A 72,089-nucleotide genomic window follows, 5' to 3' on the forward strand; every position below is an offset into this window, starting at 1 on the left:
AAGTTTGAAATTAGAACCAAGAAGAATTCAAGAGGAATATACAATATATATTCAATCTCGGATGACCATATACAATTTCGAACAAGTTTCCATACATAATTTACGGCATCAGAAGTTCTACGTCCTCGTGATAGTGTTCTCCTTTAGGATGGAGGACTTCCCTCATCAAAAATCCTGTTAGTTCCTCTTGAATTGGTCGGAAGCGATCTTCTGGACTAAGCGTCTTCCGGAAGTTATTCCTCTTGACGTTGTTGTCCGACGGTGTCCGCTGAGAGGTGTATCTCTGGATGAACTCACAAACATAGTATCCACATAGATTGGTCCCCGGTGGCTGAACATCCCCAGACAGTAGCCTTCTAAATTCTAGTTCTTTTTTGAATTCACCGACCGTTTCATCTGTGAACCGTCTCCAAACCCTACATGGCAAAGAAAATTAAATGAACAAGGGAGTTATTAGTTACTTGATATTAGGAAATGAACGAAAGAGGCCGATCGATATAGAGCGCAAATGATTAAAAATAATTACTTTTGCATCGTATTTCTCATGTTGACCCAAAGCTTTGAATCCATATTCAGAGAGTCCATGACGAGAACTCTAGACGAGTCATACCGATCTGGGCCGCTTGTTCTCTGGCACCCGTTACAGTCATTCCCTGTTCTGCCGCAGCTGCTATGATTGTGGGGTCCATTAGTTCAGCATCCGGACCGGCGGCTTTCACTATGAGCGGGGGGATCGATTGTTTACTTTGTTCCCCGAGCTGGGCAACTCGTTTCCCGCTTTTTTACTTTCTAATTCTTTCTCGGCCTCCTCCAAGGCTTTCTTCTCATGCTTCTCCGCCAAGTCTTTCTTCTCCTTCAACATGAGTGCTTGCCTATGAAGTTCACGTGCATAGTCGTCAGGCATATTCTTCTCGGTTTGGGACGGTGTGCTCAAAAATGACTTAGCTCACTTCTTTTCCTTCTCAGAAAATACTGGCTTGGGCTCAGGCTCTTTTTTCGCCTTCATATCCGCCTTCAGAAAAATCATACTGACCAGCCGCGGCCAAGTTGGTTTGCTCTTCACTTAGTTCCCAAGGCCTTGGGAGGAGAGGCTTCAGTGATGGCTCCGGTACCTTTGTGGTCTTAGGTACATAAGGGTCCGGGTTAATAGTCCAGGAGGAGGTTGCCTTGCTGTCCGCCTGCTTCCGCTTCTTCGCCGAACGAGGATTGGGGGGCGGCGTACCCGCCGGACGAGGACTGGGGGGCCTGAGAACCTTTAGTCGCGACTAAATCTCCTCCCGTCCACCAGCTAGCAACCGAGCGCGCTGGGCCCAGGTCTTTAGTCGCGGGTCGCCTCCCGAACCGCGACTAAAGACCCCTTTAGTCGCGGTTCCTATATTTTTGTGACTAATGGGGGCGGATGGAAGCCTTTTTTTCTACTAGTGTATCTATCCAAATGGCAGTGGTATGTGTCGCCGACTTCAAACGATATGGTTCTTGGTTCGGCCACCCTATTTTCTTTAAGTTATTGTATTTTTAATTTTAAAATTTAAAATTATGTGATATTATTATATATCCGGACACCCATATGGTTTGTTAATCATATCAATACATCTCATAGAACAGCTCCACACACGTCGCCAATCAGTACTGCAAGGTCGACCGTATGGGGATGCAGCCACTAGTAGCTGCATATGGGGGTGCCTCTCCAAGGATGCGCCCCTAATATGATTTTTTTAAGTCAAACAAAATCGTAATTTTCAATCATATTTGTTATATTTTAGACTTGAACAAAATTCAACTAAAAGTTAAATGTAAAATAAGCTAAAGCCCGTCATGGCGGCGCTGGTAGTAGAACACAATGTAGTCGAACTTCTACTTCTCCCCTTCTTTGATGTCATTAGGGCCAGTGTTTGCGCCTTCGTGTCCCCTCCTGAGCCGCTACCATCGTTGCTAAGGTCGACGTAGTTGCCCGTCTTGCGCGTTGACCACGCAATGGTGAAAGATAAGGGTGCGGCCATCGCTCTCTGATCGTTGCGCGATTCTTCGAGGGCAAGCGCGAGCCCTAGGTTGTCGCTAGGGTTGTCGGCAGAATGCAACATATATAGCCTGTCTCCGGGCATCCACCAACGGCGAGGGGCGAGGTGCACGGATCAGGAGACAATTAAGTAGCGCGACATCATCATCCTCGAAGCATGTCGTGTCGGTGCATGTGGTGGAGGAGGCATATGCTCTCTGCCGCCCTATATGTGTGCAATGACAACTTTGAGGGTGCACCCGGAAACATCTCACTAGAGTTAGCGGCCCTCGTGGTTCTTGTTCTTCGGGGGACGAGCTCCAAAGACCACTGTAGCCAAAAGCCGCAGAGATGACATGAAGCCTCGGGTGCCACCACCTGGGAAATTGTCTCCGCATTAATCAAAATTAACCGGTGGTTGGCCAGCATTAAATTAGGCTTATGTTCGGTGGTCAACATCAGATTAGAGTCGCGGCTAGTATGCTATTAGGACCAAGGAAAAATATTTCGATAACATTTTGTACACACCAAAATTGCCAAAATTTCAGCAATTACGGAAAGCTTTTCGATTTTGATATTTTTAGTTCGAATAGAATTTATGTAAAAGTTACATTAAATTTTCTTTAATTTTTTTCATAGCAGGTATGCTTAATTTCAGTTGCAGCCTTTGAGTATCTAGCTACTGAAAATAGTACTAGTACATTCATGCGTGAAAAAACCAACATAATGGTAATCTGCTTGTGCATCTTTGGCTGAACCGAGGCTCAGAAAATAATCATGCACCCAAAAAATGGTCACATCTTTTTGTACATGTGCTAGGTGTTACGGACAAAAAGATGGCTAGGTGTGAGTGTAGCGAGATTGTTGGTGTGAAAATTTTAATTCGTGTTACATGCATGTTTGGTAGGTAGCATCCGTATATCAAAATCTGATGTGGTATAATTATACTTAGATGGTAAAAGATCAACCTAAATCTTTGTCATGATTTTCTTACCATGTAGATTATCCAAAATACTACTAGTCCATAGGACTAGTAAATTGTACCGTAAAAAGCCTCTTAATTACACTACCTACTACTCGCTCAAATGTCCTTTTGTGTCATCCTCATGTGTCCAAGACCACCGTCTGATCTTAGAAGGTAACTAAATTATAAAACTATATTTACTTTGTACCAAGCCACATGAAGAAGAGTCTGACATGTTTTCATAGTAAGCAACTTGTTTGCATAGTACAGATTATAGTACAAAGCCACTTGAAGCAAGTTCTGTCATTTTGCCATTGTATTTCCCTTTCTTGTGTACTCATTAAATTGTGTCTTTTGTTATTGAGGTGAAGTTGAGGACGAGCTCGGATGGGGTAGGACTCAGCGTCGACGCTTTCTTGGCCGACACTATCAGCCTTCTCTAAACAAATAGTTATGTGTCGGTGCTTAGCATATAAAAAGGAAGCTGAAAACTGGATTTAGATGATATTTTGTATATACGATTCATGCTTGATTGCTAATTATTTATGTCTTTATAGGGCGGTAAGAGTAGTAAACAAATGAGTACAATCATACATGTTGAGTAACATATTGTACTAGGTATAGGTCCCCGTGTTTTGTCAGGGTTGTACCTGTAATTGTACATGTGTCCTCCTATATATACATGAGCAGCCGGTCCTATTGGTGGTGTGCAATCTCCAATACCTTTCTACATGGTATCAGAGGCCCTTCGGCCTTGATCTAGCCGCCGCCCCCCTCCCTAGGGTGCCGCCGGCCTCCTCCCCTCCCTAGCCCTAGCCGCCGCCCCTTTCCTCCTTGGGCGCCGCCAGCCCTTCCCCTCCCAACCCTAGGCGCCGCCCCTCCCCACCCTGGGCGCCGCCGGCCTCCACCCTAACCCTAGCCCTAGCCGCTTCCGCCTACCACCACCACCACCGCTTCCGCCATGGCCGGTTTCTCCTCCTCCGGCTCCGACCCCTTCAACTCCCCCCGCTCCGGTAGCAGCAACCCATTCGCCGGCCCCTCTGTCGCCGTCATCCGCGACATCCCCATCGCCGAGCGCGTGCTGGTGAAGCTCTCCACCACCGCTGCCAACTTCTTCCCGTGGAAGATGTACTTCGGGTTGCTCTTCCGCGAGTATGATCTCCTCGATCATGTCGACGGCACCATCGACCTCCTCGCCATGCCGCACGACCCCGAGTGGCTCGCGATCGACGCCACCATCATCCGCTGGTTCTACCAGACCGTCTCCAACGACATCTTCCGCACCGTCGTCCGTGACGGCGACTCCGCCCACACGGTCTCTTCACCGACAACAAAATCCAGCGGGTCACCTTCCTCCAGCAGGAGTTCTTCGGCACCCACCAGAACGACCTCTCTCTCGACGAGTACGCCCTCAAGCTGAAGAGCCTCTCCGACGAGCTCCGTGACTTGGAGTTCCCGATCGATGACAAGATCATGCTCTCCACCCTGTCGGCGGGTCTCGGCGAGGATCTCAGCAACGCCGCCTCCAACCTCATGCTCCTCACCATGCCCACCTTCGAGCAGGTCGTGGCCTACCTGCTTCTCGAGGAGCGCCGCCTCAAGCATCTCCGGGCTCGGGCGGCCCACACCGCCTTCATCGCTGGCTTCTCCCGCGGTGCCCAGACTCTCGCACCCCGCGCCCCTGCGCCTCGTCCCACGAGTCCGCTGCCGCCGGCCAGCCGCCCGGTCAGACCGGATCGTGGACCGGCCAGTCCGGTCACCAGGCCGGCCAGACCGGACCGTGGACCGGCCAAGCCGGCGCCCAGGCCGGCCAGACCGGCCCCTGGACCGGGCAGCCGGCTCCTTCTGGCGGTAGCCGCCGTAGCCGTCGTCGCCGTGGCGGTGGCAACGGTGGTGGCAATGGTGGCGCCAACGCCACCGCCCCCGCACCTCGTCCCCCGCAGTACACCGCCCCTCCGCCATGGACTGCCGGTCACAACCCGTGGACCGGGGTCGTTCACGCCTACTCCATGCCCGTGCCGCGCGCCCCCTACCCGGGCATCATGCGGCCGCGTCCGGCCACCCACTAGGCGTTCTACGCGGCGCCCCAGCCCGCCCCGGCCTACGCCGCCCCCCGACCTCGGCCTCGTGGGACCCCACGCTCCTGACCGCCCTCCAGAGCATCCCCTCCGCTGGGGCGTACGGTGGCGGTGGCGACTGGTTCATGGAGACCGGCGCCTCCGCACATATGGTTGCGCACCCCGGTAACCTCTCGTCTTCTACACACGCTTCCACTTCCTCTCGCATCATCGTTGGCAGCGGTCATGCTCTTCCCATTGCTCACACCGGCTCCATCTCTTTTCCTTTCACTTCCACTCCTCTCTCTCTACATAACGTCCTTGTTTCTCCTGACTTGATTAAAAATCTTGTTTCTGTTAAGACTTTCTGTCGTGATAATCCCGTGACTGTGGAACTTGACGCCTTTGGTTTTTCGGTCAAGGATGGTCGTACCCGGATGCTCCTCCACCGATGTGACAGCCCCGGCGATTTGTACCCTGTCGGTTCGGTCTCCACCGCCGCCGGCAGCCCACTCGCCCTCTCCGCCGGTGTCGACCTCTGGCACGCCCTCCTCGGCCATCCTAGCTCCACCACTCTGCGTCAAATAATGCAAGGCTTCTCCTTTACTTGTAATAAAACGGATGCCCACTATTGTGAAGCATGTCGTCTAGGCAAACATGTTCGCGTCCCGTTTAGCTCCTCCTCCATAGTCGCGTCTTTTCCGTTTCAACTTATTAATAGTGATGTTTGGACCTCGCCTGTTCCGAGTAATTCTGGTTTTCTGTTTCAACTTATTAATAGTGATGTTTGGACCTCGCCTGTTCCGAGTAATTCTATTTATAATTATTATCTAGTGATTCTTGATGATTACTCACATTTGTCGTAAATCCGATGTTTCCACCACCCTCACCGCCTTCTTCGCCTTTGTTTTCACTCAGTTTGGTCGCCCCATCCACGCCTTACAAACAGACAACGGCAAAGAGTTTGACAACATCACCATTCGCTCACTTCTCGCCGCCCATGGCGCCGTCTTCCGCCTCACGTGTCCATACACATCTTCACAGAACGGTCGTGCCGAACGGATGCTTCGTACCCTCAACGACTGCGTCCGCACCCTTCTGTTCCATGCATACATGCCCCCACGATTCTGGCCGGATGCTTTTGCCACGACGACTCTCCTCGTTAACATCCGCCCATGTCGTGTGTGTTGGTCATACACGCCACATCACCTCCTCTACGGTGCGCCGCCCGCCTATGATGACCTTCGCACCTTTGGCTGCCGGTGTTATTCTAACACCGCTGCCACCGCCGCGCATAAGCTTGCGCCGCGCTCTCTCCCTTGTGTGTTTCTCGGCTACCCCGCCAACACCAAGGGCTACCGCTGTTATGATCCAGTCTCCCACCGTGTCCTCACCTCCCGGCACGTGTACTTTGACGAGTTGGTTTTTCCGTTTCAGCAGGGACTCTTGGCGACACCTCCGACGACGCCCCCGGCGCCCGCGGGCCCTCCTGCGGCCGCGCACCGATGACTGACCGCGGCGGCGCCCTCTGCGCCGGCCCCGCCTGGTCCCTCGGCATCTCCGTCGCCCGTGGCGCCCCCGGCGCCCCTGTCGCCCAGACGCCTGAGGCGCCCCCAGCGCCTCCGTCGCCCGCGGCGTCTCCCTCGACCGCCTCTCCGTCGCTGCGGTCCCTGGGCCCATGCTCACCCGCGCACGTGCGGGCGTGCGGCGGCCGTCTACACGCTACCCCGCCAACCGCACGTATGCACGGCGATCTGGTCCGCCGCGTCGCCTTTCGGGCCAGCGGCAACATCGTCCTGCCGCACGACGCGGAGCTCCTCCCAGCCGCCGACCCGGCCCAGCGCCCGGTCACACCGGTGCCGGCCGGCCAACCCGGCCCGCTGCCCGGCCCGCCGCCCGGCTCTCCGCCCGGTCAGATCGGCTCCCGGCCGGGCAACCCGGCCAGCTGCCCGGCCCTCCGCCCGGTCAGACCGTCCCCCCGGCCAGACCACCCAGCCAGCCGCCCAGCCGAACCGGCTCCGCGACCGGCCCGCGAGCCGCTGGTGCATCCACCTCCGTCCTCTCGCCGGTCCCCACCTCGGCTCGCGCTGCTTTGCGTGACCCGCATTGGCGCGCCGCCATGCAGGAGGAGTACGATGCGGTGCAACGTAACCTGACCTGGGAGTTGGTTCCCCGCCCCCTCGCGCCAATGTCATCACCGGCAAATGGGTCTTCAAGCACAAGCTCGGCTCGGACGGTACTCTCGAGCACTACAAAGCGCGCTGGGTCGTGCGCGGCTTTCGGCAACGCGCTGGCGTCGACTTCACGGATACGTTTGCCCCGGTTGTCAAACCGGGCACGATCCGCACAGTGTTGCACCTTGACGCCTCTCGCGCGTGGCCGATGCATCAGATGGACGTCTCCAACGCTTTCCTTCATGGTCATCTGCAGGAGCAGGTATACTGCCAGCAGCCCATCGGCTTCGTCGTGCCGAGTGCTCCGATGACGTGTGCTTGCTCTCTCGGTCCTTGTATGGACTGAAACAGGCACCCCGCGCCTGGTACCAGCACATCGCTGGCTTCCTGCATCAGCTTGGGTTCCGCTCCACGCCTTCCGATGTGTCGCTGTTCGTCTACCGGACCGGCAACGACATGGCCTACCTGCTGCTGTACGCCGACGACATCATCTTGACGGCCTCCACTGCCGGTCTTCTTCGACAGCTCACCGACAGCCTTCGCGCCGATTTTGCGTTGAAGGACCTCGGCCCGCTCCATTACTTCCTCGGCGTCGAGGTTGTCCGGCGTGCGGACGGGTTCTTCCTTCATCAGCGGAAGTATGCCCACGAGCTTCTCGAGCGTGCATGAATGCTTAACTGCAACCCTGCACCTACTCCTGTCGACACGAAGGCCAAGCTCTCCGCCAGTGATGGGTCGCTGGCGTCCGAAGCGCCGTTCTATCGCTCCATCGTCGGTGCCATCCAGTATTTGACGTTGACATGTCCAGAGCTCCAGTACGCCGTGTAGCAGGTGTGTTTGCATATGCATGCTCCTTGGGATGCTCATTGGGCCGCGGTCAAGCGGATTCTCCGCTACGTCTATGGTACCATGGGCTACGGCCTGTCGCTGCGTGCCTCGCCCTCGACATCGACCGACCTCGTTGCCTACTCGGACGCGGACTGGGCAGGCTGCCCGGACACTCGGCGCTCCACCAGCGGCTATTGCGTCTACCTCGGCTCGTCGCTCGTCTCTTGGTCCTCCAAGAGGCAGCCCACCGTGTCTCGCTGCAGTGCTGAGGCCGAGTACCGCGCCGTGGCTAACGTTGTGGCTGAGTGCACGTGGCTTCGCCAGCTTCTGTCCGAGCTCTCTTGTCCCGTTGACAAGGCTACGATGGTCTTCTGCGATAACGTGTCGGCTGTCTACCTCTCTGCCAACCCCGTTCATCATCGGCGCACCAAGCACATCGAGTTGGACATCCACTTCGTTCGTGAGGAAGTTGCCCTCGGTCGCGTTCGAGTTCTTCACGTACCGACGTCTCATCAGTTTGCCGATATCATGACGAAGGGATTTCCATCCATGACTTTTCCTGAGTTTCGCTCCAGTCTATGTGTCGGTGCCGACCCTTCGACTGCGGGGGGGGGGGGGGTGTTGAGTAACATATTGTACTAGGTATAGGTCCCCGTGTTTTGTCAGGGTTGTAACTGTAATTGTACATGTGTCCTCCTATATATACATGAGCAGCCGGCACTATTGGTGGTGTGCAATCTGCAATACCTTTCTTGAATACAAATAATCTTGTTTCCATTTCTTTATTTTTCTACATGAAAAACAGAGGTTCATTTCATAACACGGTAATGTTGTTTACATCTTGAAGCCACAACCCAGTAGTTCCAGCAACCCTTGTGACAAGGTATCAACTTGTCAATGCCTACACGTTGTAGACTAGGGTTTTTGCGGAAAGTAGAGGGCAAATAGATCTCGAAGGTTCAGCCGGAAAAATACTCGACTGCTAGAAAACTAGGTTTCTGTTGACAATAAAATCGATGCTTTCTTTCTCTCTCGACCCCCCTTATATAGAAGGCGGAGCCGAGGGTTTCGTGATGTACAGGTTACAAACAACGAGAGACTTCTTTGTGTCCGTCCCGAATTCTGATTACAAGTCTTACTCCTAATGCAATTCTATCTTTCCATATCAACACTTAAATGGGCTTCCGAGCTTCGTATCTTGCGGGTCGTGGGCCTTCAACAAACCCCAGGTACCTTCTTCGGCAGGCCCATTGGGGATGCCTATGTCAGTAGCCCCCGAGATTTTGCTTGAATCGTAGAATCAAGTAAAATCTCCATCATTACAATTTACACATAATTTCTTCGAGTCGTTAAATAATCTCTATGTTGCACTTATATGTTGTACAAGGATAATGGTAAATGGGCTGGTTCATCTGACGGATGAGGTACCAGTTAACTGCTCTTCCCGCAAGAACCTACTTCAAGATCAAGTCCCCGGACTTGACCTCGGTACCTGGCATAATTCGTCACGTGCCGCTTAAGGACTTACCATGATCCGAATTCCAGTAATGTTTTATCGGGTACCTAACGCGCCCGTTAGGATTTTTCTTTGCATATGTTGATACGGGAAAAAGTAGCAGATCGCATTCATGTGCGATGCCACGCCACATAGGATGGATCCTGGGGTCTTACCTTCGTAAGTATTACGGCATTCGGAGATTTATTTGCGACGGACGTGCTCTGATAATATATTGTTGAGTGCCTTTTTTGGCTGCTGGAATGGCATATTTTCCCGAGTCAAATGATGACTTGCTATCTTGACTTCCCGATGGGAGTATATGAAGAGTTATTTTTTAACTCGAATATACTCGATATATCTTTTTTCTTTTAAATTCATCGGGTACGCGAACAGCCTTCCCGATGGGAGTAGCCCTCGAGGCTACAGTCGAGTATTTATACTTGGCTGTAGGCTCAGCGTTTATCGTCTGAAAACACTTCATATGTGTATTTGCTACATTATCCTCTTATCAAAAGAAAAAACTTTTAATAAGAGTAGCCCCCGAGCATTTGGTCAAATACTTGTATTTGATCAGAGGCTCCCGAAATTTCAACACTGTCAATATTTTGATAGGAAGCTTGTCGTTATTTTGCTGTGACGACGTCAATGCTGACAAAGGCCACGAACTTCCGTATTGGGAAGGCGCGAGTCCAGTTTATGTCTCTGATATGTGGATCCAAACCTCTGTGCCTTTGACACATTACGCAAGTGGGGGCACACGTCCTCCGCTTTTCCTGGCACGCGCGCTGTAGCGCCTGTTTAGTTACCTCAAAGTAAAAAGACTAATGTGCCCTTGCGAACACGTGTAAGGCATCTAATCCACTTCCTTTCCATCTGACGGTGCGATGAATCAACCATTTCCTATATAGCATCTTCGTCCTCCTCATTCTTTCCCCTTCGCTGCGCCGTTCACATCTCCTTTCTCTCTCCTTCGCCATTTCCATACTCAAGCTCTGCTCCCTTACGCCGTCAAACACCCTCCTTTTCCTCCAAAGCTTGCTTCATGCCTCCGCGCGTAAGGCTAGCCAAACACACTGTGCCAAAAAACCCTGCTGCCATGGAGGATGTGGAGATCTCCGGATGGGAGAGATCCAAGCTCTCCAACCAGGACAAGAGGAGCCTCAAGAAGCTTGGCCTATCGCAGAAGGAGGACTCCCTCATCTTTCCCGGCGACGAGAGCGCTCCAAAGCCTCTAATCGGATACTGGGTAACCTTCGTTGACCATCTCATCTGCGGTCTCTCCACCCCTGTCCATGAATTTCTTTGTGGACTCTTATTTGTTTACGGGATTCAGCTGCACCAGCTTACCCCAAATTCCATCCTCCATATCTCTCTTTTCATCACCCTCTGCGAATGTTTCCTCGGGACCCATCCCCATTGGGGCCTGTGGAAACGTATCTTCTACCTCCGGTGCAACAACTCTCGCAACGTTGTCTACAATGTACGCGGCGTGTGCATTTGCGTCCGCTCTGACATGATTACTTTGATGTCAAATTCCCTGATTCCGTCCAAGGATGGTGCAAGAGGTGGCTGTACATCAGAGACGAATCTGTCGACAACCAGGAGTACGGCATAGCTCCTTTTGATGGTGCCGCAAAAATCATTAGACGCCAGTCCTGGGACGCCGAGGTTTCTGCCGAAGAAAAAATGGCTACCGACGCTCTGATGCAACGCATCCACCAACTCCAGAATACCCATGGCAAAGAGTTGTCTGGTATTTAGTTTACCGCATACTTTCTTAGGATCAGGGTGCAACCACTGCAGGCTCGCAAGAATCCCCTTTGGATGTATTCTGGCGAAGAAGACGTTGATCACATATCCAAGGACCTCGATGTGAAGGACTTGGAAAATCTTATTCGACGCTTTTCTTCACTTACCAAGAAAGATGAGGTTCCAACCTCGTGTCGGGTGGAGCCATACAGCGGCAGCCACCCCCTTCCCGAGGTAAATGATATTTCCTTTGAGCGAATCTTCTCTTTTTTCGACTGCTCTATATTTTTTATGTTTTATGTATTCATCTATATTTTTGTCCGTGCAGAACCATCAAGTCTTGACTTCTCTTCCTCCCCTTCTCGAAGGCGGAGAAATAGAGGAGCGAGCCATTGTTCATGACGATCCGCTAGAATGCACTCCTCTTGAGAGTGAAGTCGCTGCATCCACCAAATCCGTGGCTTCCTCTGAGAAAGAAACTGAATCAGAAGCATCTGAATCGGGACGCTCTCCTCCTTCCGCTGTTTATCCAAGGAACAAGAGAAAGAGGGATGAAGTCAAGGATTTCGGCACCCTCCAAACCCAGTGGGTCACCTTCCGAGAAAACTTCTCCCCGGGAAGAGGGTGCCTTCTGCCCTTATGAGGATGCCATCGTTAGCTCGTGAGTTACTCTATCCCCTTCTTATTTTTATACATTTCTTGTAAGTATTCTCATGTTATCTTTGCGGATAGTGGCGAAGAAGAATAAGAACCCGCTGCCAATGTGACGGCTCCAACGAGCACGTCGAATACTTTGGTTCTTTCAAAAGCACGTCGTGCTGCTGAGGAACCTTCTCCTTCTCGCCACGAAGAAATGGAAACATCGACTCCTACCGCCAGCCCCCGAGCGCCTTCACCAAAAGGCCAAGGGTTGATTTTAAAAAGAACTTCGACTTGGTGGCCGGAAGTTAGACGACTCCTTCATTGGATGATGTAAGAACCCTTGCAACTATTTTGTATCATTTTTCGAGCTTTTTCCCTTCTGAACCTTTCTATTGTCTTTCTTTTTTCAGCCTTTGATGAAACATTTCATCAATCTCGGTACTCAGTTTATTGGGTACCTTGATACTGTTGAAGATTTGAAAGGTAACCCTTCATGTAGATAAGATATTGTTATTTTTCGCCGAGTAGACCTATGTGTTCATCTTAACACTCCTGCTTTATTTCCCTCCGCTAGAGGCTCTCGCCAAAGCCAACAAACGCGCTGACGATCTTGCTACTGAGCTTGAAAAAGCTCGCGAGAAAGCTGAGCAAGACGCTGCCTCTGTTGGAGATCTTCGACAAAGGCTCCATCATGCTAAAACTTCTTTGAGCGAGAATACAAGTCAACAAATGGCGCGTGAAGAGGCCATCATAGGCCGCTTAGAATCGCAAAATCGGCGCTTTTTCAGTAAGTTCTGTGATCACTTTGTTCAAGCTTCTTCTAAGATTGGCCTCCCGCATATTTTGATGAATCAGAATATTGTTTCAGCAGGAAAAATTGGTGATGGTTTTGTTCTTCAAGAACCTGAGGACGACCGTCTCCTCGACGCCCTCTCCATCCTTGAGCTCCATGGGGATTTGGCGCGCAGAAGCATTGTCGATGCACGGACCACGTTCACGCGCCTCTTCCCCTACTTCTTCCCCCAGTAAACACAACCAAGTACCTTCTCTGAGCTTGCTAGGCGCCTCCTTCCCCAAGAAGATCTTGGCTTGGCCATTCGATAGGAAGGTTTGAAGATTGGGGTCGAAGGCACTATAGCCCTAGTTGCCGAGAGCCAGCAAACTGTCGACTAGGCGAAGGATGGAGAAACAAAAGGAATCAACAAGGAGAAGTGGAAGTCCTTGGTGAAGGCTGCCAAGCCGTATTCTAAGAAGATCCTCGCCTTCCAGGGACACAAACCCGCTGCTTCCTCCAGTTCTGCCAAACCGGAGGTCAAGTAGACCAACTTAGTCCTTCATTTGTTCTTCTTTTTTGGTAGCTATCAATATATTGAGGATGTAGGACTGCCACTGTCGACTCATTATGAGTCGAACTTTTGTAATGGATCTCCAACGCGTGTAAATATTTAGACTTATGAATGAAAAAAGGATGAATCCTGATTTGGTAATTGATGTCGACTTTTCCTTTTCTTCCTGTTGGTGTTTGATAATTACTCTAATGCTCCGGGACCATCATCTGCTTCCCTTGCTACGTCTCATTCTAGACGGATATCTGACGATGTTTTCTTGGACAATTCTTCATATGCTCCCACGGAACAATTAGAATTAACTAAACTTCGACAACAACTCCAAGCTATGAAGAAACAAACCCTAACTGTCATGGATCAATCCCGCAAATCTTCCGAGTGGGAAAAAATAGCTCTTCAGCAGGCTCAAGAAGCATCAGAATTGAAAGAGATTGCAGTTGCTGAGGCTCAAGAAGCCACCTCTCGAGAAAATTATTTGCTTGAACTGCTAAACGGCGCAAGTCTGGATATGGTGGGTAAGTCTCTCCCTTTGTGTTGTCCTTGTTCGTTTCCATGTGAATGTTTCCTATCCTTATTATACTTGCTGAAATTGTTATGCTCCTTTTTGGATGCTACTGCCGAAGATCAATGTGTTGATGCGAGATCCGAAGTACTTATTCGCCTTGCTCAAAAAAATAACTCCAGCTTTTGGTCCTATCCGAACCGGACTCGACAAATTGTACGATTCCAAGACCGTACAACTCAGGTTCGTGAGTATCTTGAGTTCTGCACCAATACTCTCGCCATGGTTTACAATGCCATGTTTCCTCAGAATCCGCAACCCAAAACTCTGCCTGAATTTATGAACAAGTTTAAAAGCGTTCATCGAGTCCATGGATTTGTGAATGCCCAATTGATGGCTAGTGCCAGATTCTCCTTAATTATGTTGCGAATCTGCTACTCGAAGCTGGACGTATCCAATGTTGTTGATCTTTGTCACTCCTGATTAAGAAAAAGGAGAAGAAATGTCGACAAGATCAATGAAGCAATAACACCTGTGGCTGAAAAAATGATTGAAGACCTTCTTCGGATGGATGCAGATTTCTTTACTGACTGTCGCTATGCTGATTCCATGGGTGCTCCTGCAGAAGATGAAAGGGTGACCATAGATGACCTTATAGGAGATGATTGAAATTCTTTTCCTTCCTTCGAGTTTTTCTTGTAATGAATAAATATCTTTTACATTGCGAGAACTGTGTATACTTATTTTTCCTCCTTCTCTAGCTCCCGAGTGTTTTCGGTGGGTGCGTGTATGCTCAATATCCGCGAGGTATATAAACCAAGGCAAAAAGTATTGAACTATATTTTGCGAGATTATATGAGTTAAAGTATGTTGACTTGTGTTGTTGTCCTTCATCCCCCGAGTATTTTCGGTGGTCATATGTGTACTTATTTGTTTGCGAGGTATTGAAACCAAGGAATATATTTTGGATTCTGCGGGTTCGAGCCCCCGAGCCTGTCGATAAAGATGTTCATCACCACTATTTTATTATATTGCAGCATTGCGAGCCCGCCTCATTAAAAACCTTCCACCCCCACTCGGTGCCCTGAAAGGAAAAGAGTGCGTCTGAAAACTCGCGAGCTTTTCAGTACATTGTATGTTTACATGTGACTATTTTGACTTCTATGCGTAAAAATGCCGTAGTTGCGCCACGTTCCAGGGGTTTGACTCCATAACCCCTGACTTCTTGTCCTTCAATCTGTATGCTCCTCCTGGAATCACCTCGGTGAAAATATATGGTCCACGCCACGGTGACTCGAATTTTTCATGACTGTCTTGCGTAAGCCGAAGAACTAAGTCACCAACTTGAAAGGATCTTGGTCGCAAACGTCGACTGTGATAATTTTTCAAGTCCTGCTGATATTTGGTAACTCTAGATAATACCTCATCTCTAGCTTCATCGCGTGCGTGCGTATCGTCTTCCAGTGCCTCTTTCAACGTTTCTTCATCATACTCTGCCATCCTGGGAGAATTGTGTTCTATTTCTATCAAGGCACCGCTTCAGCTCCATGGACCAAAAAGAACGGTGTTTCCTGTGTTGCTGTAGTTGGCGTTGTCCGTATACTCCATAAGACACTAGGAAACTCCTCTGGCCACGTGTGTCGAGCTTTTTTCAATGGTGTTAATGGTCGCTTCTTTCTACCGCTACAGATGAAGCCGTTTGCTTTTTCGACTTGCCCATTTGTTTGCGGGTGTGCTACCGACGCAAAGTATAATTGGATTCCCACTTCTGCACAATATGCCTTGAATTCCTTGGAGGTAAAATTGCTGCCATTATCTGTAACTATGTTGTGAGGAACGCCAAACCGAAAAACTACACCATTGATGAATTTCACCGCCGATGCTGCGTCTGGCAAATTTATTGGTACTGCTTCAACCAATTTAGTGAACTTGTCGATAGCTACAAGCATATACTCGTATCCTCCTGGCCAAGCTTTGTGTAATTTTCCCACCATATCGAGGCCCCATTGAGCGAAAGGCCAAGACAGGGGTATCGGCATCAGCTCTGCTGCCGGAGAATGAGGTTTTGCCGCGAATCTCTGGCACGCATCACAAGTACGGACTATGTGTTTTATGTCTTCTATCGTGTTTAGCCAGTAAAAACCTGCCCTAAAAACCTTGGCTGCTATTGCTCTGCTACTTGTGTGGTGACTGCATACTCCCTCATGCACATCCTTAAGTATGACTCTTCCTTCCTCGGGTGTCACACACCTTTGCAATACTCACGATATACTTCGTTTGTATAACTCTCCTTTGATTACTGTGAAAGTTTTAGATCGTCGGATGACTCGTCTTGCTTCTACCAGATCTTCAGGTACTTCTTTCCTCAGGATATATGCTATGTAGGCCTGCATCCAAGGAACTTGCACCATCATAATATCGTGTTGCTCCTCCTCATCGTCTGATGCGTTTGCTTCTGAGTCTACTGGAGCCCCCGTGCCTTTCTCGGGTTTCTTTTTCGGCTGCTTCTGTATTTTCTTAGCCTTAGTTGATCTCTCGCTTATCTCCTCCCAAAATACTCCAGGTGGTATTGCTAAACACTATGACCTGATATTTTCCAAAATGTCGGCTTCATCATTGCTAAGTCTGCTGATATGATTCACCTCGCATCCGTCGAATAATTTCTCGAGCTCGTTGTATACCTCTTTATATGCAATCATACTATCATTGACTGCATCACACTGGTTCATCACTTGTTGAGCCATCAACTGGGAGTCACCAAATATTTTTGCCATCCTCATCCCGTGTATGAGTTCTTCATATTCCGCCTCATTATTGGATGCGTTAGGGAACGTCATCCACAATATGTACTTCATCTTATCTCCTTGGGGTGACACTAATATCGCCCCTGCTCCAGCTCCTTCAACTCTCTTGGACCCGTCGAAATTCATGGTCCAGGTACTCGATAAATCCGGAGGTCCCGTATTTTGCAACTCCATCCACTCTGCGAGGAAGTCCGGCAAGATTTGCGACTTTATTGCCTTTATTTTTTCATACGTGATGTCCCGAGGGGAAAGTTCTATTCCCCAACGAGAGACACGACCTGTAGCTTCTGGATTGTTTAAGATGTTCGACAGAGGTGCCTCATTGACCACTATTATCAGGTGTGCCGAAAAATAGTGTCGCAACTTTCTTGCAGTTGTAAACACTCCATATGCTAGCTTCTGATAATGCGGGTAACGCTGTTTTGAGGGCGATAAAACTTTGCTGATGAAGTATACCGGCCTTTGGACTCCATGTATTTTTCCTTCTTCTTCCCTTTCTACCACCAGAACAGTACTGACCACCTGAGGTGTGGCCGCGATATATAGCAGGAGGGGTTCCTTTTCCTTAGGTGCCACCAAAATTGGGGGTGTCGAGATTGTGCGCTTCAAATGCTCGAAAGCTCTGTCTGCTTCCTCGTTCCACTCGAACTTTTCACCTTGCCCGATGAGCGTGTAAAAAGGTAACGCCTTTTCTCCTAGCCTGGCGACAAATCTGCTCAAGGCCACGACACGTCCTATCAGCTCTTATATTTCCTTGAGCTTCGTCGGCTTCCTCATCGTCAAAATGGCTTGTATTTTTTCAAGATTTGCTTTGATTCCTTTGGCTGACACCAAGTATCCGAGGAGTTCTCCCGCAGGAACACCAAAGGAGCACTTTGTCGGGTTTAGCTTGAGGCGAAACTTGTCGAGATTGTCGAAGGTTTCCTTGAGATCATCGATCAAGGATGGCCCATGTTTTGTTGTAATAACGATGTCGTCTATGTATGCTTGGATATTTTTTCCAATCTGCGTGCCCAAGCACTTTTGCATCATCTTCTGATAAGTAGTTCCCGCGTTTTTCAACCCAGAGAGCATTGTTTTGTAGAAAAACACTCCAAAAGGGATTATAAAAGCTGTTTTGACCTCATCTTCTTCTTTTAAGCGGATCTGATTATAACCAGAATACGCATCCAGGAAGGAAAGACGTTCGCATCCCGCTGTGGAGTCAATAATTTGATCGATCCTCGGGAGGGGAAAGTCATCCTTTGGACAATGTTTATTGAGACATGTGAAGTCGACGCACATGCGAAGGACATCCGTGTTTTTTTTCGGGACCAGAACTGGATTGGCGTGCCACGTGGCTTCTGTGTGCAACTCCTTGATGAAATTCGCTTCTCGAAGTCTATTTATTTCAGATAACATAGCTTTGCGGTTTGGTTCCGAAAAACGCCGCAAAGGTTGTCGAATTGGTCTAGCCCTTGGATCCACATTAAGAGGATGCTCGGCAAGTTCCATGGGTACTCCTGGCATGTCAGCTGGACACCATGCAAAGATTTCCCAGCGCTCACGGAGGAACTTGACGAGCGCGCTTTCCTATGCGCTATCCATATTTGTTGCGATAGCTGTCGTCTTGGGATCTGTCAGGTGGATTTGTACTTATTTTGAGTTTTTAGAGGTGTCGAAGTTTGCTCCTTCAATGGCCTTCCTCCGTCAGTTAACACATCGTTATCTGTTGTCAACCTTGACACCATGTACTATGCCTGCATCCCGACAGTTTCTGATAGCTGATGGAAATCCTTGTCGCATTTATCTGCCAGAGCAAAACTCCTCTTTACTGTGATCGGGCCCTTGGGTCCAGGTAACCTACAAAACAAGTATGTGTAGTGTGGTACCGCCATAAACCTGCCATACGCGGGTCGTCCTTGCAAAGCATGATACTGCGATGGAAAATCCACAACTTCGAACTCGAGCTTCTCTCTTTTGTAATTTTCTCGGGTTCCGAATTGTACGTCGAGATTGATCTTTCCCAGTGGATAACTTGGCTTCTCAGGTGTGATGCTGTGGAAACGCGTGTCGGTTGGTGTTAAGTTCGCCAGGGATATGTTCATCTTCCTTAACGTATCTGCCTACATAATGTTTAAACTGCTCCCTCCATCTATGAACACGCGTGAAACGTTGAATCCTGCAATTACCGCGGGCAGTATTAAAACTGACTGACCTGCTCGCGGAACTTGCTGCGGATGATCTGCGATAGTGAAACCGGTGTCCTGTGCCGACCAATTCAAATACTCGATTGTTGGTGGAGGCATCTTCTCTGCCATGTAGACTTGTCGCGAGATCAATTTTTGGGTCCTGTTCGATGGTCTGCCCTTTTGAATCATCGAAACTGCGTCAGTTGTGTCGATATAAGGACCGTTGGATGGAGCTGCCGCCAATTGCAACTGATGTTGATTATCGTTAGTAATTGCGGGTGGAGGTGGGAGGTGAATCTCACTCCTTGGCCCCTGTGGAATCCTGCTTGCTGCCTGTGCGTTGGTATTTCCGGGGTATCTCTATAATGCTAGGAAAGTTCGACAATCCTTTTGCAAGTGACCCGACTGTCTTTTCCCAGTATTGTCGACAAAAAAGTGCATCTGACACGGTCCGTTCAAGAGATCTTCGAGTGATTCGTATGCCCTTTGAAACCTCGACCCACTATTTTGCCTGTTGGAACGTGGAGAACCCCTATAGTCACTGGGCTGCTCGTTACTCCTTTGGTAGTCATGTCGATTATTTCCTCCGCTATTTCCTCAGAAACCATCAGCTATTTGGCTAGGGCCATCATAGTCTGAAAACTATCGAGGAAAATGTCATCTATTTTGATTATTTCTATTGCGGTCATCTTCCGGCGACCTATGTCGCTTGTTTTGAACGGCATCTTCTCCATCTGCCCAACGATTCACTATTTCCATGAGCGCCGCTATTGTTTTCGGGTTGGTCCTTCCTAAATCCTCGATTAGGTCCTTCATTCGGATCCCAGCGACAAACGCATCTATTGCTCTCTCGTCAGATATGTTTTCTGCCGAGTTTTTGATAATATTCCACCTCTGGATGTATGTCCTCATTGGCTCATCATACTTCTGCCTGCAGGCCCTCAACTGTTCTATTGATGCGGGTTTCTTGCATGTAGATAAGAAATTCTTCACAAACATGTCCTCGAAAGTTTCCCAGCCGTCGATAGATCCAGCTGGTAGCATTTTTATCCACGATCTATCCGCTCCGCTTAGATAAACCTGTATGCTCTGCATCGCGGTTACTTTGGTTCCTCCTGTCAACTTTACTGTCTCCAGATAATCAATTAACCAATCCTCAGGATCTTGCAGTCCATCGAATTTCTTGTAGTTATCAGGTAGTTTAAACCTAGATGGAACTTGAGTTTTACGAACTCGTCGAGTGAAGCAAGGAAGTCTGCACATATCTTCCTCATCTACCTCCGGTGAGTGCCGATGTTCTCTCCTTTCTTGGCGTGCTCTGTCGACTCGTGCTTGTACCACGGTATCTGTAACACCCCGACCACCCCTGGCCGGGCCTGTTACCCCTGGCAGCTCTCTAGGATCTCTAGACTAGCCCCACAGACCAACACATGTCTTTCCTGCGCACTTTGTCCTCACTCGTGCGCACCCGGGAACTACTTCCTGGTCGGTCACCCATCCTCAAATTACTCCGGGCCAAGCACGCTTAACCTCGGAGTTCTTTGCTGATGAGCTTCCGGAAAAGAAGTTGCAACTTGTTGGTATGAGTATCCTATCAATCCTATTAAGCCCTGGGCCAGGATATCACACTCATCCCCCCTTAGAAGATCGACGCCCTCGTCGATCAGCCCCAAGCCAGGAACGTCCCCTCTTGGCACACGTCTGTGCATCCAGTGTTGGCACATGTGCCATGCCGTGTGCCACGACGGGCCACACCAGCCATGCGCCACATGCCCGAACCCCTGACCCGCACACGCCCGTGTAACCGTGAAGGTCGGCTCTGATACCAAATGTAACACCCCGACCACCCCTGGCCGGGCCTGTTACCCCTGGCAGCTCTCTAGGATCTCTAGACTAGCCCCACAGACCAACACATGTCTTTCCTGCGCACTTTGTCCTCACTCGTGCGCACCCGGGAACTACTTCCCGGTCGGTCACCCATCCTCAAATTACTCCGGGCCAAGCACGCTTAACCTCGGAGTTCTTTGCTGATGAGCTTCCGGAAAACAAGTTGAAACTTGTTGGTATGAGTATCCTATCAATCCTATTAAGCCATGGGCCAGGATATCACACTCATCCTCGGGAAGAGGGGCGCCTGAGCACCGGGGGCTCACCACGAGCGCGACGGAGGGCTCAGTGAGGCCAGAGGAGGCCGATCCTCCACCGCAGGGATGTGAACCTGGGTACGTCGTGCTTTCTCTCGCTCCTGGAATCTCCATCGTCGCCTTCTGTCAAGCCCCTCATGGTGGGCATTACCGAGGAACCACCTCGACAACAACTTTTCCTCTAGAGCTTCTCTAAGCTCTTGCTCTTCCCCAAGAGCTTGAGATAATGCACCAATCTCATCGTCATTTTCTCTCTTGGATAGGCTTGCACATGCTAATGATCTCCTTGATCTCAAGGAGAGACACACATGCGAAGGACTTTCGTGTTTTTCTTCGGCACCAGGACTGGGTTAGCTACCCACGTAGCCTCTGTATGTAATTCCTTGATGAAACCAGCTTCTCTTTGAAGGAGATATGCCCTAGAGGCAATAATAAAGTGGTTATTATTTATATCTTTATGTTTATGATAAATGTTTATATATCATGCTAGAATTGTATTAACCGAAACATTAGTACATGTGTGATATGTAGACAAACAAGAAGTCCCTAGTATGCCTCTTAAACTAGCTTGTTGATTAATGGATGATTAGTTTCATAATCATGAACATTGGATGTTATTAATAACAAGGTTATGTCATTGTGTGAATGATATAATGGACACACCCAATTAAGCGTAGCATAAGATCTCGTCATTAAGTTATTTGCTATAAGCTTTCGATACATAGTTACCTAGTCCTTATGACCATGAGATCATGTAAATCACTTATACCGGAAAGGTACTTTGATTACACCAAACACCACTGCGTAAATGGGTGGCTATAAAGGTGGGATTAAGTATCCGGAAAGTATGAGTTGAGGCATATGGATCAACAGTGGGATTTGTCCATCCCGATGACGGATAGATATACTCTGGGCCCTCTCGGTGGAATGTCGTCTAATGTCTTGCAAGCATATGAATGAGTTCATAAGAGACCACATACCACGGTACGAGTAAAGAGTACTTGTCAGGAGACGAGGTTGAACAAGGTATAGAGTGATACCGAAGATCAAACCTCGGACAAGTAAAATATCGCGAGACAAAGGGAATTGGTAATATATGTGTATGGTTCATTCGATCACTAAAGTCATCGTTGAATATGTGGGAGCCATTATGGATCTCCAGATCCCGCTGTTGGTTATTGGTCGGAGTGAGTACTCAACCATGTCCGCATAGTTCTCGAACCGTAGGGTGACACACTTAAAGTTGGATGTTGAAATGGTAGCACTTGAATTATGGAATGGAGTTCGAATATTTGTTCGGAGTCCCGGATGAGATCCCGGACATCACGAGGAGTTCCGGAATGGTCCGGAGAATAAGATTCATATATAGGATGTCATTTTATGTGAAATAAAATGTCGCGGAAGGTTCTATGGAAGGTTCTAGAAGGTTCTAGAAAAGTCCGGAAGAAACCACCAAGGAAGGTGGAGTCCACAAGGGACTCCACCTCCATGGCCGGCCAGCCCTAGATGGGGTGGAGTCCCAAGTGGACTCCACCATAGGGGGCCGGCCACCCCCACATGGGAGGTGGGAATCCCACCTTTGGGTGGGAGTCCTAGTTGGGCTAGGTTTCCCCTCCTATGGAAGGTTTTGGTTTCGGGTCTTATTCGAAGACTTGGACACCAACACTTGGGATCCACCTATATAATGAGGGGCCAAGGGAGGGGGCCGGCCACCCCCAAGACCATAGCTTGGCCGCCCCCTTGAGTGGCCGGCCACCCTCCCAAACCCTAGCTTTGCTCCTCCACTTCATATTGCCCGCGTAGCTTAGCGAAGCTCCGCCGGACTTCTACACCGCCACCGACACCACGCCGTCGTGCTGTCGGATTCAAGAGGAGCTACTACTTCCGCTGCCCGCTGGAACGGGGAGGTGGACGTCGTCTTCATCAACAACCGAACGTGTGACCGAGTACGGAGGTGCTGCCCGTTCGTGGCGCCGGAACCGATCGTGATCAAGATCTTCTACGCGCTTTTGCAAGCGGCAAGTGATCGTCTACCGCAGCAACAAGAGCCTCATCTTGTAGGCTTTGGAATCTCTTCAAGGGTGAGACTCGATACCCCCTCGTTGCTACCGTCTTCTAGGTTGCATCTTGGCTTGGATTGCGTGTTCGCCGTAGGAAAATTTTTGTTTTCTATGCAACGTTATCCTACGGTGGTATCGAGCCGTGTCTATGCATAGATGGTTGCACGAGTAGAACACAATGGTTTGTGGGCGTTGATGCTCTTGTTATCTTTAGTTTGAGTACTTTGCATCTTTATGGCATAGTGGGATGAAGCGGCTCGGACTAACTTTACATGACCGCGTTCATGAGACTTGTTCCTCGTTCGACATGCAACTTGTATTGCATAAGAGGCTTTGCGGGTGTCTGTCTCTCCTACTATAGTAAAGATTCAATTTACTCTTCTATTGAAAACATTAGTATCAACGTTGTGGTTCATGTTCGTAGGTAGATTAGATCTCTCTCGAAAACCCTAAACCACGTAAAATATGCAAACCAAATTAGAGACGTCTAACTTGTTTTTGCAGGGTTTGGTGATGTGATATGGCCATAATGTGATGATGAATATGTATGAGATGATCATTATTGTATTGTGGCAACCGGCAGAGCCTTATGGTTGTCTTTAAATTTCATGTTGAGTAGTATTTCAAAGTAGTTGTAATAGTTGCTACATGGAGGACAATCATGAAGACGGCGCCATTGACCTTGACGCTACGCCGACGATGATGGAGATCATGCCCGAAGATGATGGAGATCATATCCGTGCTTTGGAGATGAAGATCAAAGGCGCAAGAACAAAAGGGCCATATCATATCACATATGAACTGCATGTGATGTTAATCCTTTTTATGCATCTTATTTTGCTTAGATCGCGACGGTAGCATTATAAGATGATCCCTCACTAAAATATCAAGATAATAAAGTGTTCATCCTTAGTAGCACCGTTGCCAAGTCTTGTCGTTTCGAAGCACCTCGTGATGATCGGGTGTGATAGATTCAATAAGTACATATAACGGGTGCAAGACAGTTTTGCACATGCGGATACTAAGGTGGCCTTGACGAGCCTAGCATGTACAGACATGGTCTCGGAACACGTGATACCGAAAGGTAGAGCATGAATCATATGGTTGATATGATGAACACTTTGAGTGTTCGCCATTGAAATCACACCTTTTCTCGTGATGATCGGGTTTAGGTGCGGTGGATTTGGTTCGTGTGATCACTAAGACAATGCGAGGGATATTGTTTTGAGTGGGAGTTCACTTAGGTTTTTAATTATGTTGAATTAAAATTTGAACTCAATTTGTCATAAACTTAGTCTAAACTATTGCAAATATATGTTGTAGAGATGGCGTCCCCAATCAATTTTAATCAGTTCCTAGAGAAAGAGAAACTTAAGAGCAACGGTAGCAACTTCACCGATTGGTTCCGTCATGTGAGGATCTTCCTCTCGGCGGAAATCTGCAATTTGTGCTTGATGCACCGCTAGGTGACCCTCCTGCAGAAAATGAATCCGATGAAGTAAAAGCTGTTTACGCGACTCGGAAAACTCGGTACTCTCAAGTTCGGTGTGCCATCCCGTGCGATGGAATCCGATCTTCAAAAACGTTTTGAGCACCATGATCCTCATGAGTTGATGAATGAGCTGAAAGCTATATTCGAGACTCATGCGGCGATGGAATGCTATGAAGCATCGAAACATTTCTTCATTTGTATGATGGAAGAAGGCAGCTCCGTTAGTGAGCACATGCTCGCCATGACCGGGCATGCGAAGAAACTCGATGACTTGGGAATAGTGATTCCTAACAGACTGGGGATTAATCGTGTCCTTCAATCACTGCCACCAAGTTACAAGAACTTTGTGATGAACTACAATATGCAGAACATGAACAAGGAGTTACCTGAACTTTTTGGCATGCTAAAAGCTGCTGAGATTGAGATCAAGAAAGAGCACCAAGTGTTGATGGTCAACAAGACCACCAGTTTCAAGAAACAGGGCAAGTCTAAGGGAAAATTCAAGAAGGGTGGCAAGAAAGCTGCCACGCCTCCTATGAAACCTAAGAACGGCCCTAAGCCTGATGCTGAGTGCTATTACTGCAAGGAGAAGGGACAACTGGAAGCGTAATTGCTCCAAGTATCTCGGCTGATCTGAAGAGCGGCCTTGTCAAGAAGAAGAAAGAAGGTATATTTGATATACATGTTATAGATGTTCATTTCACTGGTTCTCGTTCTAGTACACAGGTATTTGATACTTGGTTCGGTTGCTCATATTTGTAACTCGAAACAGGAACTAAAGAATAAACGACAACCGCTGAAAGATGAAGTGACGATGCGCGTTGGAAACGGATCCAAGGTCAATGTGATCGCAATCGGCACACTTCCTCTACATCTACCTTCGGGATTAGTTTTAAGCCTAAATAATTGCTATTATGTACTACGTTGAGCATGAACATTATATCTGGATCTTGTTTAATGCAAGACGGTTATTCATTCAAGTCTGAGAATAATGGTTGTTCTATTTTTATGAATAATATCTTTTATGGTCGAGCACCACAAAAGAATGGCTTATTTCTATTAGATCTCGATAGTAGTGATACGCATATACATAACATTGATGCTAAGCGAATTAAACTTAATGATAATTCTACTTATATGTGGCAATCGTCTTGGTCATATTGGAGTGAAACGCATGAAGAAACTCCATCTTGATGGATTACTTGAATCACTTGACTTTGAGTCACTTGATAGATGCGAAGCATGTCTAATGGGTAAAATGACAAAGACTCCATTTTCTGGTATGATGGAGCGAGCTACTGACTTATTGGAAATCATACATACAGATGTATGTGGACCAATGAGCGTAGCATCGCGCGGTGGTTATCATTATGTTCTAACCTTCACAGATGATCTGAGTAGATATGGGTATATCTATTTCATGAAACATAAATCCGAAACTTTCGAGAAGTTTAAGGAATTTCAAAGTGAAGTAGAAAATCAACGTAACAAGAAGATCAAATTTCTACGATCTGATCGTGGAGGTGAATATCTGAGTTATGAGTTTGGCATGCATTTAAAGAAATGCGGAATACTTTCACAATTGACACCGCCGGGAACACCTCAACGAAACGGTGTGTCTGAACGTCGTAATCGAACTCTCTTAGATATGGTTAAGTAGTATGATGTCTCTTACAGATTTGCCGTTATCATTTTGGAGTTATGCATTAGAGACAGCCGCATTCACTTTAAATAGAGCACCATCAAAATCCGTAGAAACGACACCGTATGAATTATGGTTTAATAAGAAACCTAAGCTGTCGTTCCTGAAAGTTTGGGGTTGCGAAGCCTATGTAAAGAAGTTACAACCGGACAAGCTAGAACCCAAAGCGGAGAAATGCGTCTTCATAGGATACCCTAAGGAAACTATAGGGTACACTTTCTATCACAAATCCGAAGGCAAAATCTTTGTTGCTAAGAACGGAACCTTTCTTGAGAAAGAATTTCTCACTAAAGAAGTGACTGGAAGAAAAGTAGAACTCGATGAGATTGATGAATCTATACTCGTTGATCGAGTAGCGCAGTACCGGAAGTTGTACTGTACCGCCTACACCGGCATGAGAGGAAGCTAATGATAATGATCATGAAACTTGAACGAGGAAACTACTGAACCTCGCAGATCGACAAGGGAACGTGCCACTCTGATTGGTATGATCCTTGTCTAAATGTCATGATTGTAGATAACAATGATGAGGACCTGCGACGTATGAAGAAGCGATGATGAGCCCAGATTCCAACAAATGGCAAGAAGCCATGAAATCCGAAATGGGATACATGTATGATAACAAAGTATTGACTTTGGTAGAGTTACATGAAAGCAGAAAGGCTGTCGAGAATAAATTGATCTTCAAGAGAAAAACAGATGCTGATGGTAATATTACTGTCTACAAAGCTCGACTTGTCGCAAAGGGTTTCCGACAAATTCAAGGAGTTGACTACGATGAGACTTTCTCACTGTAGCGAAGCTAAAATCTGTGAGGATTTTGTTAGCAATAGCTGCATTTTTCGATTATGAGATTTGGCGAGATGGATGTCAAAACGGCGTTCCTTAATGGAGACATTGAGGAAGAGTTGTATATGGTACAACCCAAAGGTTTTGTCGATCCTAAAAATGCTGACAAAGTATGCAAACTTCAGCGTTCAATCTATGGACTGAAGCAAGCATCAAGAAGTTGGAACCGACGCTTTGATAAGGTGATCAAAGACTTCGGGTTTATACAGTGTCATGGAGAGGCCTGTATTTACAAGAAAGTGAGTGGGAGCTCTGTAGCATTCCTGATATTATATGTAGATGACATATTATTGATCGGGAATGATATAGAACTATTAAGCAGTGTTAAGGGTTATTTGAATAATAGTTTTTCAATGAAAGACCTTGGTGAAGCATCATATATATTAGGCATCAAGATTTATAGAGATAGATCAAGACGCCTAATAGGGCTATCACAGAGTACATATCTGGACAAGATTCTAAAGAAGTTTAGAATGGACGAAAGTAAGAAAGGGTTCTTACCAATGTTACCGAGGCAAGGTATTGAGTAAAACTCAAGGACCGACTACGGCAGAAGAAAGAGAAAGGATGTGTAACATCCCCTATGCCTCGGCAGTAGGATCTATCATGTATGCCATGCTATGTACTAGACCGGATATAGCACATGTTGTTAGTTTGACTAGCAGATATCAAAGTGATCCAGGAATGGAACACTGGACAGCGGTCAAGAATATCCTGAAGTACTTGAAAAGAACTAAGGATATGTTTCTTTGTTATGGAGGTGACCAAGAGCTCGTTGTAAACGGTTACACCGATGCAAGTTGGAACACTGATCCTGATGACTCTAAGTCACAATCTGGGTACGTGTTTATATTGAATGGTGCTGCAATAAGCTGGGCAAGCTCGAAGCAGTGCACGGTGGCGAAGTCTTCAACAGAATCAGAGTACATAGCGGCTTCAGAGGCTTCATCAGAAGCGGTATGGATGAAGAGGTTCATTGTAGAGCTCGGTGTGGTTCCTAGTGCATTGGACCCATTAATCATTTACTGTGATAACATGGGTGCCATCGCCAATGCACAAGAGCCAAGGTCACACAAGAGGCTGAAGCATATCAAGCTGCGTTACCACTCGATTCGCGAGTACATCGAAGATGGAGAAGTAAAGATTTGCAAAGTACACACTGATCTGAATGTAGCAGATCCGTTGACTAAAGCTCTCCCTAGGGCAAAGCATGACCAACACCGAATGCCATGGGTGTTAGGTATATTACAATGTAATCTAGATTATTGACTCTAGTGCAAGTGGGAGATGAAGGAGATATGCCCTAGAGGCAATAATAAAGTGGTTATTATTTATATCTTTATGTTTATGATAAATGTTTATATATCATGCTAGAATTGTATTAACCGAAACATTAGTACATGTGTGATATGTAGACAAACAAGAAGTCCCTAGTATGCCTCTTAAACTAGCTTGTTGATTAATGGATGATTAGTTTCATAATCATGAACATTGGATGTTATTAATAACAAGGTTATGTCATTGTGTGAATGATATAATGGACACACCCAATTAAGCGTAGCATAAGATCTCGTCATTAAGTTATTTGCTATAAGCTTTCGATACATAGTTACCTAGTCCTTATGACCATGAGATCATGTAAATCACTTATACCGGAAAGGTACTTTGATTACACCAAACACCACTGCGTAAATGGGTGGCTATAAAGGTGGGATTAAGTATCCGGAAAGTATGAGTTGAGGCATATGGATCAACAGTGGGATTTGTCCATCCCGATGACGGATAGATATACTCTGGGCCCTCTCGGTGGAATGTCGTCTAATGTCTTGCAAGCATATGAATGAGTTCATAAGAGACCACATACCACTGTTCGAGTAAAGAGTAGTTGTCAGGAGACGAGGTTGTACAAGGTATAGAGTGATACCGAAGATCAAACCTCGGACAAGTAAAATATCGCGAGACAAAGGGAATTGGTAATATATGTGTATGGTTCATTCGATCACTAAAGTCATCGTTGAATATGTGGGAGCCATTATGGATCTCCTGATCCCGCTGTTGGTTATTGGTCGGAGTGAGTACTCAACCATGTCCGCATAGTTCTCGAACCGTAGGGTGACACACTTAAAGTTGGATGTTGAAATGGTAGCACTTGAATTATGGAATGGAGTTCGAATATTTGTTCGGAGTCCCGGATGAGATCCCGGACATCACGAGGAGTTCCGGAATGGTCCGAGAATAAGATTCATATATAGGATGTCATTTTATGTGAAATAAAATGTCGCGGAAGGTTCTATGGAAGGTTCTAGAAGGTTCTAGAAAAGTCCGGAAGAAACCACCAAGGAAGGTGGAGTCCACAAGGGACTCCACCTCCATGGCCGGCCAGCCCTAGATGGGGTGGAGTCCCAAGTGGACTCCACCATAGGGGGCCGGCCACCCCCCACATGGGAGGTGGGAATCCCACCTTTGGGTGGGAGTCCTAGTTGGGCTAGGTTTCCCCCTCCTATGGAAGGTTTTGGTTTCGGGTCTTATTCGAAGACTTGGACACCAACACTTGGGATCCACCTATATAATGAGGGGCCAAGGGAGGGGGCCGGCCACCCCCAAGACCATAGCTTGGCCGCCCCCCTTGAGTGGCCGGCCACCCCCTCCCAAACCCTAGCTTTGCTCCTCCACTTCATATTGCCCGCGTAGCTTAGCGAAGCTCCGCCGGACTTCTACACCGCCACCGACACCACGCCGTCGTGCTGTCGGATTCAAGAGGAGCTACTACTTCCGCTGCCCGCTGGAACGGGGAGGTGGACGTCGTCTTCATCAACAACCGAACGTGTGACCGAGTACGGAGGTGCTGCCCGTTCGTGGCGCCGGAACCGATCGTGATCAAGATCTTCTACGCGCTTTTGCAAGCGGCAAGTGATCGTCTACCGCAGCAACAAGAGCCTCATCTTGTAGGCTTTGGAATCTCTTCAAGGGTGAGACTCGATACCCCCTCGTTGCTACCGTCTTCTAGGTTGCATCTTGGCTTGGATTGCGTGTTCGCCGTAGGAAAATTTTTGTTTTCTATGCAACGTTATCCTACACTCTTAGTCTATCAATTTCCGATAGCATAGCTTTGCGTTTGGTTCCGAAAAACGCCGCAAAGGTTGTTTGATTGGTTTCGCTACTGGATCCAAATTTAGGTGGTGCTTGGCAAGTTCCCTGGGTACTCCTGGCATGTCAGCTGGACACCATGCGAAGATTTTCCAGTGCTCACGGAGGAACTCGACGAGCGCGCTTTCCTATGCGAGGTCCATATCTTTTGCAATGGATGTCGTCTTCTTTGGATCTGTCGGGTGAATCTGCCCCTCCTTGGAATGTTTCGTAGTGCTAAAGGTTGGCTCCCTTAGAGGCCTTCCTACATCTGGTAACACATCGTAATCAGTTGTGAGCCTTGACGCCATGTATTCTGCCTGCATCCCAAAGGTTTCTGACAACCTATGGAAATCCTTGTCGCACTTATCGGCCAATGCAAAACTCCCTTTGACTGTGATTGGTCCCTTAGGCCCAGGTAGCCTCCATAGCAGGTACGTGTAATGTGGTACCGCCATAAACCTGGCGTATGCTGGTCGTCCCAACAAAGCGTGGTATTGCGACGGGAAATCAATGACTTCGAACTCCAGCCTCTCTATTCTGTAGTTTTCTCGAGTACCAAACTGAACGTCGAGATTGATCTTCCCCAATGGGTAACTTGGCTTCTCTGGTGTGATGCCGTGGAAACGTGTGTCCGTTGGCTTGAGGTTTGCCAAGGATATGTTCATCTTCCTTAGTGTATCTGCGTACATAAGGTTTAAACTGCTGCCTCCATCAATGAACACTCGAGATACATCAAATCCTGCGATCACTGCTGGTAAGATAAGTGCTGACTGCCCTGGTCGAGGAACTTGCTACGGGTGATCCGCAATTGTGAAGCCAATATCCTGTCCTGACCAATTTAGGTAGTCAATCGTAGGTGGGGGCATCTTCTCTGCCATGAACACCTGTCGTGAAATTACTTTCTGAGCCATGTTAGATGGCCTAGCCTTCTGAATCATCGACACCGCTCCATTGGAATTGGGGTCGGCATATGGAGGTGGATGTGGAGCTGCCGCTATTCTCAGTTGATGCCGATTTTCGTCCGTAATTGCGGGAGGAGGTGGTAGGTGGATCTCACTCCTAGGTCCCTGAGGGTTTCGACTCGCTGCCTGAGCATTGGCTTGCCCGGCGAACTTCAACATTGCTTGAAAGTTTCGACAGTCTTTCTGCAAATGCCCCGACTGCCTCTTCCCGTTATTGTCGACATAGAAGTGCATCTGACACGGGCCGTTCATCATATCCTCGGGAGACACATAGGGTCTCTGAAACCTTGGCCCACTGTTTTGCCTGTTGTTTCGGGAATCATCTCTATTGTCGCCTTGCTGCTCGTTGCTTCGTTGGTAGTTATCTCTATTGCTTCCTCCACTGCCTGCTCGAAAACCAGCCGATATTTGGCCAGGAGCATCATAACTCGAGAACTGCCGAAAAGAACGTCATCTATTTTGAAAGTTTCGACTACGGTCCTCCTCTGGTGACCTATGTCGCTTATTGTGAACAGCATCTTCTCCATCCGCCCACCTGTTTGCTATCTCCATCAGCGCTGAGACTGTCTTTGGGTTGGTTCTTCCCAAATCCTCGACGAAATCACCCCATCGGATTCCTGCCACGAACGCATCTATTGCCCTCTCGTCAGATATATTCTCTGCCGATTTTTTAATGATATTCCACCTCTGGATGTACTTTCTCATAGATTCGTCATGTTTTTGTCGACACGACCTCAGCTCCTCTAGCGATGCAGGTTTTTTGCAGGTGGATCGGAAATTCTTGACGAATATATCTTCGAAGTCATCCCAGCTGTCGATGGAACCTGGAGGAAGCTTTTTTATCCAAGACCTTGCTGCTCCACTCAAGTGCACCTGAATGCTTTGCATGGCCGTTGCCCTTGTTCCACCTATCAACTTCACTGTCTCTAGATAATCGACTAGCCAATCCTCGGGATCTTGCAGGCCGTCGAATTTTTTGAAATTATCGGGTAGCTTGAACCCTGAAGGCACCCGAGTTTTTCGGACCCTCCTTGTAAAGCATGGTAACCCACACATATCTTCTTCGGCTATGTCTGGAGACTGCCGATGCTCCCTTCTATTTTGCCGTGCTCTGTCTACCCTTGCTTGAATTTCTGTGTCTCTTGCTCCGCTGGTTCTCTCGGGACCTGGTGCTGCCGCAGCAGGTCGTGGACTATTTTGCCTTGCCGATCCTTCAGGAGGTGAGTTTACGAACGCCGCTCCCATGACTTCTACTCCTGCCATAGCCATGTTGTATAATGCTTCTCTTCGATCTCCGGCAGGTGGTTTGGATGCGAGGATGTAGGCTTGTGTCGCCATATAGCCAGCTTCTGGCGTCCTAGGGATAAAGTTCCCTCTCGTGGCTATCGACATAAAGGACTGATGTCTACGCGCGCTTCTATTCCTGTAGACAGTGTTGGGCCTCCAAGAGCAGAGGTTTGTAGAACAGCAGCAAGTTTCCCTTAAGTGGATCACCCAAGGTTTATCGAACTCAGGGAGGAAGAGGTCAAAGATATCCCTCTCAAGCAACCCTGCAACCACAATACAAGAAGTCTCTTGTGTCCCCAACACACCTAATACACTTGTCAGATGTATAGGTGCACTAGTTCGGCGAAGAGATAGTGAAATACAGGTGGTATGAATGTATATGAGCAGTAGCAACGGCGCCAGAAAAGTGCTTGCCGGCGTGCAGTTGATGGTAGTAATATTGCAGGAAGTAAAGATGCAGTAAAACAGTAAACAAGCGATGATTGCAGTATTTGGAGACAAGGCCTAGGGATCATACTTTCACTAGTGGACACTCTCAACATTGATCACATAATAAAACCACTCTACACTCTCTTGTTGGATGATGAACACCAATTGCGTAGGGCTACAAGAGCACCTCAATGCCGGAGTTAACAAGCTCCACAATATTCGATATTCATATTTAAATAACCTTAGAGTGCGTGATAGATCAACAGAACTATACCAAGTACTAACATAGCATGCACACTGTCACCTTCATACTATGAAAGGAGGAATAGATCACATTAATACCATCATAGTAATAGTTAACTTCATAATCTACAAGAGATCATAATCATAAACTACGCCAAGTACTACATGATGCACACACTGTCACCATTACATCATGAAGGAGGAATAGAGTACTTTAATAACATCACTAGAGTAGCACATAGATGAATAGTGATAAAAAACTCATATGAATCTCAATCATGTAAGGCAGCTCATGAGATCATTGTATTGAAGTACATAGGAGAGAGATTAACCACATAGCTACCGGTACAGCCCTTAGCCTCGATGGAGAACTACTCCCTCCTCATGGGAGACAGCAGCGTTGATGAAGATGGCGGTGGTGTCGATGGAGATGCCTTGCGGGGGCACTTCCCCGTCCCGGCAGCGTGCCGGAACAGAGACTCCTGTCCCCCAGATCTTGGCTTCGTGATGGCGGCGGCTCTGGAAGGTTTCTCGTACCGTGGCTTTTTCGTATCGAAGATTTAGGTCACGGACCTTTAAATAGGCGAAGAGGCGGAGTCGGTAGGCTGACGGGGCGACGACACACTAGGGTGGCGCGGCCAGGGCCTGGGCCGCGCCGCCTACATGTGTGGGGCCCACAGGGCCCTCCTCTGGTGGCTCTCGGGTGTTCTGGAAGCTTCGTCGAATTCTAAGATGCTGGGCATTGATTTCGTCCGATTCCGAGAATATTTCCTTACTAGGATTTCTGAAACCAAAAACAGCAGAAAACAACAACTGGCCCTTTGGCATCTCGTCAATAGGTTAGTTCCGGAAAATGCATAATAATGACATAAAGTGTGAACAAAACATGTAGGTATTGTCATAAAACAAGCATGGAACATAAGAAATTATCGATACGTCGGAGACGTATCAGCATCCCCAAGCTTAGTTCCTACTCGTCCCGAGTAGGTAAACGATAACAAAGATAATTTCTGAAGTGACATGCTACCAACATAATCTTAATCATACTATTGCAAAGTATATGAGATGAATGCAGCGATTCAAAGCAATGGTAAAGACAATGAGTAAACAACTGAATCATATAGCAAAGACTTTTCATGAATAGTACTTTCAAGACAAGCATCAATAAGTCTTGCATAAGACTCATAAAGCAATAGATTCTAAGTAGAAAGCATTGAAGCAACACAAAGGAAGATATAAGTTTCAGCGGTAGCTTTCAACTTGTAACATGTATATCTCATGGATAGTTGTCAACATAAAGTAATATAACAAGTGCAATAGGTAAACATGTAAGAATCAATGCACACAGTTAACACAAGTGTTTGCTTCTAAGATAGAAAGAAGTAGGTAAACTGATTCAACATAAAAGTAAAAGAATGGCCCTTCGCAGAGGGAAGCAGGGATAATTCATGTGCTAGAGCTTTTCAAGTTTTAAAATCATATAGAGAGCATAAAAGTAAAATTTTGAGAGGTGTTTGTTGTTGTCAACGAATGGTAGTGGGCACTCTAACTCCCTTGCCAAGCAGACTTTCAAAGAGCGGCTCCCATGAAGGACGTTATCTCTACCAGCAAGGTAGATCATCCCTCTTCTCTTTTGTTTACACATGTACTTTAGTTTTTATTTATGGGTGACACTCCTCCCAACCTTTGCTTACACAAGCCATGGCTAACCGAATCCTCGGGTGCCTTCCAACAATCTCATACCATGGAGGAGTGTCTATTAGCAAAATTAAGTTGCTTACTGATGAATCAGAGCAAAACATGTGAAGAGAATTATTAATGCAAGTTGTAATTAATTGGGGCTGGGAACCCCATTGCCACCTCTTTTTGCAAAATTATTGGATAAGCAGCTGAAGCCACTAGTCCATTGGTGAAAGTTGCCCAACAAGATTGAAAGATAAAACACCACATACTTCCTCATGAGCTATAAAACATTGACACAAATTAAGAAGCATTTTGAATTGTTTAAAGGTAGCACATGAAGTATTTACTTGGAATGGCAGGAAATACCATGTAGTAGGTAGGTATGGTGGACACAAGTGGCATAGTGTTTGGCTCAAGGATTTTGGATGCACGAGAAGTAATCCCTCTCAATACAAGGCTTAGGATAGCAAGGTTGTTTGAAGCAAACACAAGTATGAACTAGTACAGCAAGACTCACATAAGAACATATTGCAAGCATTATAAGACTCTACACTGTCTTCCTTGTTGTTCAAACCCTTAATAGAAAATATGTAGACCTTAGAGAGACCAATCATGCAAACCAAATTTTAACAAGCTCTACAGTATTTCTTCACTAATAGGTGCAAAGTACATGATGCAAGAGCTTAAACATGATCTATATGAGCACAACAATTGCCAAGTATCAAATTATTCAAGACATTATACCAATTACTACATGTAGCATTTTCTGTTTCCAACCATATAACAATTAATGAAGCAGTTTCAACCTTCGCCATGAACATTAAAAGCTAAGAACACATGTGTTCATATGAACCAGCGGAGCGTGTCTCTCTCCCACACAAGCATGCATTTATTCAAACAAAACAAAAATAAAAACAAACATACGCTCCAAGTAAAGTACATAAGATGTGACCGAATAAAAATATAGTTTCAAGAGAAGAACCTGATAATGTTGTCGATGAAGAAGGGGATGCCTTGGGCATCCCCAAGCTTAGATGCTTGAGTCTTCTTGAAATATGCAGGGATGAACCGCGGGGGTATCCCCAAGCTTAGAGCTTTCACTCTGCTTGATCATATTGTATCATCCTCCTCTCTTGACCCTTGAAAACTTCCTCCACACCAAACTCGAAATAACTCATTAGAGGGTTAGTGCATAATTAAAAATTCACATGTTCAGAGGTGACACAATCATTCTTAACACTTCTGGACATTGCACAAAGCTACTGAAAGTTAATGGAACAAAGAAATCCATCCAACACAGCAAAAGAGTCAATGCGAAATAAAAGGCAGAATCTGTCAAAACAGAACAGTCCGTAAAGACGAATTTTTTAGGTGCACCAGACTTGCTCAGATGAAAATGCTCAAATTGAATGAAAGTTGCGTACATATCTGAGGATCACTCACATAAATTGGCAGAATTTTCTGCGTTACCTACAGAGACTACTGCTCAAATTCGTGACAGCAAGAAATCTGTTTCTGCGCAGTAATCCAAATCTAGTATCAACTCTACTATCAAAGACTTTACTTGGCACAACAATGCAATAAAATAAAGATAAGGAGAGGTTGCTACAGTAGTAACAACTTCCAAGACTCAAATATAAAACAAATTACTGTAGTACAATAAACACATGGGTTATCTCCCAAGAAGTTCTTTCTTTATAGCCATTAAGATGGGCTCAGCAGTTTTAATGATGCACTCGCAAGAAGTAGTATTTGAAGCAAAAGAGAGCATCAAGAGGCAAATTCAAAAAAAATTTAAGCCTAACATGCTTCCTATGAAAGGGAATCTTGTAAATAAACAAGTTCATGAAGCATAATGCAACAAGCATAGAAAGATAAAACAAGTGTAACTTCAAAAAATTTAGCATAAAGAGAGGTGTTTTAGTAACATGAAAATTTCTACAACCATATTTTCCTCTCTCATAATAATATCCAGTAGCATCATGAGCAAACTCAACAATATAACTATCACATGAAACATTCTTATCATGAGCTACATGCATAAAAGTATCATTACTCTCCACATAAGCATAATCAATTTTATTAGTAATAGTGGGAGCAAATTCAACAAAGTAGCTATCATTATTATTCTCATCATCAAATATAGGAGGCATAGTATAATCATAATAAACATTATCCTCCAAAACAGGCGGCACCAAAAGACTACTATCATTATAATCATCATAAATAGGAGGCAAAGTATCATCAAAGTAAATTTTCTCCTCAATGCTTGGGGGACTAAAAATATCATGCTCATCAAAACCAGCTTCCCCAAGCTTAGAATTTTCCATATCATTAGCAACAATGGTGTTCAAAGCGTTCATACTAATATCATTACTACTAGCATGCAAATAAGGTTCCATAGGTTTTTTAATTTCCGCATCAAACCATCCATGTCTTAAATCAGGAAATAGAATAAAAAGCTCATTGTTGTCCATTATGCCTAACTAGTGTAAACAAGAAACAAAAAGATGCAATTGCAGGATCTAAAGGAAATAGCTTCGAGCACTCACAATGATACCAGAAAAGTGTTTGGTTACCTGGGACCGGAGTGTGAGTACCTTTTACCTTTCCTCCTCGGCAACGGCGCCAGAAAATAGCTTGATGTCTACGCGCGCTTCTATTCCTGTAGACAGTGTTGGGCCTCCAAGAGCAGAGGTTTGTACAACAGCAGCAAGTTTCCCTTAAGTGGATCACCCAAGGTTTATCGAACTCAGGGAGGAAGAGGTCAAAGATATCCCTCTCAAGCAACCCTGCAACCACAATACAAGAAGTCTCTTGTGTCCCCAACACACCTAATACACTTGTCAGATGTATAGGTGCACTAGTTCGGCGAAGAGATAGTGAAATACAGGTGGTATGAATGTATATGAGCAGTAGCAACGGCGCCAGAAAAGTGCTTGCCGGCGTGCAGTTGATGGTGGTAATATTGCAGGAAGTAAAGATGCAGTAAAACCGTAAACAAGCGATGATTGCAGTATTTGGAAACAAGGCCTAGGGATCGTACTTTCACTAGTGGACACTCTCAACATTGATCACATAATAAAACCACTCTACACTCTCTTGTTGGATGATGAACACCAATTGCGTAGGGCTACAAGAGCACCTCAATGCCGGAGTTAACAAGCTCCACAATATTCGATATTCATATTTAAATAACCTTAGAGTGCATGATAGATCAACACAACTATACCAAGTACTAACATAGCATGCACACTGTCACCTTCATACTATGAAAGGAGGAATAGATCACATTAATACCATCATAGTAATAGTTAACTTCATAATCTACAAGAGATCATAATCATAAACTACGCCAAGTACTACATGATGCACACACTGTCACCATTACATCATGAAGGAGGAATAGAGTACTTTAATAACATCACTAGAGTAGCACATAGATGAATAGTGATACAAAACTCATATGAATCTCAATCATGTAAGGCAGCTCATGAGATCATTGTATTGAAGTACATAGGAGAGAGATTAACCACATAGCTACCGGTACAGCCCTTAGCCTCGATGGAGAACTACTCCCTCCTCATGGGAGACAGCAGCGTTGATGAAGATGGTGGTGGTGTCGATGGAGATGCCTTCCCGGGGCACTTCCCCGTCCCGGCAGCGTGCCGAAACAGAGACTCCTGTCCCCCAGATCTTGGCTTCGCGATGGCGGCGGCTCTGGAAGGTTTCTCGTACCGTGGCTTTTTCGTATCGAAGATTTAGGTCAGGGACCTTTAAATAGGCGAAGAGGCGGAGTCGGAAGGCTGACGGGGCGACGACACACTAGGGTGGCGCGGCCAGGGCCTGGGCCGCGCCGCCTACATGTGTGGGGCCCACAGGGCCCTCCTCTGGTGGCTCTCGGGTGTTCTGGAAGCTTCGTGGAATTCTAAGATGCTGGGCGTTGATTTCATCCGATTCCGAGAATATTTCCTTACTAGGATTTCTGAAACCAAAAACAACAGAAAACAGCAACTGGCCCTTTGGCATCTCGTCAATAGGTTAGTTCCGGAAAATGCATAATAATGACATAAAGTGTGAACAAAACATGTAGGTATTGTCATAAAACAAGCATGGAACATAAGAAATTATCGATACGTCGGAGACGTATCTAGGACATGTCGAGGTTTTGAACTAGATTTTCTCTGTCAGCCTCAGGTATGTTTTGCAGTCGAGATCTTGCTCTGTTTCGAGCTTCTCTGTGACTATCTCCCGAAGTTCCTGAATGTCGACTTAACTCCGCCCTTCGCCTGCTTGATGCGGAAGCTGCCTCCCTTCTTCTGTTCAGAGCAGCCGTCTGTTTTTCCAATTCTCTTCCAATGCAGGCGAGTTTATATTGGTACGCTTGCAATTCTTCCGACGTAGCAGTTGTGGTCATTGGTTCTGTACCGTCCATAGCTCTTGCGGCTCTATCCCACACTTCTTGTGGAAGTTGAACCCTTAAACGCAGTGTAGGCCCAACATATTTAGTGCCTATACCTCTCCTAAGGTCAGCGGGATCGACGTATGGATTTCCCAAATCGTCGAAAGCCTCTGATGTCTCCTCCTGATCGCGACTTGGTTCTCCGATGGCATAGATCTGATGATATTTTGGATTTTGAACCTTGCTGGGTTTGGTGACACCATCATAGAGATTGGTGAAGACCTTTCCAACAGTAGTGGATCTGTCGATGAAGTTGTAGCTGTCGATGTTGCTCGAGTCATCGCTTATATCGGAGTCCGCGGATGACTCGAAGGACATGTCGCTGAAGATCTTGGCGAGTTTTTCTCTTGCCCTGGTGCTGATGAAGCGTGGTGACGAAGTCTCCTCGTCGCCTGACTCGATTGATGATGCTGAACTCGAAAAATCGGGATCGGCCGCTGATAATCCCGACGAGATCAGAATTTCGAGACGATACGCTCCTTCTTTCTCGACGCGGAAGTGGAACCTTCCGAACGTCATCTCCATGGGCTCCTCCAGATACGCATATGCATCCAAACCGGAGGGCGGGTGAGGTACAAAATCAACTAGACCAGTTTCGATCTGTTTACCTCTGTCCATCGCGTTGCTTGCAGTTGATGAAGTCGACGATCTTGAACGTGCCATCGAGATCAGATCCTTGACACCTCTAATTCCCACAGACGGCACCAATTGACAAGGGATTAACTTATCAATGCCTACATATTGTAGACTAGGGTTTTGCTAGAAGTAGAGGGCAAGTAGATCTCAAAGGTTGCAGCCGAAAAGTACTCGACGAATATGAAAACTATGGGTTTGTAAGACAATGATTCGATCCTCTCTTTGTCCCTCGACTCCCCCTTATATAGGAGGTGGAGCCGAGGGATTCATGATACACAAGTTTACAGAGTCCGGGAGGGTTTCTGACCCATCCCGCAAGATTACAAGTCTATGTTTCCTAATACAACTCTAACTTTCCTTAACACTATCTTGGGCTTCCGAACTTTATATTCTTCGATACGTGGGCCTTCAGTAAACCCCGGGTACTATCTTCGGCAGGCCCATTAGGGATGCCCATGTCAGCTTGGACATGATTTTTGGCTTCACCTTGCAAGTTAGAGATAAATTCATCCAAACTAATAATTTCTCTCTTTATCTTGAGGCTCTCAACATCACATTCCGAAACAATAGTCTTGGAGGTGGGTTTGGATGAAATTGTTACCTCGGAAGTCTTGTCCATGAGGCACTTGTTGATGTTGAAAGAGAGGTTCTCATTGGGAGATTTTAAGAGAGATGTCGTAGGGGTAGAGGCACTAGTGGCCTTTTCACTCAATGTGTCTTCGTGAGCATCTTCTTTATCTCCGGAAGTGAGAACTTGAGAAGTCTTGACCATAAGACATCTTGCATTGTTGGGGGAGTCCTCATTTAGGGACTCAAAGAGTGATGATGAAGGTGTGGAGGTGATAGCAATGGTGGCCACCTCACTTCTTGAGTCGTCTTTGTCATCTTCTTCTTCTTCAGAAGAAGAAGAATACTCCTCATGGGCAATCAACACATACTTCGATGACTTCTTGCAAATGTCATAGCCACTTTTCTTGACAAATGGCTTCTTTTGAGGGGCCTTTGACCTGTCCTTGAGGATGAGCTTTCCACCATTATCTTCTCTATTCTCATATGGGCACTCAGCAATGAAGTGATCTTGATTGCCACAATTGTGGCAAGTTCTAGCTCTTGGGCCCTTGGCATCTCCTCTTTGGTTTTCCTTTAACTTGTACTTGGAAGGGTCTCTCCGAAAGGATTTTGTGAGAAGAGCAATGTGACCATGTAGATCATGTTTGAGTTCTTCGGAGTGCCCTTCATACTTAGTTTACCTCAAAACTTCTTTATCCTCTTCACAAACATGTGCCTTCAATGAAAGGTTTTCACTTCTCTTCATCCCAATGGCCCGGGCACGAGTATCAACCAAATCTTTGACTCAACCTTGAAAGCATCCATTTCTTGCATGACATCATTGGAGGTCATTTGCTCAAATTTGTGCTTGTTCTCGAGGATCCTTAGATTGGCCCGTTCAAAGGGCAAGAGTGCATTGATGTACTTCCTCTTGATCCAATCATCATCAACATAAGTGGCACCAAGGTCTTGAAAGGTGATAGCAAGAGCCTTGAGACGGCGGTACATATCCCGATGATTTTCACCATCTTCCATGTAGAATCCTTCGACTTTATTGCTAACCTCTTGGAACTTATTTTGTCTCATGCTTGAGCTTCCAAGGAATACTTCGGCGAGAATATCCCAAGCATCCTTGGCGGTGGTAGCCTTCTCGATGTAGGGTCTATCATCCTCGCTAATGGCTTGTTGAATCATACATAAGGCGGTGGCATTGAGTTGACAATCAACCACTTCCCTATGAGACAAACCATTAGGATTGTGAGGCTTGTATGCTTCCACGACAATTCTCCATAGTTCAATACATTAGGAATTTAAATAGGACTTCATCTTGGTTTTCCACAAAGAAAATGCATTAGGATTAAGTGACGGTGGATCTCCTCGTGGATGTATGAGAGGGAGAGGAATGGGAGGATCCGGAGAGTATACGGGCGGAGGAGCAACCGTCGAGTACACTCCGGTGGCTTTAGGATCTATCTTGAGAGAAGACTCACCACTACCATCTTCATCCTTGCTTGTCAACTGATGACCCACAAGTATAGGGGATCGCAACAGTCTTCGCGGGAAGTAAAACCCAATTTATTGATTGGACACAAGGGGAGACAAAGAATACTTGAAAGCCTTAACAGCGGAGTTGTCAATTCAGCTGCACCTGGAAACAGACTTGCTCGCAAGAGTTTATCAGTAGTAACAGTTTTATAGCAGTAGCAGTAGTGAAATAACAGCAGCAGAGTAACAGAGACAGCCGTAGTGATTTTAGTAAACATCAGGATTAAAATACTGTAGGCACATGGATGGATGACGGGCGTTGCATGGATGAGAGAAACTCATGTAACAATCGAAGCAGGGCATTTGCAGATAATAAAAAACGGTGTCCAAGTACAAAGCAATCCATAGGCATGTGTTCCGTATATAGTCGTGCATGCTCGCAATGAGAAACTTGCACAACATCTTTTGTCCTACTAGCCGGTGGCAGCCGGGCCTCTAGGGAATCTACTGGAAATTAAGGTACTCCTTTTAATAGAGTACCGGAGCAAAGCATTAACACTCCGTGAACACATGTGATCCTCACATCACCGCCATCCCCTCCGGTTGTCCCGATTTCTGTCACTTCGGGGCCTTTGGTTCCGAACAGTGACATGTGTATACAACTTGCAGGTAAGATCATAAAGCAATGAATATCATCATGAATTGATAACATGTCCAGATCTGAGATCATGGCACTCGGGCCCTAGTGACAAGCATTAAGCATAACAAGTTGGAACAATATCATCAAAGTACCAATTACGGACACTAGGCACTATGCCCTAACAATCTTATGCTATTACATGACCAATCTCATCCAATCCCTACCATACCCTTCAGCCTACAGCGGGGGAATTACTCACACATGGATGGGGGAAACATTGCTGGTCGATGGAGAGGCGTCGGTGGTGATGATGGCGATGATCTCCTCCAATTCCCCGTCCCGGCGGAGTGCCAGAACAGAGACTTCTGGTCCCCGAGATGGAGTTTCGCGATTTGGCGGCGTTCTGGAGGGTTTCTGGCGACTTCGACTTCTCCCCCGTGCGTTTTTAGGTCGAAGGCGTTAAGTAGTCCAAAGGAGGGCGTCGGAGGCCGGCCGAGGGGGCCACACGCTAGGGCCGCGCGCCCCCCTCCTGGGCCGCGCCGCCCTAGGGTGTGCGGCCCTCGGGCCTCCACCTGGCTTGCCCTTCTGGCTCCATCAGTCTTCTGGAAAAATAGGACCTTTCGCATAAATTCGGAGGATTTTCCTGAAAGTTGGATTTCTGCACAAAAACGAGACACTAGAACAGTTCTGCTGAAAACAGCGTTAGTCCGTGTTAGTTGCATCCAAAATACACAAATTAGAGGCAAAACAATAGCAAAAGTGTTCGGGAAAGTAGATACGTTTTGGACGTATCAACTCCCCCCAAGCTTAGCTTATTGCTTGTCCTCAAGCAATTCAGTTAACAACTGACGCGATAAAAGAACTTTCACGAACAGATTTGTTCATATGATGTAAATATTCTCATGATATGGCTAACACTTAGGCAGTTCATAATAAGATACATGCAAATAAGATCATCTAATAGCTATGTCAATCATGGAGAAGTACCAACAATTAATAATAAGCATCATGAATCATGTCTATAAGCAAGATTGCTGTCAACACCCGGATTTTTAAGTCCAGATGCCTATTATGTCATTCATCGCAATCCCAGGAATATTGTTGTTGCGAGGCATAATAGTTAAGTATCACAGCCATCATTCATTACAAACCATATTGTCTTACAATTGGAATCACATCATCCATATTACACGAATAGTTGATCTAGTGATCAACGAACAAACAAAAGTTCATAGCGGAAGCGTAAAGATAAAGGGACTCTCGAGTCCACAGGCCAACGCTTGACGTCGGAAGACTCCTAGTTGTCCTAGGCGTCCTGCTGGTCATCTCCGTGATAGTTCTATTCATCTTCATACTCTGGCCATTTGAATAGCCAGGGACAAAGCCGTAAGTACATTGAGTACTTGCAAACTAACACTAATGTAAGTGCTACACTTGAGTAAAGGGGTGCTAGGCTCTAGTTTAAGTTGCATAAAGCTAGTTTTAGTTCACAAGTATTTAAGCAAAGACTTATCCATGAGCTAACTAACTCAAGTGGGAACATTAGTGTCATTCCCACAAACTCTGTTGTGATTCAAACAAGTCACCAAGTTTAAACCATTCATTTCACCAAGTACTTTCACAAATCTGACACCGGAAACTGTATGGCCTTTCCAATTGTCTGTAACCGTGGACACGGCTATTCGAATAGATTGACACTCTGCAGAGTTTGCACACTTGTGCCACAACATTTGATTTCATCCGTCGGGATAACCCCGAATCATCGTAACTCAGTACGTAGATCATCAACCATAACCTTTCACTTATAAACCCTAGTATGAGCACCTCTCCCCATGAGCTTGGCCTCCCAGTGAAGACCAACTGTCAACCTGGGAACTGCACAGGGCTTGGCCGTACAATTCACCTCAATTCACATCATTTCTCAACAACGGAGGCAGCCTCGGCATAACCCCTATGATGTGTGTTCAGAGGGAACCCATACTAAGATGCATAAACTTCCAGTTAAGCCCTACCCATAATCAGGTATTGTGGGGGTACTCAAATATTGGAAAGGTATCGCATCCAAACCAACATCAGTTTTATATCAAAAATCACCATCTTCTCTTATCATAAACCTTTTCCAAAAATCATTAAATGGAAGGGCTCATCATTCCAAGGTTTCAATTTCATTTCAAAGTCACAAGTTCCCATCTAGAGTAATCAAGTTTTAGTATTTTAGCACTAGCACTAATCATGAGGGGTACTATCTTGCTTGGCTAGCTTGAGAATACTTGGCTACACTAGTAATCTTAATCACTTAGTCCAAGCTAACTTATCCAAGTAATTCTTTGAAACAAACAAGTAAAACTTGTAAAGGAAAAACCTGGGATAGGGTTGTGTTAAGAAAGATAAGAATCATAGTGCCTTGCCCCAAAGGAGCTTTGCACTTTGCAAGAGTATGAGCTTGCCTTGGTAGTTCTCAAGGTTCTCTTCTTCTTCCTCTTGGTAGTATCCTTCCTCCTCCTGGTAGTCTCCGGTGCTAGCGTCTAAATTCGAATACGAGTATAATTACTCACTAACTCAATGGCTAATCCAATCATCAAATACATTCACACAAACTAGGCTAAGCACACAAGTAAATCAATTTAGGTGCATTGGTTGGGTGGCTTGGAGGAAGAATAAATTCCTTTCATTTCATATGTGATAGTTAATTTCCATAGGGTTCTTGAGGAATACTTTCCTCTCATTGCAATCTTCTTAAGATTTAATTTCTCAAACAATAATACATGAACTTATGTTGACCCAAGTCAACCATTCATTATCATCATTTAAGAAAATGATTTAAATGAGGTAGACCACCTCATACTATTTAATAGTGCTACATATGATTTAAATCTCTAAGTAATTCATATAAGAGGGTTTGGCCAGGGGTCCAAACACCACATGAATTCTGGTGAGACAAAGTTTAAATGAAGTATAAGACTTCATATGAATTACTTAATAGTTTTGGACAATATCAACTAGTTAAACTAGTCATATTATCCATTAATTAAAATAGGGCATGATCATGCAAAGGGACCACACCATTTTATTGCATAAACAATTAGTGTAAGTCAAATGTGAGCTATTAGAGTTGGAATTAACTTAATATCTATTTTGGTTGATTTTTAATAATTATTTGAATATGAAAAAGTCCCTGCCTTCTTCTTTTTATCACATTAATTCTACAATGAATCTGGTCATGGGAGCAGTGGCATTTGGTAGATAATTTCCTTAGCTTTCCAACCATATAAAGTTCATTAAATTTGGTTGAGCCAATTTGAATCTATTGAATTTCAAAGTTTGGGCAGTATTGGAAATGTTTGGAAATGTTTAAATCAAATTTGAATTAAACAGGCCGGCGGGAAAAGCTAGCGGGCCAGATTTAACTCAAACAGCCCAAGCCAGCCCACCACGCGTCTGTGCCCGCGTGGGCTGCCTGACCAGGGGGTCCCGCATGTCAGCGGCTCTTTAAACCCGAAACGGTATGGAGCATCGCGGTGCGTTGGATTAGAACTAGATCGAACGGCTCACGCGTGTCGTCGTCGACGGCGAGAGAGAAGCTCACGGCGGCGCAGGTAGGGGGTCGGAGGGCTTACGGTGCTCCAGCTAGGGTTGGCAATGTGCTTGACGAGGTTGTAGACGACGGCGAGGCTCCTGGTAGCAGTGGCGTCGTCAGGGGCGGCCTCCTTCTCCGGCGATTGCTGCAGGGCTTCCGCGGCAGTGATGCGTCGATTGGGCGGCGGCAGTGGCTAATCGAGCATGGTGAGGTGCTTAGGAGGTCGAGGAAGGAGAGGGGAGTGTTGTGGTGTGCTCTGATCGACGAATGGATGCCTCCTTTTATAGGCGCGCGTGGGTGCTGAGGTGCTGCGGTAATGGCGACAAGGGCGCGGCATTTCTGGTGGGCTAGCGAGCTAGGCGTTGGCGCCGTGGTGTTCACGACGTCACCGCGGTCCTCGGAGCGTCAACGGCGCGGTAAATGTTGGCGTACGGTGGTCGGGCGGGCGCGTGTACCGTCGCGGCCATGGCGGGCGCGTTCGTCCTCTCCGGCGTCCGTGGTCGCCACGGAATGACGTCGGCGTGTCCGGCGAGCTCCGCGTGGCGAGGAGAGTACCGTGGCGCGCGGATACGGTCGGGGTACGGCGAGATTTGGCGAGCGCCGCGTGGCCGGGTCGTGCGCGTCCGTGCGCCAGTGACGTCGCCCATGCCGCTCGCGGCGTACCTGGGCGCGCGTCGTCCGGGTCCTGTCGTCGTCTTCGCGATCAACGGCGTGCACGGACGATCTCAGCAGGTCGTGGGCGACGCGTTGGACATGGTGGCCGTGCAGATGATGGAGAGAAAAAGGGGAGGCGTGTCAAGGGGCGACGTGGCCGGCATGGCCATGTCCACGCCATGGCTGGCCTCTCCTGGGGTTTCCTTGGCATGGGCTCGGTGTAGGAGTGTCCCATGGTCATGGCTAGGGTGTGTGAGGGTCAAGTGGTGGCCTGGTTTGATCACATTTTGAAAATGGAGATTGTTGAATCTGTTTCAAAGTCTCATCTTTGCTTGATCATATCTCTTGATCCAGAAAGATTTTGGTAAGATGATCTTTACAAAAGTTGTTCACCTTGTTGTGTACTTGGATGACATGCCAAGAGTTGGATTTGTTTAGTTTAGAAATTTTGAAATGGAGAGGCTCAAAGTGGTGACCAGACTATAAAAGTCAGAAATGAGCACTATCTCATGTGATCATATTTTCAATTTTGAATTTGGTTTAAAAGGTACATCTTTGATTCTCAATGTGGTAATTACTCTTTAATAACATATTACAACTATTGGTGAAGATCAAATGGGTCTAGGATCAAATTTACAAAAATTACATAGACCATATGTTAGGGTTTTTAGGGTTTTTATAATATTTGATTTCTTTCTCTTTTTGATGGATTTGATTTATGATGATCACTTGATCACTCTAGGGTTTTGGAGTTCATCACATACACAAAGTAACAATCATCATGGCATATCACTCAAAATGCACAAGTCCTATGCAGGGTACTATATGCAAAGCAAAAGTTTTTGTTGGTTCTAAATTTTGGATACTTGGAATTGTTCTTCTTTCTTTATTTAAATTTTGGGATGTTACAAACCCTTCCCCCTTACAAAAGATCTCGTCCCGAGATCTTAAAGAAAATTAGGTACTAAAGAGATCTGGGTATTCTTTCTTCATGTCTTCCTCTCGCTCCCAGGTGGCTTCATCTTCAGTATGATTGCTCCACTGTATCTTCAGAAACTTGATGCTTCGGGTGCGGGTGGTTCTGTATGCTTCTTCCAAAATGCGAATCGGCACTTCACGGTATGTCAGATCTTGGTTGATATCCACCGAACGGTGATCGATGTTCTTGAACACTTCCGTCTTCTCGGGGACTTCCACGCACTTCCGAAGGAGTGAGATGTGAAATACGTCGTGCACAGCCGACATTTCCTCAGGTAACTCCAGTTGATAGGACACTTCGCCTCAGCGACTGAGAACTTTGAAGGGCCCGACATATCGGGGTGCAAGCTTTCCTTTCAGCTGGAATCTCTGCATTCCTTTCAGGGGGGATACCTTGAGATAGACAAAATCTCCGATCTCGAAGGTCATCTCGGCGTCTCTTGTCGGCGTAACTCTTCTGCCTTGATTGCACCGTCTTGAGGTACTCGCGGATCTTGTGCACTTTCTCTTCGGCTTCACGAAGAACATCAGGTCCAAAGACTTGGCTTTCTCCGACTTCCGACCAATTCAGGGGGGTACGGCACTTCCTTCCGTACAAGGCTTCAAAGGGGGCCATCTGTAAGCTGGCTTGGTAACTGTTGTTGTAAGAGAATTCTGCATACGGCAAGCAGTCTTCCCACTTGGATCCATATTCCAAAACACATGCTCTCAGTATATCCTCCAGTATCTGGTTGACTCTTTCAGTCTGTCCGTCGGTCTGAGGGTGATAGGCGGTGCTGAAATTCAGACGGGTTCCTAGTCCTTCGTGCACATTCTGCCAAAATCTCGAGGTGAATTGTGACCCTCTATCTGACACTATAGACTTTGGAGTTCTATGCTGGCTAAGAATCCATCACTAACTAGCTCCATTCTAAATTGCTCAAACTCTTGGTATAAGCTGGGTTGTTCTTTGGCTATCATGGAGTTTAACTGACAAGGCAGTCTACTCAGCGCATCTGCTACTACATTGGCCTTGCCGGGGTGGTAGTGAATTTCCATATCATAATCCTTGATTAGCTCCAACCATCTTCTTTGCCTCATATTCAGCTCCTTCTGGGTGAAGATATACTTCAGGCTCTTGTGATCCGAATAGATCTCGCAGCGATTACCCATGAGGTAATGACGCCATACCTTCAGTGCTAACACTACGGCGGCAAGCTCGAGGTCATGGATTGGATAGTTCTGCTCATGCTGCTTCAGTTGCCTCGACAGATAAGATATCACTTTGCCCTCTTGTATCAACACACATCCAAGACCAATCTTCGACGCGTCGCAATAGACGTCAAATGGCTTGGTGATGTCCGGCATGATCAGGATTGGGGCTGATGTCAGTCTACTCTTGAGTTGTTGGAAACTATCTTCACATTTGTCCGTCCATTCGAACTTCTTGTCCTTCTTCAGCAATTGGGTAATTGGTCGAGCGATGCTCGAGAAGCCCTCGACAAATCTTCGGTAATATCCGGCTAATCCAAGAAAAGCGCGGACCTCGGTCTGGGTGGTCGGGGCTTTCCATTCTGCAACAGTCTTGATCTTAGCGGGATCTACGGCAATTCCTCCTGCAGACAAGATATGTCCCAGGAATCCTACTTCTTTCAACCAGAATTCACACTTGCTAAACTTAGCATACAACTGATGCTCCCGAAGGGTATCTAGGACAGCTTCCAAGTGTTGCTCATGTTCCTCTTCAGACTTGGAGTAGATTAGAATGTCATCGATGAAAACGACAACAAACTTATCTAGAAAGTTCATGAAGATCTTGTTTATGAGGTTCATGAAGTAGGCGGGGGCATTGGTCAGTCCAAATGACATGACATTGTACTCGTACAATCCATATTTGGTGGTAAAGGCAGTTTTAGGGATATCTGATGCACGAATCTTCAATTGGTGGTATCCAGTTCTCAGATCAATCTTCGAGAAAACTATGGCTCCGGTCAGTTGGTCAAACAGATCTTCTATCTTAGGCAAGGGGTATTTGTTTTTGATGGTGACATCATTAAGCTTACAGTAATCCGTACATAAACGACTGGCACCGTCCTTCTTATCCACAAACAAAACTGGGGATCTCCAAGGCGACGCACTTGGTCGAATTAGACCTTTGGCTAGCAGTTCATCCAGTTGCTTCTTCAGTTCTATAAGTTCCGCTGGGTTCATGCTATAGGCTCTCTGGGCTATAGGTCCTGTTCCAGGGATTAACTCAATGATAAACTCGATATCCCGGTCTGGGGGCATACCGGGTAAACCATCGGGAAACACATCAGGTTATCGACAGACGACCCTGATTTGATCCAGAGTTGGCTTGGCTACACCTTGGTTGCAGGTAAATTTTCTGGGTAGTCTTTCAGAGACATGTTCCACTATGATACCGGTGCTACTGGTCATGGTGATGGCTTTCTTAGCACAGTCAATCAATCCATGGTGTTTGGCCATCCAATCCATTCCCAGTACTACTTCCAAACCTTTGGTTCCCAGAATAATCAGATTGGCATAAAACTCTACCTCATGAATTACTATGGGTACATTTTTGCAAAATTTTCTGGCTTTGGTAGTTGATCCGGGGATTTGAACTATCATGACATGCTTCAGGCTGAGGGGTTGAATTTTACTTGTGGATGCAAAGTCTTCCGTGATAAAAGAATGAGATGCTCCGGAATCAAACAACACTCTGGCAGGTACTGAGTTGACAGGAAACATACCCAGTACAACATCTGGTGCTTCCTGGGCTTCTTCGGCGTTCATGTGGAAGAGACGGCCATTGCGGTTGTTCGGGTTGTTGGGGGCGAACTTCTTGCCGGTGGAGACGCGGCGTTGCTGCTGAGCAGGTGCAGCGGTGTTTCCAGCGATCTTGGCGAGCCTCTTGGGACACTCGTTGGAGTAGTGTCCCACCAGGCCGCACTCATAGCAGGTGATGGTTGACTTGTCCTTGGGGGCAACAGGGACGGCGTTGCTTCCGGTTCTAGGGGCGGTGTTGGTGTTGTTGTTGTTGTTGTTGACGTTGGGGGCTCTGGGCGGAGCACGATTGAAGTTGTTATTGTTGTTGTAGTTGTGGCCTCCTGGCCTGGAGTTTCCTCCGCTCCGGTTTTGATAACCGGGGCGCGTGTTCTGCATCGGGGGCTTGTTGTTGTTCCTTGGGGTGAAACCTCCACTTGAGCTGGGGCGATACTTTGGGGCGTTGCTAGGCCCACTCTGGTGCATCATGCGGCGTTTGTGGTTCTCATTGGCTTGATTCAGCTTGCCTTCCATCTGGATGGCGGAGTCAACAAGGGCTTCAAGGTCGGTGAAGGGGATGTTGACGAGAACAGTCTGCATCTCATCATGCAGTCCATTCAGGAATCTCTCCTGCCTCCTCTCAGTGGTGTCGGTCTCATCGGGGGCGTACCTTGACAGGGTAAGGAACCTGTCGCGGTATTCTACCACCGTCATGCGACCTTGCTTCAGTTCACGAAACTCATCCCTCATCTTCTTGATAAGACCCGGGGGTACATGGTACTTGCTGAACTTGAGCTTGAAATCTGCCCAAGTCATGACTTGACCACCGTTCATGGCACGGGTGCTAGTCCACCATGCTCAGGCTGGTCCGGCAAGATAGTGAGTTGCAAACAAGACCTTCTCGTTGGCTTCCACTCGGCGACTTCCAAGTTGTTCTCCATAGTTTGGAGCCAGTCATCGGCATCGAGTGGTTCTTCAGTCTTGCTAAACACTGGAGGGTTGGTGTTCTGGAAGTTCTTGAGCTTTGATCCAGGGTGATCATGATTCCCATGGCCTTGGTTAGCAAGGTTTTGCAGTGCGATGATACATCTCAAACGTATCTATAATTTCTTATGTTCCATGCTACTTTTATGATGATACTCACATGTTTTATACACATTATATGTCCTATTTATGCATTTTCCGGCACTAACCTATTAACGAGATGCCGAAGAGCCGATTCTTGTTTTCATTGTTTTTGGTTTAAGAAATCCTAGTAAAGAAATATTCTCGGAATTGGACGAAATCAACGCCCAGGGGCCTATTTTCACACGAAGCTTCCAGAAGACCTAGGGGGAGACGAAGTGGGGCCACGGGGCACCGCCACACTAGGGCGGCGCGGCCTACAGGCGGCCCGCGCGGCCCTGGCGTGTGGGGCCCCCGTGACTCCTCCGACTCTGCCCTTCCGCCTACTTAAAGTCTTCGTCGCGAAACCCCCAGTACCGAGAGCCACGATACGGAAAACCTTCCAGAGACGCCGCCGCCAATCCCATCTCGGGGGATCCAGGAGATCGCCTTCGGCACCCTGCCGGAGAGGGGAATCATCTCCCGGAGGACTCTACACCGCCATGGTCGCCACCGAATTGATGAGTGAGTAGTTCACCCCTGGACTATGGGTCCATAGCAGTAGCTAGATGGTCATCTTCTCCTCATGTGCTTCATTGTCGGATCTTGTGAGCTGCCTAACATGATCAAGATCATCTATCTGTAATGCTATATCTTGTGTTTGTTGGGATCCGATGGATAGAGAATACTATGTTATGTTGATTATCAATCTATTACCTATGTGTTGTTTATGATCTTGCATGCTCTCCGTTGTTAGTAGAGGCTCTGGCCAAGTTTTTGCTAGTAACTCCAAGAGGGAGTATTTATGCTCGAAAGTGGGTTCATGCCTCCATTAAATCTGGGATAGTGACAGAAAGTTCTAAGGTTGTGGATGTGCTGTTGCCACTAGGGATAAAACATTGATGCTATGTCCAAGGATGTAGTTATTGATTACATTACGCACCATACTTAATGCAATTGTCTGTTGTTTGCAACTTAATACTGGAAGGGGTTCGGATGATAACCTGAAGGTGGACTTTTTAGGCATAGATGCATGCTGGATAGCGGTCTATGTACTTTGTCGTAATGCCCAATTGAATCTCACAATACTCATCATGTCATGTATGTGCATTGTCATGCCCTCTCTATTTGTCAATTGCCCAACTGTAATTTGTTCACCCAACATGCTATTTATCTTATGGGAGAGACACCTCTAGTGAACTGTGGACCCCGGTCCATTCTTTTACATCGAATACAATCTACTGCAATACTTGTTTTACTGTTTTCTGCAAACAATCATCATCCACACTATACATCTAATCCTTTGTTACAGCAAGCCGGTGAGATTGACAACCTCACTGTTTCGTTGGGACAAAGTACTTTTGTTGTGTTGTGCAGGTTCCACGTTGGCGCCGGAATCCCTGGTGTTGCGCCGCACTACATCTCACCGCCATCAACCTTCAACGTGCTTCTTGGCTCCTACTGGTTCGATAAACCTTGGTTTCTTACTGAGGGAAAACTTGCTGCTGTACACATCATACCTTCCTCTTGGGGTTCCCAACAGACGAGTGCTTTACCGTCACAAGGAAGCTACTACGCCCACGTCAACTGTGCGCAAGCAGCTCTTTTTCTGGCGCCGTTGCCGGGGAGATCAAGACACGCTGCAAGGGGAGTCTTCACATCCCAATCTCTTTACTTTGTTTTTGTCTTGCTTTATTTTATTTACTACTTTGTTTGCTGCACTAAATCAAAACACAAAAAAATTAGTTGCTAGTTTTACTTTATTTACTATCTTGTTTGCTATATCAAAAACACAAAAAAAAAATTTAGTTACTTGCATTTTATTTTTGTTACCATGTCTAGTTCTGCACTTGTTACTTCTTCACCTGAAAAATTAGTCTTCACTTTTAAACAAGGGGATGAGGAGAGTTTTAAAGATGCTTGGTCCAGAATTTTTACTTCTTATCGCAAAACTGAACCACAAATGACTCTAAGTTTACTCCTTAGTAACTTTTATTTTGGGCTTATGATTCGCTATAGATATGCTTTGGATGCTTTAGTGGGAGGAGATTTCCTTCATTGCAATGGGGATCAAGCTTTTAATGCCATAAAGAAGTTGGTTGCATCACATGATTCAGCTAATAACTTTGATTCAGCCCTTATTAGCATTTATAATAGATTAAATACTCTTGAGACAAGTGCATCTTGCTTGAATGAAAATTATAGATATGTTCGTAACCGTCTTGATCAAGTTTTAGTGAACTCTGAACCTTCATTATGGGATCCTACTATTAAAATTGTTATCGGTGACCAAACTCTTCATGCCAATTGTGATATTATGTCTGAATTTTGCCTAATGCCTAAGAGTATTCATGAATCTTTGAAACATTGGGATTTCGTCGAAGGGGGAGAAGGAATAACTCTTATTGATAACTCTGTTATAAACCCTAAGGGAATAGCTGCAGGTGTGCATACAACCATTCTTGGAAGAACAATATCCATTGATTATCTTGTTATTGAATGTGTAGGAACAGGACAAATCACACTTGGAAGATCCCTGCTGAAACTATTGGGAGCAGTCATAGATATGGGAGAAGGCACCATGAAATTCACCTCTACACCAGGGGGAAGACATATATTCCCTAAAGCAAAGGGTAAGAAAAAGAACAAGAAAGGTAAGGGCAAATTCCAAGGTAAGGTTGATACACCATCTCTTGATAATACTTGATACACACTTTCTGCGCCTAGCTGAAAGGCGTTAAAGAAAAGCGCTTATGGGAAACAACCCATGTTTTTACTACAGTACTTTTATTTGATATTTGAGTCTTGGAAGTTGTTTACTACTGTAGCAACCTCTCCTTATCTTAGTTTTATTGCATTGTTGTGCCAAGTAAAGTCTCTAATAGAAGGATGATACTAGATTTGGATTACTGCGCAGAAACAGATTTCTTTGCTGTCACGAATCTGGGTCTAATTCTCTGTAGGTAACTCAGAAAATTATGCCAATTTACGTGAGTGATCCTCAGATATGTACGCAACTTTCATTAGTTTTAAGTTTTCTCATCTGAGCAAGTCTGGTGCCTGTTAAAAATACGTCTTTACGAACTATTCTGTTTTGACAGATTCTGCCTTTTATTTTGCATTGCCTGTTTTGTCATGCTTGATGGATTTTTCGATTCCATTGACTTTCAGTAGCTTTGTGCAATGTCCAGAAGTATAAAGAATGATTGTGTCACCTCTGAATATGTGAATTTTGATTATGCACTAACCCTCTAATGAGTTTGTTTTGAGTTTGGTGTGGAGAAAGTTTTCAAGGATCAAGAGAGGAGGATGATATACACTATGATCAAGGAGAGTGAAAGCTCTAAGCTTGGGGATGCCCCGGTGGTTCACCCCTGCATATATCAAGAAGACTCAAGCGTCTAAGCTTGGGGATGCCCAAGGCACCCCCTTCTTCATCGACAACATTGTCAGGTTCCTCTAGTGAAACTATATTTTTATTCCATCACATCTTATGTACTTTGCTTGGAGCGTCGGTTTGTTTTTGTTTTTGTTTTGTTTGAATAAAATGGATCCTAGCATTCATTGTGTGGGAGAGAGACACGCTCCGCTGTTGCATATGGACAAGTATGTCCTTAGGCTTTACTCATAGTATTCATGGCGAAAGTTTCTTCTTCGTTAAATTGTTATATGGTTGGAATTGGAAAATGATATATGTGGTAATTGGTATAATATCTTGAATAATGTGATACCTGGCAATTGTTGTTGATGTGGGCTAAGCCCAAGAATGTGCCCGATCTTCACGGATTTGGGTGGAACTCGTGGGGGTAGGTGGATGAACGCGATGAACACGAAGAACGCGAGGGGGAATCGTGGGGATACAACGCACACACGCACACAAACCGGTTTTCCCTCGTTGGCCCGATACACCAACTCGATAGAGGTTGCGAGAAAAGACCTTCCGGTAGAAGTCCCGCAAAGAGATCGACAAATCGAAGCTCGCAAGATCTAGAAGGGTGAAAAGACCGGAAGGTTGATAGAAGTGCAAGCAAAAGACCAAATAGGTAGAAGTGCAAGCAAAAGATCAAACAAACGGTAGAAGTCACCAAAGAGATCTTGACAAGTCGATAAGGAGCCCGGGTGGGTACAAGATCAAAGATCTAGGTAGGGTTCCCACAAGGGTGAGCTAAGCTCAGGTTTAATTTCACATCAAGTCTGAATCTCAGATCTGAGCCAACTAGGCTACTTATAGTAGGTGGGGCGAAGGGGTAAGTTACAAGCTGAATCTGCCAGTTTTGGTGCTGAAATGCGTATGGGCGGAAGTTCCGGTCCTGAGGGGCGGAAGTTCCGGTAGGGCAGATGTTCCGGTCGTCCTGGGCGGAAGTTCCGGCTGGATTCCTTTTAGACAGCATCTTCGAAGCATCTGGGCGGAAGTTCCGGTCCTGGGGGCCGGAAGTTCCGGTCGGGCCGGAAGTTCCGACCAACTTCCGGCCTAGTTCCGGAAATGGCCGATTTCCTTGCAGTAACATCTAGGGGCGTTTTGGCGCGTTTCCGGAACAAGGGCGAAACTTGGGCGGAAGTTCCGGTGGGGCGGAAGTTCCGGCCATTCGGGGCGGAAGTTCCGGTCGGGCGGAAGTTCCGGCCATCAGGGGCGGAAGTTCCGGCCTGGAGCGTCCAGCTCCTTTTTCTCCTTCTCTTCCATGCTTCCGTGACATCGGCCTTGCGTCCTCGGGTCTCCATGGCATCCTCTCTTCCCTCCGTACTTGTTGTAGAGTTCCTATCATCAAGGCATGACGGAGTATGAAGTAGTATATCGTTCCACATAGGCGATTCGAGGCATGCGTAAAGGATAAGATTCACCTTAGCGTGCCGTCTTGGAAATGAAGCACATGATGCGGTGAAGACCGAAGGTCGCCCCGTATCATCTCCCCCCACTTGAAAAAGAGTCGTCCTCGACGATAGCTCTTCATGAACTTGTATAGGAGGTAGATGACAACCACGCTTGAATGTCCACTTGAAAGTCGTAGACCCTATCAATATCACAAGAGAAACAAGAGAACAATCAAAGCGTAGCCAATGTTCCACGGGATTAGCAAGGGGCCTTATGTAGAAGGAGGTCACCTTATCAAAGTGTCGGTGTGCTCTCATGGAGAGATCTTGTGTAGTCGAAGTGTGGGGTTGAACCCATTTGTTGACGCTCATCCACAAGTCACTTGTACCTTCACACAACAAAGACCAAGCAAAGTATGTTTGTGTGTGATATTGGAGCACATCATCGATGACATGTCCTTTCATGTTCACAACACCGTTAGCACAACACAAATTTATCAAGAATAATGCATGTGCAAGGTCAATGTGTAAGAACTCCGTATGAACATCTTCCAAATGTGGAAACACAAAAACTCCAAATTGTGAGACGACCATGGTGTCCATCTCTTGTAGAAACTCATGTGCATTATGGCACTCAAGGCATTGGGAAGAAAAATTGTTCAACATCCTTGAAGCAACAACTGGAGAGTTTGGCAAAAACACATACGGAAGAGTGTCCAAAGTATCATCAACATGTGTGCACACAAACCATTGGAAAGAGAAATTGGTCCTCATATTTGGTGCAACACACAACATATCATCCAAAAAGTTCACCAAGAAAACATTTGCACAACCGTGCGTGCCAACAAACCAAATGAAAGAGGATTTGGTCAACTTGTTTGAGGCAACACCAACGGTAAGAATCACATCATCATGCTTGCAAAAGAACCATAAGAAAGAGAAATTGTTCAGCATGTTCAATGCAAAGAATGGGAAAGGTATTAGAGCCGGGTTCGATCTTGAACTCACTTGTATTATGCTCTCTAGAGCTCTCTTTGTCAACTCGTGCTCAATCGAGGTTGACATTGGCATTCTTGTACCTACACACACAATAGACAAAGCAAACAACGTGTGTGCATGGTATATGAACACATCATCCATCATGATGGTCCATCTCGTTTGCACATCACCATTAGCGTTAAGCAAAGAATCATCATAGATATGGTGAATATGCGGGGTAAAAACATGAACATGCTCATCATGGATATAGGCAAAGTCTCCAAAATTTGAGAGAGCTATGGGGGCAATCTCGTTTACAAGCATATTTACATCTTTACAAACCAAGCATTGGAAAGAGCAAGTATTCAACATTTTGGTTGCATTAATGGGAGAGTATTGTAAGCATCTAGCACAAAACATGTTCAAGATTCTATCATTGTTGTCGACAAACCTAGGGAAAGAGTAATTGTTCATCAAGGTTGTCACAACACAAGCATTAGCATCCTCAATATCGTCATTGCAAGCAACACATGGGAAAGAGAAATTGTTCGACAAGTTGCATGCAATGGGAGATATATTGAAACATTCATCGCATGGCATGATCATATTGTCACAAGCAAGTAATTCCACATGATCAACAATGTTATCAAGCAAAGCATCACATGGAGGAATGAATGAAGCATATGACATAACAATTGCATCATCATCATCATGCATGAACTCACAAGTCATCATGTCCACTAGTGGGATCATGGCATCATCAACACCTATGTTGTTACCTTTGTAGTCCGACTCATTTGAAGTAGGTGTTGTGGAAGAGGTAGGCTTCATGTGGCCTCCATGTTCATCTTCAATCAAGCATGGTGTGATAGCATCATCTTCATGCACCATGTACATCTTCTCCATGATTGGGAACTCGTCATCCATGTTACCTAATGAGACACAAGGAAACACACTAGAGGTAGAGGGTAAGTTGTTAGAATTCGAAATGGCCTCACATGACCTATCAACTACCACTCTCATCTCACTCGGTGTATCACTCATATCCTCAAGGTGGGGGCACTCAAGCTCATGTATAGTGGATTCACTCATCTCACATATAGTGGAGTCCCTCATCTCCATGGCAATGACGTCGTCAATGTCCGAGAAATCTAGCAAAGAGGAAGACAACACAAGAGGAGTAGAGGTTAATGTGTTAGAAATCAAAGCGTCCTCACTCAACTCATGTGGTGTGTCACTCTTGTTCTCCAAATGGAAGCACTCAAACTCACATATGGGGTGGGAGTGATGACCCACAAGTATAGGGGGTGTATCGTAGTATCTTCGATAAGTAAGAATGTCGATCCCAACGAGGAGCAGAAGGTGTTGACAAGCAGTTTCGATGAAGGATTCACTGTAAATGCTCACAGACAAGTATTCAGGGGGTTTTGATGTAACAGATGAATAAAGTACGAGTAAGTAAAGTGCGAGAGTAACAATTGCAGCGAGTGGCCCAATCCTTTTTAGCACAAAGGACAAGCCGGTTTGTTTACTTATAATGACCAAACGTTCCTGAGGACACACGGGATTTTAGTCTAGTGCTTTCGCTACATACGGCTAATTAATCTTCATTGTTTTGATAAGTGTTGTGTGGGTGAACCTACGCTAATGTACCGCCCTTCCTAGGACTAATACATACTTGTGATTATACCCCTTGCAAGCATCCGCAACTACAAGAAAGTAATTAAGATAAATCTAACCACAACCTTAAACTCTGAGATCCTGCTATCCCTCCTGCATCGATATACTAACGGGGGCTCAGGTTTCTGTCACTCCGGCAACCCCGCAATTGGCAAACGAGTACAAGATGCATTCCCCTAGGCCCATAAAGGTGAAGTGTCGTGTAGTAGACGTTCACACGACACCACTAGAAGAATAACACCACAACTTAAATATCATAACATTGAATATTACTCAACCATACTTCACTACTAACATTTAGACTTCACCCATGTCCTCAAGAACTAAACGAACTACTCACGAGACATCATATGGAACATGATCAGAGGTGATATGATGATGAATAACAATCTGAACATAAACCTTGGTTCAACGGTTTCACTCAATAGCATCAATAACAAGTAGAAATCAACACCGGGAGAGTTTCCCCTATCAAACAATCAAGATCAAACCCAAATTGTTACAGCGGTGACGATGTGCAGCGGTGGAGACGGCAGTGATGATGATGAAGATGATGATGATGGTGATGGAGATGATGTCCAGCTCGATGACGGTGACGATGGTATCGATTTCCCCCTCCGGGAGGGAATTTCCCCGGCGGAACTCAGCCTGCCGGAGAGCTCTTTTCTCTCTGGTGTTCTCCGCCTCGCAGAGGCGGCTGTGACGCTCCGCGACTCTTTTCCTGGGGCTTAGGTATTCGGGACGAAGGCATACGCGAAGAAAAGGAGGTGAGAGGGGCTGTGGGCCCCCCTCCTCACTGGGCGGCGCGGCCAGGCCCTGGGCCGCGCCAGCCTATGGGGTGGGCCCACCTCAGGCCCCCTCGGCTCCCCCTTCTGGCTACCTTCGTCATCTGGAAAAATAGGATTTTTGTTATAATTTCCATCAACTGTTGATCTTCCGAAATATTGCATTCTGACGGTGCTTTTTCCAGCAGAATCCTGGCTCCGGTGCTCGATCCTCCAATAATCATGAAACATGCAAAATAGATGAAATAACATAAGTATTATGTCCAAACATGAAATATATCAATGAATAACAGCAAATTATGATATAAAATAGTGATGCAAATTGGACGTATCAACTCCCCCCAAGCTTAGACTTCGCTTGTCCCCAAGCGAAACTGAACTCGGTAAACAGGACCACATGTTTATGGAGTGAAGAGTCGATAAATAAAATACGGACAAGAAGCATCATATTCATTCACACAAGACATTCTAGTGAACAACTTCCTCATATAACTCAACTTGAAACAAGTATAAGGTAATCACAAATAAAGGTGCATAAGAAGTCATAGTTGGTGATGGCAAACTTTGTTCTTGGTCAGAGAACAGTTAACAGATTATACTTATCTATGGAGAGCTTATGGTAAACTTGCATACTCAATCATAGTAAACATTGATAACTTTCAAAGCTATATTCATTCAGATAAAACTTGTACTAAACAAGGAAGAGTAAAAGACATGGTGAAGTAAATCACAATATAATGGTTTGATCACAATAACTCAAATGCTTGCTTGAGATGGAGGGAAATAGGTTTACTGACTCAACATAAAGTAAAAGACAGGCCCTTCGCAGAGGGAAGCATGGATTACTATTTTTGTGCTAGAGCTTTTCATTTTGCAAACAAGAAACAATTTTGTCAACGGTAGTAATAAAGCATATGTATTATGTATAAGACATCTTATAAGTTGCAAGCCTCATGCATAGTGTACTAATAGTGCTCGCACCTTGTCCTAATTAGCTTGGATTAACACAGATTATCATTGCATAGCATATGTTTCAACCAAGTGTCACAAAGGGGTACCTCTACGCCGCCTGTACAAAGGTCTAAGGAGAAAGCTCGCATTTGATTTCTCGCTTTTGATTATTCTCAACTTAGAATCCATACCGGGACAACATAGACAACAGATAATGGACTCCTCTTTAATGCATAAGCATTCAACAACAATTATTATTCTCATAAGAGATTGAGGATTAGCTGTCCATACTGAAACTTCCACCATGAATCATGGCTTTAGTTAGCAGCCCAATGTTCTTCTCTAACAGTATGCATACTCAAACCATTTGATTGTGAAAACCGCCCTTACTTCAGACAAGACGAACATGCATAGCAACTCACATGATATTCAACAAAGGTAAAAGAGTTGATGGCGTCCCCAGAAAACATGGTTACCGCTCAACAAGCAACTTACTAAGAAATAAGACACATAAGTACATATTCTTCACCACGATAGTTTTTAAGCTATTTGTCCCATGAGCTATATATTGCAGAGGTAAAGGATAGAAATTTTAAAGGTAGCACTCAAGCAATTTACTTTGGAATGGCGGAGAGATACCATGTAGTAGGTAGATATGGTGGACACAAATGGCATAGGTTTGGGTTGAGGTTTGGATGTACGAGAAGCTTTCCCTCTCAGTACAGGTCTTTGGCTAGCAAGGTTAATTAGCAAGCACAAAAGTTGAGGGAAACAAACGAATATACATGTGATAGAAACAATCATGCATCTTTCTTGTAAGCACAAACAATTTTAACTTCAGAATAATAAGCTATGAGCTAACAAGAAAGGAAGACAATGAAACAGCTATATATATTTCTCTTTTCTACTTAAACCTCAAGGTGTTGTTGCTATTGACCAATGCTAAGTTTGCCAAAACCAAATAGACTTACTCAATGCTCCCAAAGTGGTACCAATACTAAAATCAAGATCAATCATATAATAGAAATTGCAAACTAAAATAAGGTGTGCAATATGTAAATGATAAGACTTCTCATTAATATTTCATAACGATAACTCACACCAAGGGATACATAGACAAACTAAAGGAGAGATACTTCCACACTGCAACCCATCTTATATGATAACTTCCCTACTCATGATATGACACTACTTGATAGTAAAAAGTAAAAAGGTAGTGATGAAGTGATACCGCGGCACTCCCCCAAGCTTGGAACAAACCAAGGGGATGCCAATACCGATGATGAATTACTCCTTTGGCGACGGTGGTGATGAATTCCTAACAAGCTTCTCCACAAGCTCCTGAAGCTCATCAATCTTGTACATGAGGTTGCGGATCATCTCCGAATTGTGCTCGATGCGATTAAGAAGTATGTCCGATGGCGAGTCCCAATTCTTGGAGTTATTTCCCCACCCTTCAGCTTCAGGCTTCGTCCTTCCTGCAGTGTTAGAACGATCTATATCCCAATTGCTAGGCAATTCTGCCTTGGGAGTCCTTTCAATTTGATTATTGTAAATTAGATTGCGGAAGGGGTTGTAGGTGCCTGGAGGAGATGTCTTTGGAGCTAGGTAGTGACGTGGAACCTTTCCTCCGGTGCGAATTCTTGCTTTCCTCTTTGCACAGAAAGGGTTCTCCACCACCCTGATGCTTGCGATGGTAGCACGCGGGTGCGCACGCGAGTCTTCCTCCACTTCTTCTTCATCTTCTTCCTTGACGCTCTCGTCCACCTCTTTCCACTCGGGATCTTGAATATCTTCATCCGAAAGCCCCTTGCCTTTGTTGTTGGAGACCATGGTGCTTCTAGATTGAAAACAGATCCTGGCAGAAACAGCTCGAAACAAAACACGTCGAGAAAACGATATACGAACCTCCAGGTGTCCGGGGGATTATATAGAATAAATTTTTATGTCATAAGGAAAGTACCAGGTCGAACCAGAGTCGGAAAGAGGCGACGAGGCGGCCAGCTCATAGGGCGGCGCGGCCTGGCTGGGGCCCGCGCCGGCCTATGGGGGCACACCCTCGTGCGTCTCCTCCACTCCGTTTCGATCTCGTAATTTTTCATATTTTCCAAAAACAGCAAAAATATTGTTCGGAAAGTAAATTGCGAACTTTTCATTACCAAGATCATACCTATTCAAAGTCGAGTTCTGGCGGACTGTCAATTTGTCCTTTGATGAAAGCCTCCGGTGTTTCCACTCGAATAATATCAACATCAACATTATAAGAATCACCTGAGATATAATGCTTGAGTCTTTGTCCATTCACCACTTGTGTGACATTGCCTTGGAGAGAGCTAATTTTTATTGCTCCTGAACGATACACCTCCTCAACAACATATGGTCCTTCCCATTTCGAGAGTAATTTCCCTGCAAAGAATCTGAGACGAGACCGATACAATAGGACTTTATCCCCAATATTAAATTCTCTTTTGATAATCCTTCTATCATGCCATTTTTTAACTTTCTCTTTAAAGAGTTTAGCATTTTCATAAGCTTCACTTCTCCATTCATCTAGAGAACTCAATTGCAGCAACCTCTTATTACCAGCTAGTTTAGGATCTTTATTTAATTCTCTAACAGCCCAATAAGCTTTGTGCTCTAGTTCTAAAGGTAAATGACAAACTTTTCCATAAACCATTTTATAAGGTGAAATTCCCATGGGATTTTTATAAGCAGTTCTATAAGCCCATAGTGCTTCCTTCAATTTACTAGCCCAATTCTTTCTAGTTTTATTAACAGTCTTTTGCAAGATAGATTTAATTTTTCTATTTGATAGTTCTACTTGCCCACTAGTTTGAGGATGATAAGAAGAAGCAATTCTATGATTAATGCCATATTTAGCAAGAGTTTTTCTAAAACCACCATGAATAAAATGAGAACCTCCATCAGTCATAATATATGTAGGAACTCCAAATCGAGGAAAAATAATATCTAAAAGTATTCTTAAAAGGGTCTCACCATCAGCACTTTTTGTAGGTATGGCTTCCACCCATTTAGTAACATAATCAACAGCAACAAGTATATGAGTGTTACCTTCTGAAGAGGGAAAAGGTCCCATGAAGTCAAATCCCCAACAGTCGAACGGTTCAATAACAAGAGTATAATTCATAGGCATTTCATTGCGTCTGGAGATATTACCAACCCTTTGGCATTCATCACAAGATAAAATGAACTTCCTTGCATCTTTGAAGAGAGTTGGCCAATAAAAACCTGATTGTAGAACCTTTTGCGCGGTTCTATCTCCGGCGTGATGTCCTCCATAAGCACTCCCATGACATTTACTCAATATCTCCTGCTATTCATATTCGGGAACACATCTTCGCAGAATACCATCCACTCCTTCTTTATATAAGTGTGGGTCATCCCAGAAATAATGCCTCAAGTCATAAAAGAATTTCCTCCTTTGCTGAGCTGAAAAGGTCGGAGGCAAGTACTTGGAAACAATAAAGTTAGCATAATCAGCATACCAAGGACTGTCTCGCGAGCTCACCTTTATTACAGCCAATTGTTCATTTGGAAAACTATCATTGACAGGAATAGGATCATAAGAAATATTTTCCAATCTAGACAAATTATCAGCAACAGGATTATCAGTACCTTTCCTATCTACAATATGTAAATCAAATTCTTGCAACAGAAGCACACATCTAATAAGCCTTGGCTTAGCATCTTTCTTTTGCATAAGGTATCTGATTGCAGCATGATCAGTATGAATAGTAACTTTTGAATCAACAATATAAGATCTAAACTTATCACAAGCAAAGACTACAGCTAACAATTCTTTTTCAGTAGTAGCATAATTTCTTTGAGCAGCATCAAGAGTTTTACTAGCATAATGAATAACATTCAATTTTTTATTTACTCGCTGTCCAAGAACAGCGCCTACAGCAAAATCACTAGCATCAGACATAATTTCAAATGGTAAGTTCCAATCAGGAGGTTCAACTATAGGAGCAGTTGTTAAGGCTTTCTTTAGAGTTTCAAAAGCTTCCTTACAATCATCATCAAAAACAAAAGGTACATCTTTTTGAAGAAGATTAGTAAGAGGCTTTGAAATCTTAGAGAAGTCTTTAATAAACCTCCTATAAAACCCAGCATGACAAAGAACACTACGAATACCTTTAACATGCCTAGGATAGGGCATCTTCTCAATTGCTTCAACTTTAGCTCTATCAACTTCAATACCTCTCTCGGAAAATTTATGTCCCAATACAATTCCTTCATTAACCACAAAGTGGCATTTCTCCCAATTAAGAACAAGGTTAGTTTCTTCACATCTCTGCAAAACTTTATCAAGGTTCCGCAAACAATTATCAAAAGAATTCCCATAGACAGAAAAATCATCCATGAATACCTCTACAATACTCTCGCAAAAGCCATGAAAAATAGCAGACATGCATCTTCGAAAAGTAGCAGGAGCATTACATAAACCAAAAGGCATACGTCTATAAGCATAGGTTCCATAGGGACAAGTGAAAGTGGTTTTCTCCGGATCCTTAGTTTTAACAGCAATTTGTGAAAACCCAGAATAACCATCAAGAAAGAAAAAATGAGTATTCTTCGATAACCTTTCTAACATTTGATCAATAAAAGGCAAAGGATAATGATCTTTCTTAGTAACTTTATTAACTTTACGAAATTCAATGCACATTCTATAACCTACAACTACTCTTTGAGGTATGAGCTCATCATTATCATTAGGCACAACAGTCATTCCTCCTTTTTTAGGAACACAATGCACAGGACTGACCCATCTACTATCAGCAATAGGATATATAATACCAGCTTCAAGAAGTCTTAATACCTCATTTCTTACCACATCCTTCATCTTAGGAATTAAACGACGCTGAGGTTCAACAACAGGCTTTGCATCATCTTCCATACTAATGGCGTGTTGGCAAATAGAGGGAGAAATCCCCTTCAAGTCATCAAGAGTGTAGCCAATAGCATCTCGGTGTTTCTTCAATATTTCCAATAACCTTTCTTCTTCAAACTCTGTAAGCTTAGAACTAATAATAACATGATATATTTTCTTATCATCAATATGAGCATATTTAAGATTATCAGGTAATGGTTTTAAATCAAAGACAGGATCTTCCTTCGGTGGCGGTGTTGTACCCAGATCTTCTACCGGTAAATCATGCTTAAGAATAGGTTGACGGAGAAAAATTTCATCAAGCTCATTTCTTTCTTCCCTAAAAACTTCACTCTAAAATCATTATTAGGCAAATCAGCTTTATAAGGAGTTTTGCTAAATTTAGAGAAGTTAAACTCATAAGATTCACCAGCAAATTTAGTCAAAATTTTCTCTTTCTTGCAATCTATAATAGCTCCACAAGTGTTTAGAAAAGGTCTACCAAAAATGATAGGACAATATTCACTAGCAGCAGAACCAAGTACCAAAAAGTCAGCAGGATATTTAATCTTACCACATAGAACTTCCACATCTCGAACAATACCAATTGGAGAGATAGTTTCTCTATTAGCCAGCTGAATAACCACATCAATATCCTCAAGTTCAGAAGAACCAATTTCGTGCATAATCTCCGTGTAAAGCTGATAAGGAATAGCACTAACACTTGCACCCATATCGCATAAACCATAATAACAATGATCACCAATTCTAACAGATAGCATAGGAACACTAGCTTGCTTGGGTTTATTAGAATGTGAAACAATATTAGAAGCATCTTCACAGAAAATAATATGACCATCCTCCACATTTTCAGTCACAAGATCTTTAACTATTGCAACAGCAGGTTCAACTTTTATTTGTTCTTTAGGTTCTATAGGTTTCTTTTCACTTTTATGAACCACACTATTTATAACAGAGTACTCCTTCATTTTAGCAGGGAAAGGAGTTTTTTCAATATAAGCTTCAGGAATAACATGATCCACAGTTTCAACTACAACACATTTATTTATAGATGAATCAATTTTATCTTTATACGGTTCATGAAACTTATCAAAATTCTTCTTAGGCAATTCATAATGAGAGGCAAAAGCTTTATAAAGATTTGCAGCAACTTGAGAATCAAGACCATAAGTAGCACTCATATTACGAAATTTATCAGTATCCATAAAAGCTTCAATGCATTTGTAATCATAATTTATACCTGATTCTCTATCTTTGTCGTTCTCCCATCCTTCGCATTTTCCCCCGGATCCGATTAAGAAGGTCCCTTTTAAACTCTTCTTTGTTGCGTGTGAATGATCCAGAACAAGAAGTATCCAGCAAGGTCTTGTCTTCAAAAGAAAGTCTTGCATAGAAATTATCAATAATAACATTACCAGGAAGCTCATGAATGGGGCATTTGAGCATTAAAGACTTCAATCTCCCCCACGCTTGGGCAATACTCTCTCCATCATGAGGCCAAAAATTATATATGCGGTTCCGATCCTTATGAATTTCGCTTGGAGGATAGAACTTAGGATAAAACCGGGGCACAATATCATTCCATTCAAGAGAATCCCCATTATCCAGTAATTTATACCAATGCGCCGCTTTACCAGACAGCGATATAGAGAATAGTTTCTTCCTCACTTCATCCATAGCAATACCTGCACACTTGAATAAACCGCATATTTCATGTAAGAATAGTAAATGATCTCCAGGGTGAACAGTTCCATCCCCTGTATAACGGTTATCCACTACACGTTCAATAATTTTCATAGGTATTTTGTATGGTATCTCTTCCTCACCTGGCGCCTCATCCACTACCTTTGCAGTAGTAGTAGATTTCCCAAATAAACACTTAAGAGAAGATCTCTCCATAATGAATTATGGCAGCAGGCAGAAATAAAATCAGCACAAATAGTAGAAATTTCCCTTACCAATTCCACTTACCAATAGCGCTTCACTCCCCGGCAACGGCGCCAGAAAATAGTCTTGATGACCCACAAGTATAGGGGGTGTATCGTAGTATCTTCGATAAGTAAGAATGTCGATCCCAACGAGGAGCAGAAGGTGTTGACAAGCAGTTTCGATGAAGGATTCACTGTAAATGCTCACAGACAAGTATTCAGGGGGTTTTGATGTAACATATGAATAAAGTACGAGTAAGTAAAGTGCGAGAGTAACAATTGCAGCGAGTGGCCCAATCCTTTTTAGCACAAAGGACAAGCCGGTTTGTTTACTTATAATGACCAAACGTTCCTGAGGACACACGGGATTTTAGTCTAGTGCTTTCGCTACATACGGCTAATTAATCTTCATTGTTTTGATAAGTGTTGTGTGGGTGAACCTACGCTAATGTACCGCCCTTCCTAGGACTAATACATACTTGTGATTATACCCGTTGCAAGCATCCGCAACTACAAGAAAGTAATTAAGATAAATCTAACCACAGCCTTAAACTCTGAGATCCTGCTATCCCTCCTGCATCGATATACCAACGGGGGCTTGATACGTCTCCGACGTATCGATAATTTCTTATGTTCCATGCCACATTATTGATGTTATCTACATGTTTTATGCACACTTTATGTCATATTCGTGCATTTTCTGGAACTAACCTATTAACAAGATGCCGAAGTGCCAGTTGCTGTTTTCTGCTGTTTTTGGTTTCAGAAATCCTAGTAAGGAAATATTCTCGGAATTGGACGAAATCAACGCCCAGGGGCCTATTTTTCCACGAAGCTTCCAGAAGTCCGAAGACGAAACGAAGTGGGGCCACAGGGTGCCCAAACCCTAGGGCGGCGCGGCCCCCCCTTGGCTGCGCCGCCCTGTCATCTGGGGCCCCTGTGCCCCCTCTTGACTTGCCCTTCCGCCTACTTAAAGCCTCCGTGACGAAACCCCCAGTACCGAGAACCACGATACGGAAAACCTTCCAGAGACGCCGCCAACGCCGATCCCATCTCGGGGGATCCAGGAGATCGCCTCCGGCACCCTGCCGGAGAGGGGAATCATCTCCCGGAGGACTCTACGCCGCCATGGTCGCCTCCGGTGTGATGTGTGAGTAGTCTACCCCTGGACTATGGGTCCATAGCAGTAGCCAGATGGTTGTCTTCTCCCCATTGTGCTATCATTGTCGGATCTTGTGAGCTGCCTAACATGATCAAGATCATCTATCTGTAATTCTATATGTTGCGTTTGTTGGGATCCGATGAATAGAGAATACTTGTTATGTTGATTATCAAAGTTATATCTACGTGTTGTTTATGATCTTGCATGCTTTCCGTTACTAGTAGATGCTCTGGCCAAGTAGATGCTTGTAACTCCAAGAGGGAGTACTTATGCTCGATAGTGGGTTCATGCCTGCATTGACACCGGGACAAGTGATGAAAGTTCTAAGGTTGTGTTGTGCTGTTGCCACTAGGGATAAAACATTGATGCTATGTCTAAGGATGTAGTTGTTGATTACATTACGCACCATACTTAATGCAATTGTCTGTTGCTTTGCAACTTAATACCAGAAGGGGTTCGGATGATAACCTGAAGGTGGACTTTTTAGGCATAGATGCAGTTGGATGGCGGTCTATGTACTTTGTCGTAATGCCCAATTAAATCTCACTATACTCATCATGATATGTATGTGCATGGTCATGCCCTCTCTATTTGTCAATTGCCCAACTGTAATTTGTTCACCCAACATGCTGTTTGTCTTATGGGAGAGACACCTCTAGTGAACTGTGGACCCCGGTCCAATTCTCTTTACTGAAATACAATCTACTGCAATACTTGTTTTACTGTTTTCTGCAAACAATCATCTTCCACACAATACGGTTAATCCTTTGTTACAGCAAGCCGGTGAGATTGACAACCTCACTGTTTCGTTGGGGCAAAGTACTTTGGTTGTGTTGTGCAGGTTCCACGTTGGCACCGGAATCCCTGGTGTTGCGCCGCACTACATCCCGCCGCCATCAACCTTCAACGTGCTTCTTGACTCCTACTGGTCCGATTAAACCTTGGTTTCTTACTGAGGGAAACTTTCCGCTGTGCGCATCACACCTTCCTCTTGGGGTTCCCAACGGACGTGCCAACCACACGCATCAAGCAAATTTCTGGCGCCGTTGCCGGGGAGATCAAGACACGCTGCAAGGGGAGTCTCCACTTCTCAATCTCTTTACTTTGTTTTTGTCTTGCTTAGTTTTATTTACTACTTTGTTTGCTGCACTAAATCAAAATACAAAAAAATTAGTTGCTAGTTTTACTTTATTTGCTATCTTGTTTGCTATATCAAAAACACAAAAAAATTAGTTTACTTGCATTTACTTTATCTAGTTTGTTTTATTTACTGTTGCTAAAATGGCCAATCCTGAAAATACTAAGTTTTGTGACTTCACAACCACAAATAATAATGATTTCTTATGCACACCTATTGCTCCACCTGCTACTACAGCAGAATTCTTTGAAATTAAACCTGCTTTACTGAATCTTGTTATGCGAGAGCAATTTTCTGGTGTTAGTTCTGATGATGCTGCTGCCCATCTTAATAATTTTGTTGAACTATGTGAAATGCAAAAATATAAAGATGTAGATGGTGATATTATTAAATTGAAATTGTTCCCTTTCTCATTAAGAGGAAGAGCTAAAGATTGGTTGCTATCTCTGCCTAAGAATAGTATTGATTCATGGACTAAATGCAAGGATGCTTTTATTGGTAGATATTATCCCCCTGCTAAAATTATATCTTTGAGGAGTAGCATAATGAATTTTAAACAATTAGATACTGAACATGTTGCTCAAGCTTGGGAAAGAATGAAATCTTTGGTTAAAAATTGCCCAACCCATGGACTGACTACTTGGATGATCATCCAAACCTTCTATGCAGGACTAAATTTTTCTTCACGGAATTTATTGGATTTAGCTGCTGGAGGTACCTTTATGTCCATCACTCTTGGTGAAGCAACAAAGCTTCTTGATAATATGATGATCAATTACTCTGAATGGCACACGGAAAGAGCTCCACAAGGTAAGAAGGTAAATTCTATCGAAGAAACCTCTTCCTTGAGTGATAAGATTGATGCTATTATGTCTATGCTTGTGAATGATAGGACTAATATTGATCCTAATAATGTTCCATTAGCTTCATTGGTTGCACAAGAAGAACATGTTGATGTAAACTTCATTAAAAATAATAATTTCAACAACAATGCTTACCGGAACAATTCTAGTAACAACTATAGGCCATATCCTTATAATAATGGCAACGGCTATGGTAATTCTTATGGGAATTCTTATAACAATAATAGGAATTCACCCCCTGGACTTGAAGCCATGCTTAAAGAATTTATTAGTACACAAACTGCTTTTAACAAATCTGTTGAAGAAAAGCTTGGGAAAATTGATATACTTGCTTCTAAAGTCGATAGTCTTGCTGCTGATGTTGATCTTTTAAAATCAAAAGTTTTGCCTAATGAGAATCATCATAATAAAATTGTTACTATAGCAAATGCCATTCAAGTTAGAATTAATGAGAATATAAGATTAATGGCTGAACTGCGTGCTAGGTGGGATAGAGAAGAAAATGAAAAACTAGCTAAAGAGAAGAATGTAGCTAAAGTTTGGACTATTACCACCACTAGTAATGCTAATGCTACACATGTTGCTGCACTTCCTACTAATAATAATAAAAGAATTGGTGTTAGCAATGTTTCCACTTCTAATGCAAAGCGAGAAATCGCCTGAAATCGCTAAAATCATTAAATCGCCTGTGATAAAGCTGCTGAAATTTTTTCCAACATTGGGGATGATGATCCCATTGCTTTAGATTATAATGGTTTGAATTTTGATGATTGCCACATCTCTGAAGTTATAAAGTTCTTGCAAAAACTTGCTAAAAGTCCTAATGCTAGTGCTATAAATTTGGCTTTTACACATCATATTACAAATGCTCTCATTAAAGCTAGAGAAGAGAAACTAGAGCGTGAAGCCTCTATTCCTAAAAAGCTAGAGGATGGTTGGGAGCCCATCATTAAGATGAAGGTTAAAGATTTTGATTGTAATGCTTTATGTGATCTTGGTGCAAGTATTTCTGTTATGCCTAAGAAAATTTATAATATGCTTGACTTGCCACCGCTGAAAAATTGTTATTTGGATGTTAATCTTGCTGATCATTCTACAAAGAAACCTTTGGGCAAAGTTGATAATGTTCGCATTACCGTTAACAATAACCTTGTTCCCGTTGATTTTGTTGTCTTGGATATTGAATGCAATGCATCTTGTCCCATTATATTGGGAAGACCTTTTCTTCGAACTGTTGGTGCTATCATTGATATGAAGGAAGGTAATATAAAATATCAATTTCCTCTCAAGAAAGGTATGGAACACTTCCCTAGAAATAGAATGAAGTACCCTTTTGATT

This window comes from Lolium perenne, chromosome 2, assembly GCF_019359855.2.
Source record: "Lolium perenne isolate Kyuss_39 chromosome 2, Kyuss_2.0, whole genome shotgun sequence".
NCBI lineage: Eukaryota > Viridiplantae > Streptophyta > Magnoliopsida > Poales > Poaceae > Lolium > Lolium perenne.